This window comes from Bicyclus anynana, chromosome 11 (genome assembly GCF_947172395.1).
Source record: "Bicyclus anynana chromosome 11, ilBicAnyn1.1, whole genome shotgun sequence".
Classification (NCBI taxonomy): Eukaryota; Metazoa; Arthropoda; class Insecta; order Lepidoptera; family Nymphalidae; genus Bicyclus; species Bicyclus anynana.
Genome location: NC_069093.1, coordinates 14,244,228 through 14,305,175, shown reverse-complemented (window position 1 = coordinate 14,305,175; position 60,948 = coordinate 14,244,228). Strand labels below are relative to the sequence as shown.

The 60,948-nt window shown below is 38.0% G+C and overlaps 3 protein-coding genes across 3 annotated transcripts; 2 read left to right on the top strand and 1 right to left on the bottom strand.

Annotated features, from left to right (window-relative positions):
• Positions 1–714: 714 nt before the first annotated feature.
• LOC112046504 (60S ribosomal protein L22) lies at positions 715–3,049 on the top strand. Its single transcript, XM_024083140.2, has 3 exons — positions 715–869; positions 970–1,255; positions 2,857–3,049. The coding sequence occupies exons 2-3, from the start codon at positions 979–981 to the stop codon at positions 3,018–3,020; spliced, it is 441 nt and encodes a 146-aa protein (XP_023938908.1). The 5' UTR covers positions 715–869; positions 970–978; the 3' UTR covers positions 3,021–3,049.
• A 2,068-nt stretch (positions 3,050–5,117) lies between these two features.
• On the bottom strand, positions 5,118–28,128 carry LOC112046502 (aconitate hydratase, mitochondrial). The gene is made up of 16 exons (XM_052884484.1): positions 27,915–28,128; positions 27,513–27,593; positions 27,230–27,373; positions 26,340–26,531; positions 25,427–25,613; positions 22,847–22,933; positions 15,733–15,911; positions 15,363–15,485; positions 14,023–14,220; positions 12,797–12,916; positions 10,793–10,973; positions 9,740–9,889; positions 9,008–9,209; positions 7,987–8,205; positions 6,742–6,871; positions 5,118–5,702 (listed from the first exon to the last, which is right to left on the bottom strand). Exons 1-16 carry the CDS (start codon positions 27,945–27,947, stop codon positions 5,562–5,564), a joined length of 2,367 nt encoding a protein of 788 aa, XP_052740444.1. The 5' UTR covers positions 27,948–28,128; the 3' UTR covers positions 5,118–5,561.
• Positions 28,129–28,988: 860 nt separating this feature from the next.
• On the top strand, positions 28,989–46,961 carry LOC112046497 (exocyst complex component 6). The gene is made up of 16 exons (XM_052884485.1): positions 28,989–29,207; positions 29,292–29,441; positions 31,414–31,519; positions 32,195–32,333; positions 32,887–33,067; positions 33,333–33,408; positions 34,525–34,663; positions 35,287–35,580; positions 36,496–36,631; positions 37,435–37,520; positions 38,288–38,498; positions 40,749–40,841; positions 41,229–41,343; positions 44,341–44,437; positions 45,366–45,566; positions 46,391–46,961. Exons 1-16 carry the CDS (start codon positions 29,187–29,189, stop codon positions 46,629–46,631), a joined length of 2,286 nt encoding a protein of 761 aa, XP_052740445.1. The 5' UTR covers positions 28,989–29,186; the 3' UTR covers positions 46,632–46,961.
• Positions 46,962–60,948: the final 13,987 nt, after the last annotated feature.

The window sequence follows — 60,948 nt, the reverse complement described above, 5'->3', positions numbered from 1 at the left end:
ACCTGAGTCATTAGACGTTACCCCTCTGTCAAAGTACAAGATCAACGATCTAACGCTTTTATAAAAACTGTCTCTGTAGAATCGATGTTTCATTGTTATAATCGTTTTTGTCGTGTAAAGAGTCTTCCTAAAAATATCATTATGCAATGCTAGTGTAATTAAATGGTGCAAATAAAACGGTTTCCTAAAACTCACACATAGAAAATATTTAACACTGATAAATATTTTCTATTTCCATGTGTCCAACACGTGTATTTTTAACATAGGCTAACAAAGACATCGCTTAGACTATCCACACCATAGATTTACGTTTTGGTACAAGTTGATCCACACATTATGTACACAGAGTATTCGATTACTTGATCGATGTTTTGTTGTTCCGTCACAAGAATCGATTCTTTTTAAATATTGTTCATATTACAAACTTGATATACTCGTAATTACGGTAAGAAACTTACAAATGAAACGTAACTTTATCATTTAATAAATTAAAAGTTGTTGTCGTTTTTTATGCCATGTAACAACGCAAACCTTCATTTTTTTACACGACTGAAACGGTCACAACAATAAAATATCGATTAAGAAAACAGTTTTTAAAAAACACGTTAGATCGTGGTCATATACAGAGGGGTATAACGTCTAGCGGGGTTTGGTCCTAAGGTTCTAATTGGTCTGAGACCTGAGTTCTCTGTCTATATTCAAAATCCCTTCTACATTGTAGATTATATATTTATAGTTTTTACCATAGAGGCGTAGACCACATTCTTCTGGATAGCCAACATTACAGATCAAATTATGACGCTGTCATTTGAATTCAATGTTAAAGTCGGCCATTTTGCTAGTTTTTCGGCGACTGTAACACGTGTTCTGTAGGTTATTTACGATAATTAATGTTTGAAGAGTTACATGTTTGTAATTTTATTTAATAGTGAAAGAGTATTTACCAGAAAATAATATTTCCATTTTCAGGTTGCCAAAATGGCAGTAACAAAACCCGCGCCTAAGAAAGGCCAGCTCCATCAAAAGACTGGTAAAAAGGGTATCAAAGGTGGTAAAATCCGCGGCAAGGGCCTGAGAAGGAAAATTAGCCTAAAGTTCGCGATTGATTGCACACATCCCGCCGAAGACAGCATTCTGGATGTGGCCAATTTTGAGAAATATTTAAAAGAACGTGTAAAAGTTGAGGGCAAAACAAATAACCTAGGCAATCACGTTGTCGTCGCAAGAGACAAGACGAAAATCGTCATCAATGCAGGTAATACTAGTTCTAATTACTTATACTTAAATATAAGTAATTAAATTCTCCCGTAAAATTTGATTTTCCCGTACATAACCTGTAGTCCTATGGTCTGTTTATTTGTTCATTTAAATGTGGTATTTACCAATTTTTAATCCCGTACTATATTTAGCACTATTAAAGATTATGGCACTACTGAGTTTCTTGTTCTCTCTCTCTCTCTCTGGATTTTCTTTACTTGATTTTTAAAGTGCTTGTACAAGTATTTTGTATGAATAATTTAAAGTAATGATATTAATCATGTTGATTGAGTTTTCTATCAAATACAATTGTTTCCCAATTAAAATTCAAGTAGGAAATTCACCATAAGAATGAAACATTTATCTATCATCTAACATTCATTCACTATTTTGTCCAGTCCTGTAACAGTAACAGCAACCAAAGACATATCTCTGGAAGCAAAATAGACAATTTCCACCAATAGCGGCCCCAGTCCCAGCTCTTTCGTCCCAACATAATAAAAGATATAGCAATATTTCTGTTAGCGCCATAATTGATAGACTTGTTATGTCTTCACAAGATGTATCGTTTGGTCGTAATATAAGCCCCTTTTGTTAGTATAAAAATATGATAACTTATCAGCCTATTTTAAAGGTCAGGCCTCCCACTTTGTATTTATTTTATTTATTCTACCAAATAAATATTGAAGTTAAGCCTAACCATAATGCAACACAGTTGGTTTTACTGTACACTGGCTAATTATATAATATTACAGCTAAAAAACATACAGCTATAAAAAGAAAAAAAAAACACCAGTAGTAGGGTAGTAAAACAAATAGCATAATTATTGTGTGACTGTACCGCTGCTGCGATGTTACATATGCATGTATTTAGGTTTATTTCCTAGGGTGGGCCTGGCCCCCAACATCAGTATTATTAGTATCATAATAGAATTCCATATTAGTAGCCCAGAATCTTAGGTAGCTTGGCTAGTTTGTTAGAAGGAGTATGAAAATCCACACCCCTTCTCATACTCCTTTTTACACGTTTTATCGGTTTTTACACGTCAACTTAGTGAACACTGAATCGCTTGGCAGTATGTCTTCGCCGGTAGGGTGGTAACTAGCCACGGCCAAAGCCTCCCACCAGCCAGATCTGGACCAATTAAGAAAACCTTAACATTTTTCCAGTCCAGCCGTAAATTAATCAGTCCAGCCGGGATCAAACCCAGGGATCCTCCACCGCACATGCCAATGCGCTGCGAAGGCCATCAATATCGGCAGTCTTGAAATTGAATGGGTTCAATTATAATAGTTTATTTTATGTTTATTGCTCAGTTATTGTATTCGAAAGGGAATCCTATGTATTGATTTTTTAGAACACATACAGGTGGGATGCACTTCATGTACACCATAGACTAGTAGATGAGCTCCAGTACCTGTTCCCATAGTTCAGTAAACCCAGAGATTACCCCCTTACAACCTCACATACTGTTTCACCAGCACAGATTCCATTCTTGTTAATGTGAAGGTCTAGATTGTGTAACCTGTCACATCTTGATAGCCCCGTGATAGGCTCGCAAGTCAAGGAATAAGGTCAATTTATATTTTTTGTTACAGACATTGCATTCTCCAAGAGGTATCTGAAATACTTGACAAAGCGTTACCTCAAGAAGAACAACCTGCGAGACTGGCTGCGAGTGGTCGCCTCAGCGCACGACTCCTACGAGCTGAGATACTTCAACATCAATGCAGACAGCGACAATGAGGACAATGAAGATTAACCTGTTGCTAAATAAATAGTTTTACACTACATGTTGCATTTTATTTCAACTAAATCAGAAAGTCCCACTTCTGGGCCAGTCCCCTTGATAGGAAATCGAATATGGAATTTAGATAATCTATGTAATTTTCTTTATATCATTAGCAACCCATATTCGGCTCACTGTTGAGCACGAGTCTCCTCTCAATATGAGCGGGGCTAGGCCAATAGTCCACTACTCTGGCCAAATGTGGATTTGTAGACTTCACACACCTAGAGAATCAAGAAAATTCTCAGGTATAGGTACAGATTTCCTTTGGATGTTTTCCTTCACCGTTTGAGACGTGATATTTAATTTTTTAGGCCAGCGATAGCTCGGTGGATATGACATGCCTTCGATTCGGAGGGCGTAGATTCGAATCTGGTCCGGGGCATGCAACTTTAACTTGAAAAGTTATGCGCATTTTAATAAATTGTTAATACATAAATTTATTTAGTGAGACTGATAGTGCCTACTTAGCAGACGCCAAACTTCATCATAATCGATTCAGCAGTTAAGCCATTGAAAGGTAAAGGATGGATGTACTTTTGCATTACTAATGTTAGTATGCATGATGATTTTACAGGATTTCTGTTACAGCAGAAAAGAATAATTATTTAGATTCAGTTAATGTGTTGGTTAAAAAATAACTCGTAAAAATTTGTTAAGTTGTTACTTCCTTGACGCTAAAGGGCAATGTTTATAAGGTTGCGCTTGTTTGTAGCCTATGCCACAAACATTTTAGAAAAAATGCGATTTTTCCAAATCTGAACACATAATTTAAAAAAAAATTGTATTTTTCCAAATATGATTAGATAATTTTGAATAAAATATTATTTTTTTAAATCGAAATTTTAAGTACATATACACAAATTCACTCTGTAAATTACGTACGCCTATGTCTCTATAAACTGGACTAATAAAAGTTTCATCATAATCTGTTAAGTTTTGTGTGAAAGTGTAGCAATCCTTATCCAAAAGCTGTATTATATTTCTATTTTTTATACGACATAGAGCTTCCATCAATCCGAGATGGCGGGTAATCATTTTGTGCTCCTTTTTTTTTACTTACATTTATACTCTGATTCTGATCTTAAATGTTCTGATTGCTTTTTAAAAAAAGAATATTTACCATATCTTTTTAATCTGACCAATATTCCTGTTCCCCTCTAATTAGTTGGAAAATACTAATTAGGAGTGGGTAGGTATATAGTTCTAGTTGTAATAAAATATCGAACCTCGACCTATCTGTAGTGAGTGCGGCCCTTTACGGTTGATTATTACACAACTACCGAAGGGTTATGTCATAGATAATAGGCTTCTAAAATCTTAACATTTTGTTTTAAAGTTGTTAATAAGTAGCGTAGAGAGTAATATATTATTCTTTGTTTTGTAGTCATGATAGGTACCCACTAGATGGCAGTAAGATGCTTCATGTTCATGCTTTTGACGGCCTTCGTGGCGCAGTGGATTTTCAAGATGGAGGTCCTGGGTTCGATCCCCGGCTAGGCTGATTGAGGTTTTCTTAATTGGCCCACGTCTGGCTGGTGGAAGGCTTCGGCCGTGGCTAGTTGCCACCCTACCGGCAAAGACGTACCGCCAAGCGATTTAGTGTTCCGGTTCGATGTCGTGTAGTAATCGAAAGGGGTGTGGATTATAGATTGCATCATCACTTACAAAGGTGAGATTGTAGTCAAGGCCTAACTTGTAAAGAATAAAAAAAATATGTACTATATGTAAGCCAAGGGTGAGGGTCTGCTGCAATAGTCAGATATATCATTTTATGATATCTTACAGTCCCTCAGTCCTGTACCTGTCACAGGCAAGTATGGTATAGTTTGTTGACTGTGGTGACCTTGGAAGGTTTTAAGGGTCCAGACCTTAGACCAATACTAACGGTCTAAGGTCCAGACCCAACTATCCAAGAGTAAACTGTGTTTTTAACCGACTTCAAAAAAAGGAGGTTCTCAATTCGTCTGTATGTTTTTTTTTAAAATGTTTTTTCTAATCATAGTACAAGATATAACATCCCCAGTTATGCAGGCACTTCGTTTCGTAACAATAAGAAAAGAAACGCTCTTATACGTACGTAATTTTTATTAAGTTTGTTTTTAACATTATGTACATAAATAGTATAATAATAAAACAATTTCACTTAATTACTGGTTTAAGTCGAAAAAAAGTTTAAAACTTAATTTCTAATTTCATCTATAAAATGATCTACGCTATAAGATTCATCACCGCGCCTCGAACAAGTATTGTCTGGTGTTACACGTTACAATTATTATCAAAAATGCACTATATAAATAAGTTTGAACTAAAAAAACTGACTCACTGGCATAGCTAAGTGTTGCCAGTCGTAAATCACTAAACATAAAATGGCTCATAAACAATACTGGTTCATTTTATAAAAGACGTGATTACATATTAAAAATACATGGTAACAAAAACGAAAAAAAAAAATTGTCTATGGTACAATAATTAAGAACTCATTTCGCCTACTCTATTTAGCCATAGTGATGTTCACTTTCCGGAAGCGATTTCCTTCATTCTGTTGAGGGCGGAGCCTGCTTTGAACCAAGAGATTTGTTGTTCGTTCAGTGAGTGGTTGAGCTTGATACGTTCAGTTTTGCCATCTTTGTGCTTGATCTCACAGTCCACTTGCTGGAAAGTTATTAAACATTTATCAAATAAACTTATTAGCATAGACGTTTTGAAGTGATAACTTTTTATGGGAGGGTAACATGGCGTATCGAGCGACCCTAGCAGAGCGGTTACTTAAGAAATAATAGTGAGGCTGAGGCTGAAATCCAGATTCAGTTTTGTACGGAAAAACTGGTTTGGTCGGACAGAAGAAGAAATAATTAATTGCACACAAAAATACAATTATAAATTAAAACATAAAAGATAATTTAAACTTAGCATGCAAAGGCGGCCTTATTACTATAAGTAATCTCTACCAGTACAACGTTATTGAGATAATGATATCATAGAGCCGTGATAGCCCAGTGGATATGACCTCTGCCTCCGTTTCCAGAGGGTTCGAATCCGGTCCGGGGCATGCACCTCCAACTTTTCAGTTGTGTGCATTTTAAGAAATTAAATATCACGTGTCTCAATCGGTGAAGGAAAAACATCGTGAGAAAACCTGCATACCTGCAGAGAAATATCTTAATTCGTGGTGGACTATTGGCCTAACCACTCATTCTGAGAGGAGACTTGAGCTCAACAGTGAGCCGAATATGGGTTGATGACGACAACGACAACATTAGCAATTGGTGAGATACTTAATTTAAGTATAGCTGCATGCAACTGGGTCGAAATATTAAAAATCTCGTCGTTTTATCGTGGTATGTACCCTCAGACTAATTAGATAAAGACCTGCCTCGCAAGACATTAATTTTCTGTCAAAGTATATGATCAACGATCTTATGCGATTATAAACACTGTCTCTAAAGAATCGATGTTTCATAGTTTACAATCGTGTCCATCAGTTAAAAACCTCCGCAAAAATACCTTTTTGTGTAGTTATATGGTGTAAAAAACCAATAAAAACTTCTAGTTTAGTATAAGATATGTATGAAATCTAAGCTCGTTTTCCTTAGAAAATGGCAGAAAATTTTGTTTGTGAATTTGTCCTTATGTATTTAGTCTGAGTATGTACCCGTTTAAATAATATTCATAAATTTTGTTATATAATTACTTTTCCCGGAGCGAGGTCCTTGAGGCCGAGCAGCGAGATCTTGTCCGTGGGCTGGATCTTGTCGTAGTCGGACGCGTTGGCGAACGTCAGCGGCAACAGGCCCTGCTTCTTGAGGTTGGTCTCGTGGATTCTGAACAATAGGGGTAAATGTTAGTTCAATGCTCTCTTGAATTGGTACTTAAAGAAAGAAGAAAGAAAATACACTTTATAGTACACCACAAAGAACATACAATACAAAGAGATACAAAAAAATACGAAATGCACAATAAACAAATAGATACAAAAAAAAAACATATCAATAAGCATTTTTAAAGATTATTTTGAATATTTTTTTTAAATAACTTTATTTCAATCTTAATTAATTCCTCTTTATTATTAAAATTTTTTTCAACCCCCTTTCAGTATTGATTCCATAATATTGTTGAAGGTCTTTTTCTTCATTAAATTGTTTTATTTTAAAAACTTGTCAAAAAATTACCCCCATGATGTTCATTTTCATTGTTTATTTTTGTTATATTAAAGACCGCTTTGTCTTTAATGTCGCATGGCTGTAGACAGGTGGTAAGATTTGGACGTGGGTATTCATCGATTTATCGATAAAGTGTTGAGCATGGACGACTTAGCGTTTCGATTTGATGCCACATAGCTTGTATAATATAAACTATAAATAAAACGATGCGTGCTGCCATTTACAGGCATAGTCAAACAAAACGGCTGGAGCCCTCGCCGTAGTTCTCGTCGCCCACCACGCACCAGCTCACGCTTGGCCGTGCAGAGAAGTAGTCATGGAGTCACCTGGCGAAGGACTTGACGATGATGGCCCTGCCGCCGAGGTGGCGCGGCTCGAGCGCGGCGTGCTCGCGGCTGGAGCCCTCGCCGTAGTTCTCGTCGCCCACCACGCACCAGCTCACGCTTGGCCGTGCAGAGAAGTAGTCATGGAGTCACCTGGCGAAGGACTTGACGATGATGGCCCTGCCGCCGAGGTGGCGCGGCTCGAGCGCGGCGTGCTCGCGGCTGGAGCCCTCGCCGTAGTTCTCGTCGCCCACCACGCACCAGCTCACGCTTGGCCGTGCAGAGAAGTAGTCATGGAGTCACCTGGCGAAGGACTTGACGATGATGGCCCTGCCGCCGAGGTGGCGCGGCTCGAGCGCGGCGTGCTCGCGGCTGGAGCCCTCGCCGTAGTTCTCGTCACCCACCACGCACCAGCTCACGCTTGGCCGTGCAGAGAAGTAGTCATGGAGTCACCTGGCGAAGGACTTGACGATGATGGCCCTGCCGCCGAGGTGGCGCGGCTCGAGCGCGGCGTGCTCGCGGCTGGAGCCCTCGCCGTAGTTCTCGTCGCCCACCACGCACCAGCTCACGCCCTTGGCCTTGTACGCGCGCGCGGTGGCGGGCACGGGTCCCCACTCGCCCGACACCTGGTTCTTCACTTTGTTCAGCTCGCCGTTCTCGGCGTTCGTGGCGCTGTCGAAGTAAACATTAATTAATTTTCATCACTAAATTGCGATTGTGTAATATAAAATAAACAAGAACACAGTAGGGTGTCTGATAAATTGAAATTTCTCCAAAAAAAAAAAAAAATGAAATTTCCCCTTAATATTTATCGACAATTTACTTTCTATGGAAATCAAATTAGCAGATTTAATTTTTGGGGAACTTTATTTTTAACGATAAAGACTGGATAGACAATCAGCAGATATCATCACTAAGATATTTGTAACACTATTCATCATCATCACATACTTTATGGTAAGTGGTCTCAGCAAAATATGCCAATCTCTTCCACTCGCTTCTGCTACTCATCAATTTACCATTCACTCCATTTACACACATATCCTCTTCCACACACTCCCACCATATATTCCCCAAATCACTGTAATGTGAGGTCACAGGTAGCAGCGACAGTGATCCATCATTCTGTGGTAGAGGAAGCACCTCGAGCAGGTCACAGGACTTGTGACCTTGGGTGTAGGTTTAAGAGATCCCTTTAGAATGCATTAACACTCACTTTCCCTGCCCGACATGTTCTTCATGCCACACACAATTTATGATCAATCATTTTAAAACACAAAACAGTATTGCACAAAATCACTAACACGACTAGCAGCGTGACGGTGTTCACGGCAACTTCATCACAAAACCTGCTTTTTACAATAATATAAAAAATTAATGTTAATGCCACCTCTACTCGAGGAACTCGTAACAGTATTCATCATTTTAACTAAATTATCTCTTTCAAAAGTTTCAATTTTAATCAAAAACTCACGTGATAAACATGTTATTGGAGATGTTGTCAAGATGTCCGCGGTACTTGAGCCACGGGCCGGCGGCGGAGATGTGGTCGGTGGTGCACTTGCCCTTCACCTTGATGAGGATGGTCAGGTCCGTCAGATCCTTGCCGTTCCACTTGTCGAATGGCTCCAGCAGTTGCAGGCGGTCTGACGTTGGCGCCACATCCACTTTCACCTCTGGGTACGTGGAATAGGGTTGGTTATTCTCTGAACTAAAAGTAGTGTGTCATGGATTGATGCATAGTTCCAGTGGGTTTTAGTCAGTATCGAGTTTAATAGTCCGGGATCCGTAGAACATTTTTGCAACTGATTAGTATCAAGTTAATTTTTCGTGAGCTTCATCTCTATGAGACGATCAACTTTTTTATTTATAAGAACTCTTGATTTTTGTAGCTAACTGAGTTTTGAACTGATCCAGGAAATATAAATTTCTGAGCATCAGAACGAGATAATGTACCACGCAATTTGTAGAACTTTTCAGTTATGTATAATACATAACTGAAAAGTTCTACAAATTCGTTTCATAATTTCTTCAGGTTAAGGAAAAACATCGTGAGATATCAGACAATTTTCTTAATTCTCTGCGTGTGTGAAGTCTGCCAATCCTCATTTGGCCAGCGTCGTGGACTAAGACCTAACCCCTCTCATTCTGAGAGGATACTTGTGCTCAGCAGTGAGCCGGGTATGGGTTGTTAATGATGACTCACTGGAGCCGTCAGCAGGCGGGTGCTCGTATGTGTCCTGGCCGGGGTCGAAGCCCTTGGCGGGCAGCTCGTCCGCGAACGGGTCGGACAGCTTGAACTTCTTGCCGTCCTTGCCCGTCAGCTCGTCCGTCACCGGGTTGAAGTCCAGCCGACCTGTTCAGGTAAGGTTCTACTTAATACTACTTAATAAAAAGGGTAATAGCCTCAATATCCCAACGGTAAGAGCCGTTGGACTCATCACCGAGGGGAGGTGGTTCGATAACCGCCCCGTTGGTCTATTGTCGTACCCACTCTTAATACAGTCTTTCCTGACAAGTTAGAGGGGAATAAGAATATTGGTCATTTTACAAAACGTAGAGGTAGGAGTAGGGTATTGTAGGGTAGGGGTAGGGGAAGGGAAGAAGTGCACATAAGTTAAAGTGAAGCTTGAGCTAGTGATTTATTATTTTACACCAACATACTTAGGCTGCTGGTTACGAGTATTCATTGATTGAAAGTAATTCGTCAGGAATATTTATAGTTTATAAATATTCCTGACGAATTACTTTATCTATTAATGAAAATTTAATTGAAATTCTTTTTTTTTAATTTTAAAAATGGGTGCGTAGAGAAAAAAAAAAAAACCAAAAAGTAGGTTGAAAGGAGATAAACAAAAATGATTTCTAAGGAAAGTGAACGGAATTATGTATATATGTATGCTTTTTAAAAAGATTTAAACATACAGACAACGGGAAGCGATTCGTTACTATGTTCACTAAGCGCACTACGACATACTTATTCGGAATCGAAAATATCTCTGTCTTTTTCATTGTGCGTAACTGTATAACGCTGTTGCGACGCTATACAGGCTGTCCCAAAAAGTATTCATTCAATTTCCGCCTATGCACGTTCGTAAATATAGTCGTATCTTCTAAAAGATTTTCGACAATCAACAAAAAGCCTTCGTTTACTATAACTATTTCCCATAATATGTCGTGGCAATCGTGGTGCGCATTTCAGACAATATGTATAAAAGTATGTTTCTATCATTATCTAATATGCTGGAGACGCACTCACCAGCCAAAGACAGAGCGGTGACGAGCTCGGGGCTGGTGACGAAGCAGTGCGTGGCGGGGTTGGCGTCGTTGCGGCCCGTGAAGTTGCGGTTGTATGACGTCACGATGGTGTTCTTCTCGCCCTTCTTCACGTCCTTGCGGTCCCACTGGCCGATACAGGGGCCGCACGCGTTCGCTAGCACCTGTGTCATATGGTTTTATTCAATGATCAACATTAACAACATTTTAAATAATAGTATAGTAGGTACATTTAAACTTGGGAATTAGTTTGATTGTTGATTTAAATACTGTAGGTACTTTAATGTTATATAATATATATAAAAATGAATTGCTGTTCGTTAGTCTCGCTAAAACTCGAAACCGGCTGAACGGATTTATCTTATCTTGGTCTTCAAATGTTCGTGGAGGTATAGGGAAGGTTTAAAAGGTGAGAAAAATTAGAATAATTTCCGGGAAAACCATAAAAACAACCCTTTTCTATTTCCCATACAAACGTTTAAGAGTCAAGGGGTAGGGTATGGTAGGGGTAGAGTAGTGTAGAGTAGGGATAGGGAAGAAGTGCACATAAGTCAAAGCGAAGCTTGACCGGGTCCACTAGTGTTATATAATTTTTTCTTTTCATTCTTTTTTAACAAGTTATAAGTTTTTATTTGGTTTAGCTTTGAATATAGGTTTATGTTGTCTGTTTTCGTGGTGGCACTTAGAACTGGGTCTTAGCTGAAAATCAGCGCTGTATGTTCTTTGTTTATGGGGAGCATATAGCAGGGTATTATTCTTAAATAATTGTGATGAGTGGCATAATGTAGTAATAAATATGTTTTCTTTCTTTCGTTCTTTCATATTCGGCTCACTGTTGAGGCCTTAGACCAACCGCTGGCCTAATGCGTATTGGTGCACACATGTAGAGAATTAAGAAAATTCTCTGGTATGCAAGTTTCCTCACGATGTTTTTCCTTCACCGTTTGAGACACGTAATATTTTAATTTTTTAAATTGCACACAACTGAAAAGTTTTAACGGCATCTGTGGCGCAGTGGTATGCGCGGTGCATTTACAAGAAAAGGTCCTTTTCGGGGAGTTCGATGACCCCAGCTAGGCCGTTTGAGGTTTTCTTAAAAGGTCATAGTCTGGTGGGTGGCTTTGGCCGTGGTTAGTTACCACCCTACTGGCAAAGATGTACCGCCAAGCGATATAGCGTTCCGGTACAGTCGTGTAAAAACCGCAAGGGGTGTGGATTTTCCTCCTACGCCTAACAAGTTAGGTTAATATCACTTATTATCAGGTGAGATTGTAAATAATGAAAAAATCTTTATTAAAATTATTATTCGAAGTAATCAAATGCAGAGGCACGGCTCGATGGATGGATGGAAATCTATTATATAAAAATGAATCTTGAATCTTCCTAAGCGCAAATATCGAGAACGGCAGAACCGATTTTGCTAATTCTTTTTTTAGAATACACCTTGAAGTACGAGGTAGGTTCTTACAGAGAGGTTTTTTTCAGGGTAGGTGGGTACTTCCCAGCACCCTGTATAATGAATGAAGTAGCAGATGTGGTATCGCTTTACAGGCCATGGCGTATTCATGGATTACCTTGCAGGAATCGGGAAAAGGCCGGATTCGACCGCAGTGAAACTGATAACGCTTTGCACACAATATTCAACTGTGTACGATGGAGCAAGGACAGAGAAGAACTTTGTACAGAAATAGGTGATATTTCGGAAGGAAACATTATATTAAATATGTTGGAAACTGCGAAAAATTGGAAGAGTATCGCTGACTTTTTGGAGAGAGTCATGACAGAAAAGGAAAAGGAAGAGAAAAGAAGAAAGACAGACATGTAAAAGACAACAATGTTTCCCGTGATAGGCTGAAAGGCGGAAAACAGGGCAACAGGAGGTGTTTTAGGCGGTAAGAGTCCGGCACTACCTACCACAGCTAGGTGTCTATGAAGATTTCCCCATCCTGAATATGTAAAAAAAAAAAAGCAGTTGTGGTATAGTCACCGTGCCGCCGAACTCCCGCAGGGTCTGCGCGATGCCGTCGCGCTCGATGGTGGCGCGCACCTGCTCCGAGCCGGGGGTCACGTTGAAGGGGATCTTGGACTTCACGCCGTGCCCGAGCGCCTGGAACGTACATAAATAATTAAACAACAAACCAAATGTATCAAAATACAAAAAAGAAGGGGCTCCCCTACATCACGTTCATTCAGGCTGAATGGGAGGTCGAACACGGCACATAACAAACTTTCGGCCCCACGAACCCCTGTTAAAATTACCAAGTGACAGCGAACCCCTTACTAACTAATGACCCCCCCCCCCCTCCCAAGAAAAAAATAATTTGACTGTTGAAGAAAATAAGGTTGTTTTTAATTGAATAAAAGGGTAAAATAACACATAAAATAGGTACCAAAAAATATGTCTTTGTAATAATAATGTGATGTGCTTGTTTCTTGTCGCAAATGGATTTAATGTTAGGTAATTTTGGTCAATTTTAACCTTAATTCTGACTCAGTATCAGTTATCAAGCCACCATTACGTAAATCCTGTTCCGAACCCCCTGTAGTCAAATAGCCCACCCCACTTTGAGAAACCCTAGTATAAGCCATAATGTTCACTGTTTTTAACACGCTTATATCAGCTTCACTTGTAACTTCGATTAGGATGAAATTTCGCACAAAACGCGCTCTGACTTCTGATGAAAATACATGACCAGCTAAGAAACGTCATTACAAATCCAAAATTGCGGCTTTCCCAAGATGGCTGTTTGAAATCCACCCCCATGATATGGATATCAAATGAAAGGATTTGCTGTAGGAATACGAAAAAAATAGTCTCGTGACTTAAATCCATTATTTCTAATATTTAGTGCTTGCTAAAGCGTGTTTTTTTTTTATTTTTTTTAACTATTTAAAGTTATTAAATGTTAGCTTACTCTCCGTTAACAGTTACTTTACGTTTGTTATAGATTTTGCGATATGGCTGGATTAAGGAGGTCAAAAGGCTCTCGCAAGTTGGTTTTTTCCCCGTTTTCTCCACATTTTTGATCGGTGCTTTGGTCCTATTGGTCGTAGCGTGATCTTATGTAGCTTATAGCCTTCCTCGATAAATGGGCTTATCAACACAAAAATCAGTTTCAGTTTATTCAATTAAAATAAAGAAACAAACAATCAAACCTATCTTCTTTCTAATATTAGTATAGATACGAAGTAGTAAAGATAACGTTTATGTACCTCTTTGACGATGCTGGCGCAGCGCCCCATGTCCTCGTACGAGGAGTTGGTGCAGGAGCCGATGAGGCCGACGCGGATGTCGACGGGCCAGTCGTGCTTCTTGGCCGCCTCGCCGAGCTTCGAGATGGGGTTCGCGAGGTCCGGGGTGAAGGGGCCGTTCACGTGGGGCTCCAGGGTTGACAGGTCGATTTCGATAAGCTGGTGGGGAAAAACAGAGGGGCCATATCATCATTCATCATCATCAATCCAAAACCCAGCTCGAGTCTCATCTCAGAATAAGAGGGGTTAGGCCAAGAGTCCACCACGCTGGCCCAATGCGGATTGGCAGACTTCACACACGCAGAGAATTAAGAAAATTTTCTGGTATGCAGGTTTCCTCACGATGTTTTTCCTTCACTGTTTGAGACACGTGATATTTAATTTCTTAAAATGCACACAACTGAAAAGTTGGAGGTGCATGAGCCGGACTGGATTCGAATTTACACCCTCTGGAAGTCCGGAATCGGAGGCAGAGGTCATATCCACTGATTCGTATCAAATTTAACACAAACAATATTAATTTCGTATAGTTATATTAATTAATATAACTTAAGGATTTCATAAAAAAACTCAATTTAAAAATTATGTATTTTTAAAAATTTTCCAAACGCTGTCGTTAATTTTGTGACGTCACGATGTTACTCGATGTCACTTAAACGTCATAAACGTCAAACTAAATTATCTAATAATTTTGTCAAACACTCAGTTTGGTTAACCCCTCTAATTCTGCGACTCGTGCTCGACAGTGAGTCGAATATTGGTTGTTATTCTTTGCACGCCGAATTATGATCCCTGTGACGTTTCAACTGACAGTTGTATTAGTGATGCGAAACAATTTCATAACAGTCATAACATAAAGTCGATAACAGCTTGACGACGTAACTTTTGCATCACGTGTACGTGCCGACATCTAAATGAAGTCGTCAAGCTGTTATCGACTATAGGCTCAGACCAATTATAGAAGGACCTGTATCGCACTCATAGTCACGAACAAAATTGTCTGTCATTTTCTGAAGAAAACGAGCTTAGATTTGGTATAAATCTTATACTAAACTAGAAGTTTTTTCCCGTTTTTTACACAATTCAATCACACAAAAAGATATTTTTACGGGACTCTTTAACCGACGAACACGATTACAACTATTTAAAATCGGTTCTATAGAGACAGTTTTTATAATCTCATTAGATCGTTGATCATATACTTTGACAAAAAAGTAACGTCTAGCGAGGCAGGTCCTATACAATAATTGGTCTGAGACTAGGTGATTATAGGTGATGATTATTGGTATTGGATCACCAACCTGATCGTAAGGCGCTTTCGGGTCAGGAGTCAGCAGGTTCTTGTACGTGTTGGCGGCGTTGGCGATGTCGTGTCGTCCGGTGGACTTGAGGTACGCGGCCATGCGGTCGTTGAACGGGAATACCTGTTGTTGACGAACAAAAACATTCATTATTCAAAAGAAAAAAACTAAGTACAGACATTTTCATGTTTAACTTGGTCAACTTGGAGATTTTTACAAGGTGGTGTATCTACCATTTGCGTTTCATTTATCAATTACGGGAAAGAGCAATATACAGGATATTGCTCTTTCTTCACGAGGTATGTCGTTAAGTGGTATACTCCACGATGGCGCCCCTGCCGCCCTTCACTGTGAGGATGTCAGTACTCACGCTAGTGGTGGCTCCGATCTCAGCGCCCATGTTGCAGATGGTCGCCATGCCGGTGCAGGAGATGGAGTCGACGCCGGGCCCGTGGTACTCCACGATGGCGCCCGTGCCGCCCTTCACTGTCAGGATGCCGGCAACCTTGAGGATCACGTCCTTGGGGCTGGTCCAGCCTTTGAGCTTACCTATGGGTAAAATAAATTTTGACATTTTCGAACTTCTGTACGGTATTATGTCTCAATTTTTCATTTTCTACAGCTTACAGCTACAGCACAAAGACTAAACAAATTATCCGATTCAAAGATCGGAATTGAGAGTGACGTGATAGTATAGTCGAGTGAGTGAGGTGATAGATCACTGGATATGACCTCTGACTTCGATTCGACCTCTGATTTCATGGCCCGAAACTTTTCAGTTATGTACATATTAAGAAATTAAATGTCACGTGTCTCATCGTGAGAAAACTTGCATACATGAGAATTTTCTTAATTATCTACGTGTAAAGTCTACCAATCCGCATTTGGCCAGCGTGGTGGACTAAGGCCTAAACCCTCTCATCCTCATAGACAAGTATCACTTGCTTATTTCAATTAGAGTCAACGAAGATGAATTCGATACGTGAACTATCAAATAACGTCGACACCGCTCTATAATAACAACGACCTTCAAACTACTATACGCAGTTACTCGTAATAGAGTAGCACGCATCTATAATATACGGATCACTTTGCTTGCTTATCGTAAACCTGCGAATGTAGCTGAGGTGACAATAATTTATTATTCACCTGCGGACGCCCACGACTCCATTCGTATTCTGTTTTTCGCAAATCCCACAAAAATTAAAAAAAAATCCGAGACAAAAAGTAGTGTATGTTCTGCTAAAAAATTCCATTTTATAATTGCACCAAAATTTTTCTAAATAGATCCAGCTTTTAGCTGGGAAAATAGAACACAGACAGTAGTGATTTACTAAAATAACTTTTTAAAATATATTATTCTCCTCCTAGTAATAAAATCTAGGTATACTTACTAATATTATTAAAAGAAAAATTCGATTGTATGTTTGGTTGTTTGTTTGCATTGGTTCTTAAAGTACTGGACCGATTTAAAATAATCTTTCAGTAATAGAAAGCTATACTATCAGCGAGCAAAATAGAATATATTTTATCTCCGAATACCCACGGGAACGGGACCCCGCATGTGAAACCGCGGGGCGTCTGCTAATACACAGTAAAGAACAGTGAATTTTTCGTAGTATGCAATCGGTATTGATAATGCCAATTTGCACTGTCGTATTATACATTTTTTTGATAAGATATTAATTATAGTAAAAGTGCGCAAGTAGCGTACTTTATCAAATGATATTATTAACAATACAAAATAATAACTGATAAGTGATAAGGTACCATTGTTGACGTAGAAATGCTTCTTACATAAACAAACACAATTATGTCAACAAGATAGCGATTCAATGAAGTAACAGCCACTTCAGTTATAGCTTGGCTAGTTTGTTGATGACACTCCCATTATATGCGGGCGACGAGGGGAAAGACTGTGCGGGTGTGAAATCGTGCGTGCGGGGAAGTGAGGTGCGTCAATCGTGGGTTTTCCATTAATCGCTACACGCCTCCCGGCCCGCTCCCGCATCGGGAGTGTTACGAACGAAGTTGCCAAGCTATACTTCTAGAAGCCGCAATGGCTCTACGGTAGAAGGGTCGGACTCAACAACGAGAGGTCGTGGGTTCGATCCCACAGGACTACTCTCGTACCCACTCCCAAAACAGTATTCCTCGACTTATTTTAGGTTTCAATGCAAATATTCTTCTATGAAAAAATACATTACTCATAATATGATCGACATAATATGATTTAATATTATTATATTATCTCGATCATTTGATTCAGTATTTCAATGAAATGCCGGAGATAAGCGGAGCGGAAAAAGCAACTGATAGGACAAGTCTTTCTCTAGATGTTTGAATGTGAATTTGAATGATATATTCCTTATCTCTTGGCCCGGCTCAAAGTGAAATGTGCATACGTATATCAGGTACTTTGAGTTTTTATTCGTAGTTTTATAATTGAGTAGCTAATGATAATAATATAAATATATAAAGTATATATTAGCACGAACATTTTTCATAAAGGATGGTCCATTTCAGGTTCACTCCTGTACCATTAAAATTTAAATAATACAAGGATTTTATTAAAATCTGAATAAATAAATAAATCAGACTAAATAAAAAATAAATAAAATTAAAACCCAAGTTTTTGTACCCTTAAAAGCAGGTATGACATGACAATTGACAGCAAACATCAAATCGACTACTGTATTAAAAACGTCATCAATCCGCCATTATTACCCTTAGTAGTGTTGCATTTCTAGGGAGAGATTGAATATTATTTCAAAAGAGTTAAAGTAAATTCGTAGATTTGTATAATCAAAAATATTTTCTTTACTTCCGCCAGGGTAGAATGACTGATTCTTGGACAATTGTGGATTGGAGTTGTTGGATACATACATCATATTATCTTTGAGTTCACACTAGTGTCTAATAAATAATGCAATTAGTCATAACCAATAATAAATAAAATATGTAATTATATAAATATTATAAATATTTGATATATTATGTCTACTTCAAATGCAATTATAGTCAGATCGGGTAGGTATTTTAAACAATGTAAATAAACAAAAACAGCTGACTCAGGGATGCTCAACATTTTACTACAGCATTATTTACGAATATTGTCATGAAATAAAACTTCCTTTGATAAACAAATATTTTTTTTATTCTATATTCCTATATCCTGTTATTTATCTAACAGATAATGTTTCACTTATATTCAGGGTTCCGTAGTCAATAAAGAACCCTTATAGTCAAATCAAAACGGTTTTCTCGGAGGACGATAAGGGTGATTGCTTCGTACGTTTCTTTTTTGGTGACGGAAACGATAGCAATGCGGAATAACTGCTCCGGCTAGTACCAGGCTCCGCTTCACTCATTTTCGTACTAAACTAAATAAAATTAATTAAATAAACAAATAAAAAACCCGACTGCCTATATGATACAAAAACTGAAAAGAAAAAAAACAAGCTCAGTCCAGAAGTGTAGAAAAAAATTAGAAAACAGTCGGGACCTATTATATTGAATATAATGATTTACGTCTACATTTTTTAATAGGTCCCACTTTAGTTTAATAAATTCTTAAATAGTTCGGATTTATTTGTTACGTTTGTTACAAAGTACGATAGTGTATACCTACGTCCAACCGAGGATAAGTAAATATTAAAAAAAATCTACGGAACCCTCGGTGGACGAATCCGACTCGCACATGTCGATTTTATAATCAATATATTTAATTTAGTCTATTTAAGGTATTTTATAACTAAACTTTATAAACCTTATAGTCGTCCGCCTCGCGTATTATGTATATACAATTAATAAATAACGTTTTTCTAATTGTAGTTTTTTGTTGGCCATTATATACCATTTTGAAATTCTCACAAAAAGCCCTTGAATTTGATTCCCTTTGCAATATTAAAAAAAAAATCACCTCGATTCTATAGCATCTCACAGTCGTCTTGTTGGTTTTTTTTTAATTTCACCTATCTAAGAACACTTGGGTTATTAAAACAAATATCTGAGTTACGTAAATCCGTTCAGCGGTTTCGAAGATATGAGGTAATAAATAATACATACAAGATACGCGCGAAAAACAAACAACAAATAAATAATAATTAACAACAACAACGAAACGAGAACAAAACGAAATAATAAAAATTACAAAGGAAGAAAATACGCACAACAGTCTGGATTTAGTTAACGAATCATTAACGAATACTGTGAGGTAGGAGTATTAGTCACAGACAACAAATAAAGTAGTGTTTTGTGCTGTGAAGTGTGTGTGTGTGAAATGTCAAATCTTCTTTCACTTAATAACACAAAATCAAAAAAATTAATCATAGTATAGGGTATTTCTGCAATAAATGAAAGGTAAAATCCACATTAAAATAAAAGAAAACATCTTCTTTTGATATGAAAATACGACATTTATAAAAATTATTAAAGTTATTATTTAATTTTATAAATGCACATTTAATACCCATAAATCTTAATATCTATGTTTTTGAAAATGGTTTGTGACTCATGTCTGCTTGGGGTATTTAAGGTTCTTTTTATGTCGTTTATCGTTTTTGGGCAAATTTTGCCCAACATTGTGCAAACTCTATATAATAATTAACATAGACGAATTAGACATGGAAATGAAATCGCACTCAAATGCAGAAACAAAATTGCCTGTCGTTTTTTGAAGGAGACGAGGTAAACTCACTCATCGAAAATATTTAACAAGAATAAATAATAAAATATTTAACAAGAATAATATAATCTGTACACAGAACGTTAAATTAATGGATCGATGTTTTGTTCGTTCGTTCGTTAGAAGAATAGAATCGATTTTTCTTTTAGATATTGTTTTTATTACAAATTTATTATAAATTATAATTATGTTTTTGACGACCTCCGTGGCGCACTGGTACGCGCGGTGGATTTACAAGACGGAGGACCTAGGTTCGATCCCCGGCTGGGCTGATTGAGAATTTCTTAATTGTGCCAGGTCTGGCTGGTTACCACCCTACCTACAAAATGTACCGCTAAGCGATTTAGCGTCCCGGTATGATGTCGTGTAGAAATCATACCGTCCATCTTAGATTGCATCGTCACTTACCATCAGGTGAGACTGAAATCAAGGGCTAACATGTAAAGAATAACAAAAATAAAATAGAAATATTTTCAAATTGAACGTCACGTCATCTTTTACTGAATTAGAAGTTGTTGGCCGTTTTTCATGCCATTGAACTACTTACTACACAAACCGGAATATTTAGGGAGTTTTTTAGACGACGAAAACGATTACAACAATGAAACATCGATACAATCGAACAATCTAACGCGTTTGTTAGTTTTTTTACACGCGTTAGCCGCTCAACTATCCCAGCCGATTTTACAAACACTTCTAAATGCCCCGCTCTATATAGATAGATCGTTGATTCTTTGACAGAGAGGTAACGTCTTGCGAGGTAGGTCCTTCTATTATTGGTCCGAGATAATCCGGGATAATCCGGGCTCAAAAGGGCTAGAACCCAGAGCCGTAAGGCTTATTATTAAAAATACAATGTATGTGAATCGAAACGAAAAGTGTCGCCCTAAAAGAACCTTTTTGAGAAGTGATATTGTTGTGTAAAAAGCCTAAAGTTGTGGACTATAGATATTGTTAAGGTCAGAGATTATATATTCTTTATACATATACTAGTGGATGTTCTGTGGATTCGTTAATGTACAGGTATACAGATATAAAATGTAACCTGCGTTACTCGCTTATAGTGTAGCTTTCCATTAGAAAACGAATTGTTGAAAGTGGTTTTGTGGTTCAAATTTTGAAAACCATTTTACCTTTTTCTTTTAATTTTTTTAGTATTTCTTAAATATATGATTGTCTTCATCCTCATATTCTGCAATACCCATTGCTAAGCTTAGCATTGCTTTCTCCTGAGGGGAATTTGGAGCGTAAACCAACCATGCTACTGCAATGCGGGTTGACGGGTTTTGGGTGACAATGTTATTACTCTGTAACGACCACCATCCCAAGGTGCTGGAATTGCGACCCCGCACAAGAAAGCGCAGTGTTGGGCGACCACCCACCAGGTGGACTAAAGACATCTAACGAATCGCAGGGATTCGCAGGATGCAGTTGGCTCAGGATCGTGATGTTTGGAAGTCCCTACAAAAGGCCTATGTCCTACAGTGGATGTATGTTATGATGATGATTATGATGATCACTGTCAGATGTGATAATGAGCCGAATTGATGGTTTAACGTGCTATCCGAGGTACGGGGGTGTAACACCTATGTACTTCCCAGCTCCGTACTGAATGCATGTTTTCGTAACAGCTAGCTATCAATGTATGTTGATTTTGGCGTATGGCCACGCAAAAAATACCCATCTATTTATAGCTCCTTATAACTTATTTATGCAATACGCGCAATTGGTGGACGTTAATGCAATTCGATTTCTCAGTTCAAGGTGATAGGGCTCATATTTCATTGTTATCTATGTTATTTTTCTTTGTAGAGATTGTTTTGCCATATGATGCTTATGTTTTTAAATTTATGTACCTACCTATTCGAGAAAAGTGATAGTGATCATTTACAAGAAGTTTATTATAAGATTGACATTACAATTTGTATTTCATTCAGATGTTCCGATGTTTAGATTCGTTAGTCAAATAATAAACTCCTACGGCATATATACGTAAATTCTAGTTTATAAAAAAATATTGTATTAACTTATAAAATAGTTGCGAGTATGAAAATTTCATAAAATAAATATAATACCTACTTTAAAAAACTAAAAATCACGCTTTTAGCACGCACTAAAAATTACAATTGTTTTTTTCGTATTCCTGACAGCAAAACCTTTCATTTGATACCCATGTTATGGGGGTGCATTTCAAGTCACGTGACTATTTATTTCGTATTGCTGACAGCAAATCCATTCATATGATATCCATGGAGGTCATCATGGGGGTGGATTTCAAACAGCCAGTCCGCCATCTTGGGGAGACCGCCATATTGGATTTGTAATGACGTTTCTTAGCTAGTCATGTATTGTCATCATAACTCAGAGCGTGTGCAAAATTTCACCCTAATCGAAGACTAGGAAGTGGGTCAAATTAAGATTCCAAGATTTTCTTACATACATCGTTAGTTACAAGTGAAGCTAATATGTTAAAAAAAATGTTTGTCCTTAATCTGGATCACAGGGATATTGTATTTAGCTAGTAGTCACACAAAATTATTGCAGAATACACACTTTTCTATAAAATATGTTTAATACCATCACCCGCGTAGGACTCTTTCCAGCGCGAATAAAACAATATAACGTAACTTTCTAGTGGTAAAAGAGGTCAAAATAGGTACAGTAGATCCTGAGATTACCCCCTACAATATCAATACTAATACTTAGGGTAGGGTAGGGTAGGGGTAGTTGAAAGTTTACATCGACTTTCACGCGGACGAATTCGCGGTCGTCCGCTGGTGAGAACCATATTACTTACCAGTAAGCTTGACGCCGATGACTTTGGGGCACTTCAACTCCCATGGAATGTCAGCCATCACGTCAACAGCATCAGCACCACCAACACCTTGAATTTTTTTTTATAATTAATTTCAATTACATTCATTTATCCAATGGAATACTTAAACTTTCATTGTAATAGCACAGGGTCTCTTCAAGTCCATAACTTTAATTCTTTCAATGCAAATGTCACCCTGCAATATCCTACTAATATTATAAACGCGAAAGTTTGTATGGATGTTTGTTTGGATGTTTAACTTTAACGCCGCAACACTAAACCGATTTTTCTGAAATTTGGAATGGAAATAGATTTTACTCTGGACTAACACATATGCTACTTTTCATCCCAGAAAAATCCATGGTTCCCGAGAGATTTGTTAAAAACTAAATTTCACGCGGGCGTCCGCTAGTATATTAATAATCATAAATCCTATATGTAATTTCCTTAGACTTTAAGTTAATTTAAGGATATAAAAGTTCTTTCAACACTAAACAAAGTTTAAGTAATACTATTTGCACAATAGAGAATTCTTAGTCACACTACAAGTGAGATACGTACGGGGTCACATAGGCCCTATATCATATTGAATGTGTTAATGGTATGGTTATAGTCGCCGTGTGTGTAGAATAAATCAGTATCGTGAAATTTGCGTTAAACAGGCAAATCCCGTGGGAACCATGGAATTTCCTGAAATAAAAAATTGCCGAGTACCAGTGGTGTGCACTTCATAAATACAAAAATGCACTACCTACCCTGAGAACACAAAACAAACCTTTAAGTTGGTTGGTAACACATAGTTGGGCAAGAATTCTCCAATTTTTACTTATAGTGCATACGCTAGTTAAAAACCTTGTGCACGCCACTGCCAAGCACCGATTTATTTCTATATCAAAATCGATTCAGTAAGGAGAACTGTCGAAAATGTATGGAAGCCTGCCTAAATACCAATAACAACATGCTATATATTATTGAATAGGTTTAACAACAGATTACTTTCACACTTATAATATTAGTAGATATGGATGGATGCTGATACTCCTATCTCACATACATGTGAATTGAAATATTATATAACAATAATGCGATATTGGATAGAAGCAGGCGTTACTTTGCGGAAGTTCATCATGATTATATAATGATTTATTTATTTTGCTATCATCCGCGAAAATTCGGCGAACCCATGCGACAACGTCACCCAGGTCCGACAAAATACTCTCTACGTACGTTTCACCCCGCAACCGGAGCATCCTCAGGAGATGTTGACTCTACAACGTGCACGTACTTTGCAATTGCACGTTGTAGAGTCAACATCTCCTGAGGATGCTCCGGTTTCGGGGTGAAACGTACGTAGAGAGCATTTTGTCGGACCTGGGTGACGTTGTCGCATGGGTTCGCCGAATTTTCGCGGATGATAGCAAAATAAATAAATCATCATATAACAGTAATGCGATATATTTGGTTTGAAGACAGATAAGATACCATACTCGTAAGAAAACATTAATGCTCCATTTTTTTATATTTACATTATGTTCCAATTTATGACACTCAGAGGTGTTAATCTAATGACCAAAGCTGTGTGACCTTGAAACCAAAATTGTCTACAGTAAATAAAACCTACTTCAGCATCTACACCAAATACAATTTAATTTACTAGGGCATCTAACACAGCCCAAGCTATATATATTTTTGAATAAATATATTGTTCTAATATATTTATTAAAAAAAAATTTAACAACATCCATTTATACAAAGGCGACAAACAGTTTTGCTGACTAATTATATCAATCAGTGACTGCACTTTTCGTCAGAAAAGGATTCAACAGGCCAACATATTCATAGCATTAGTAGGTAAGTAATATTTTCACTTCTCCAGGCTTTAAATTACTCAACTAATGCTGTCATTTGCTTGGATTAAGAAAATTTCACTTAAAAATTGGCCAATTTTGCTTTGACAGTTTTAGAATTATTGGTGAAGAAAATTATACCTAAAGGCCTTTAAATATAGTCCAATATTCAATAAAATCCCAAATTCAGAGCAAATTCAATCTTAAGGATTGAGTTTAAGGTGGAATTTGCAAATGCGACTACTTGAATTGAGTGCCAATAAGTTGTGTTTGGCACTCATTGAGTGGGGACGTTTTTGGGTTGCTGATTGTGCATCCACTTTTTAATAGGAGATTGATGTCTATACCTAAATTAAATGACTAAATCTAAGAACTTTGCTATTATTCAATTTAAATATAGAAGCATAACACATTCATGCTGGTCAGCAGGAAAGTTTTGTGTTATAAATACATCACTAAATATTTATAATAAAACAAATATTTTTAGAATTACAGCACTACTTTTCCTCATTTAACACGCACACAGTCAAACATTCACAATTGTTTCACTTATTATGATATTTTATTTGTTAACTACCAACGTTGTATGTCTTGGTGGATAAGTGAGACACCTATTAATACAGATTTCAGCCTATATTGGTTCAGTAGGTTCATATCTAGTTAATTAATAAAACATTTTTTCATTTTCAATATAAAATAGAATGAAATATCTTACCAATGCACAGCCCACCGAGACCACCTCCGTTGGGTGTGTGGGAGTCAGTACCAATCATCAGCAGACCAGGGAACGCGTAGTTCTCCAGGATGATCTGATGGATGATACCAGAGCCTGGCTTCCAGAAACCAACTCCATATTTAGCACCAGCGGTCTCCAAGAACTTGTAGACTTCTTTGTTGATGTCCTGTTATAAAATTAAGGTTTCTTAGTCTCTGGAAGGCTTTTTTATAAAGTTTTTTGACAGCTGAGGGTATGAATAAATTTTTAAAGAGATTAACTCAATTCCAGATGTGTTTAATATATAAGTCAGCTTTATGTTAACAGTAAACTTTTCAATTAATAAATAGTAACAAGATATCATATAAATTTTAGTAATAAAAATCCTTAGTACTTTATGATTTGTTTTACAAGCTGACATTTGTAGACAAAATTATCAAAATTGGTCTACTCTGTAAAAAGATACATGTGTCCATACATTAAAAAAAAATATACACATCAAATTTTTAATATTATCTCCATTTTTCATCAGTTGAAAAAGAAGTTAAATCATTAAGTCATTGTATAGTTCAAATGACCTTTTTTTCATATATTATATATATATTTTTTTTATATAAGCTATGTTGTCTATAAAGCGACGTGACAGCCCAGTGGATATACCTTTGCCTTAGATTCAGAGGGTTCAAATCCAGGGCATACCTCCAACTTTTAAATTATGTGCATTTTAAGAAATTAAATATCACGTGTCTCAAATGGTGAAGGAAAAGTTCTCTATATGTGTGTGAAGTCTGCCGATCCGCATTGGGCCAGCATGGTGGACTATATTAGCTTAAACCTCTCTCATTCTGACAGGAGACTAGAGCTGCACAGTAATCCTAGAATGGGTTGTTTATGATGATGAATGTCTACTTACCTTAGCTCTTGCTAAATCTTTGTCGCCACCAATCTGAGCCTCAATCAAGTGGTCACAGTGGATAGTGGAGGGTACTGCAACAGTGGGCAATCCTGATGAGATGAACTGCAACATGGCCATCTGTGCTGTGGCATCCTGCATGGCCACTCTGTCAGGGCGGAGGCGGAGGTAGCTGGTGCCTCTTTCAATTTCCTTTATGCACAAATCATTATTATTAAATGTATGGTAAAATGAAAAAAAAAAAAATATCAACATTATAATGCCTCTATAATAACTTATTTCTATTTCTCAGAATTTCTTGGCAAAAAAATATCTTTTCCTTCCCAGCTCTAAAAGCTAACCTAAAAACTTAGCAATTAGTCTTTACTATGTTTTACTTTATTTTATTTTTATTTTATTATTTTAGTTTTACTTTAAATAAAATTACTACCAACTAAATTACATGTCTATAGAATATGAATTATTGTTTATTAAAAATTAATGAAAAGTATGTACAGTATTTTTGTCGCATGTGATAAAAAATGGAACAAAACACAACATTTTACATTTGTTTACCATTAATATTTTAGCACAAGTCCATTGGCATTGCTTTTATGTTAATGACCCACATTGTAATCTTCAAAGGGTTACATACATATTACAAAAGAATTATATTTGTATATAATGGGTTAAACTTTTATGATGAGATGTTATAACCCCACTGGTATATGTTTATTTACAATATACACTACACATTCAGAGTGGACAAAGTTTGCGCTTGGTATTCCTAAATGTATATTCATCAAAGGATCAATAGACTTTATTCAAATTTTCAATGTAAAAGTAAGATTTCATTGTGTGTTACTTTTAAAAATTTCCAGGACAAAGGCTAGTATTACAAAAGCACTCACCTGTTCTTTGGGGTTGTCCAAGTGAGAATACAAAACTTTCTCCGACAAGGTCATGTCTCGACCTAACCTTTTCTTTACAACTTCCAAAGTTTTGCTCAATTTTTCATACGGCAGCGGAGATTTGTCGAACTTGGACATAGCGACCTAAAACACATTGCGGCTTAGCTAAAACTCGAAACCACCGGGCAATAATCGTAATTTTCAACTTGACATTGATTACATAACAATGGAAAAGTCACTGAAAATGCTCGAAAATTTCACTTTTTTGGCGGTTTTTCGGTACCTGGGCCGCCGCGGCGGTGAGGGGTGACACGCTGAAGCATCGTTTCTGGATTTCCACGAGTGCGATCCGTGTCCTGCCACCCTGAAAGTTAATAATTTTGTAAATGGACGTTGACCCCTTAGAACTGTTTTAGCTTCATTTAGCTGTAGAAAAATGTTTACCGAACGAAACTCTATTACTAGTAAGTAATAACTAACCCATATTGATCTTTATTTAATGTTTATTTTATATATCAGCAACCCATTCATTAGATCCATTATCGATAGTTTGTCGTAATGTTATCGTAGTGAATAATAAATATTGTAGTAATAAATCATACATGATTATACTTAAGCGCTTTTTTCTTTTAAGTTAAATTAGCTGCACGTGGATTGGATGAAACAGAATTTAAATTTAACTTACTTGGCCATGCAAAACTCTAACACAGTGAGCCATGGTTGCGGGACTTCTGTATAATATTATTTATTTAGTAATTAAACTTTATAATTAAATAAATATAGGCAACATGGATATCACTAAACTGTCGTCACTTAATTTGCAACGCAATTATTATAGTTAGAAAATTAAATTACACGCACTCGCCTCCACCGCTTCAGCGGAATCAGAATTTTTTGGCAGATTGATTTGGCAGTTGGCTTTGACATTTTGAGGTTTTGGCATTGGCAGTTGTCTCGTGATAATATGTTGTCAGCTTTAATTATTTTACCCATATTTTAACAAAGTAAATAAAATTGCAGAGTGTATTTAAACAATTTTTTTAATGTAGAGGTATTAATATACTATATTATATTATATTAGACATTTAGACTTGTTTAACATAAATCCATTCATAAATGATAAAGTATCAACTTTATTATTCCTGTTGTGACATATTATCCCTGCTTATAATAATTATGTTGGTATCCTATCAATCTACATTCTAGTGATATTGTGCCAAATGGCCAAAAGCCAACCAAATACAATTTTGTAAGTGATAAGACTCTTTGTAATATTTCAGTTATTATTCATAATAAATACAATACCTACTAATCTCAACATAAGCGTTGAATAATTATTATAATCCATAACGGAGAGGCCACACGGTGTGGTGCGGTGTCACGCCGTTGACGTTTTTCCGCAGTACGGCGCCGTTGCGTTGCTTCTCCATATGATATTGATAAGCCTATCACTGTTTTGACTATTTTATTTACTAGCGCAATCATTTTAAGGAATCATTACTCCTCAGTGTGGCAACATTGATGAATTATTTCACAAGAAGACTAAAAATTACCATTCACAAGAAACTGTAAAAATACAGACTAATATAAATCTAAAATTATCTACTAAATAATAAAAATAATGTTTGCTTATTGCAAATGCTTAAGTACCATTTTCACACATACACGTTTCACCACCACAGTTCTCCACGGTTACTGAAATAATTGTGTTTTTTTAAACGAAAACCAGTCTATCACCTCACCTATCTGTGACGTTACGTGACAGGTGACAGCTCTGACAGGCGACAGCCAAACAACAAATTCAAGAGTTTACTTTCAGTGTTTTGTAAAATAATTGTAAATATTTCTTTTATTATTCTTTTATTATGACCTATAACTAATATACATAACGACGGTTAAAAGTTCTATAAAGTAAATAAAGAATTACTCGTACTAAGTTCCAAAAGATCTAGCAAAAATGACAAATGCAACTATACAGGTAATTTGACGCCCTTTAAATATATTATTAGTTTTTTAATAAACAGTATTTTGTAAATTTATGGTGGTTGATTTATAATTTCAGGAAATAGAGGGTATAGATGACTACTGGGGCCCAGCGTTCAGGTCGGTGTATGAGGGAGAGGGCGGGCACGAGGCGTTTGTGCAGCAGTTAGACGAGAGAATACAGCAGCATGACAAGGAGATTGAAAAGCTTTGCAATTTCTATTATCAGGTTAGTTCATGGAATCTCTGGCTTCTATAACAACTCTATGGTTAAGCAGCCAGACTCATATTCTTGAGTCTTGATACAAAATAGTACAAAATATCTTGATCTCAGCTTGAATCTGTAGGACTATTGCGACTCTGTCTTTCCTGTTTACTGAACTTTAGATAAATATAATGGCTAAAGTGTTTTTCAGATAGCATGGGTATGGTGACAGTTGCCTTATGACATCCATAATTTATTTTATTATCGTGAAAAGTAGCCAACTTTCAAGAGCGAAACAAACTGTCACCTGCATCATGCTAACTGAAAAACACTAGTTCATGAAATCTCTTGCTTCTAAAATAACTCTATGGTTAAGCAGACAGACTCATACTCTTGAGTCATGATTATGATATAGTCCAGAATATCTTTATCTTAGCCAGAGTCTGTAGATTGTCTCTTTCTTTCTTGTTTACTTAATTTTAGATAAAAATAATGTTTAATATTCTTACTGGTGACTTGGTCCTGTAGTTAAAATTTAAATTTAAATCTTACTACACATAAATTTGTAGTTAAAATAAAAATTAAAATCTAAATATATAAATGAGAGGTCACTCGTCACAAAATATTGAAAACCAATTGACATAGAAATATGAAATTTAACTAAAAACTAAGGTCTAAGGAAGGACAAAGCTGTGGGTGTCCGCTAGTATAATGATATACAGTGAGCTGTTAAAATATGCTGAAGATAGAATATTTTATTATATAACTATGATATTATATTTATAGTAAAATAGTACAATAGAATTTGAGTTTGATTTTTGTTTCTTACTATTTTTTCTTATTATTTTGTTGCTATAGAAGGAAAAAAAGCAAGTGAGAATTAAATTATTTTGATTTGATTTTTATCTGTTTATCTGTCTTTTTTTAGTATTTGTGTAGATTTGCTTAATTGTACATATTGTAGATGACATTGTACACTACCCAAGATGATGTATATATGCTACTATACTTATAAAATATATACCACAATATAATTTATAAATTTCAAATGGCTATATTATTTCAAAAAATTCATGTAATTATCTAGTACATAAATAAATATTCCATGTGTAAATAGATGCAGTAATTACATATTAACAATAGGCTAGTTAACACTTTTTTAGATGGTCTTAAATTGTTCATTATCATTCTACTAGATTGAAAAAAAAAAAAAAATTTTTTGGGATGCAATTTCATGAAAATTTTCATTTTTAAATATTGTTTTGGCAATATGAGCCAAAACGCTCGGCCATAATGGTCTATATTTTATCAACTAGTTTATCGAGTAATATGTTTGCTACTTTTTATTCCAGACAAATCCATGGTTCCTGCAGAATTTGTGGAAAACTAAATTTCATTCAAACTGGATTCTACTTTACTCTGTCCTTGGCTATTCTTGTCCATTCATGATTACTATAATCAAAATACCCAAATCATTTTATAATCATCAATAATAATTTATTTGTCAATACATTCAAAATAAAAAGCTATCAAAAGCTTTATATATATCAATAACATTTTTACAGTAGGGACTAACTTACTTATTACAATGTAAATCAGAATATTTACATGATTTTTTTTTTTAATTCTTTACAAGTTAGCCCTTGACTACAATCTCACCTGATGGTAAGTGATGATGGAAACAGGCTAACTTGTTAGGAGGAGGATGAAAATCCACACTCCTTTCGGATTCTACACAACATCATACCAGAACACTAAATCGCTTAGCGGTACGTCTTTGCTGGTAGGGTGGTAACTAGCCATGACTGAAGCCTTCCACCAGCCTTGTCCCAGACACAGACTAATTAAGAAAATCTCAATCTGCCCAGCCGGGGATCCAACCCAGGACCTCAGTTTTGTAAATCCACTGCCCATACCATTGCGCCACGAAGGCCATCAAGAATGTATAGTTATGACATGTATAATTGTGTAGTTATTATATGTTTGCAATTTTTAGGGTTTCATTGACTCCATCAGAGAGTTACTGCAGGTGAGATCTCATGCTGAAGAGTTGCATGCAGAGATTTCTAATGTAGATGCCAATGTCAAGGAGTCCACTGAAAGTAAGTAATAGGTTGGGGGAAATTAAAACTGAACTACATTTGGAACTGAAAAACTTTGCACCTCTTCTGGACTACATTGTCACTTAACATCAGAGGAGATTACAGTTTATATTATTATACCTGTATTATACCTGTGAAAGTGTAAGGAATACATCTATTAATACAAAAGATAAAAGTCACTCATTACAAAATTTTTAAAACAGACACAATAATGAAAGGAGACTGACCATTTTACACCCAAAAAATATGATGGAAAATTCTTCATTTAATAATAAATCAAAATCACCAAAAATTAGATAGTTGCTAATATTTATTGGAAATCTGTGCGTTTTTGAAATTGTGCAATTTTGTAATGTAGATAATTTGCATATCCATAACTTATGCAACTTTCAATAAAACTGAAATTAAACCAGTCTAAACTGATATTATTATTCATTATATGATACTAATTTGGGCATTGTAACGGTTCATTCTTTAAATTTGTATGAATAATGCATGAAAAATGGTCAATTACCTTTTGGTAGGGAGGTGTTCTTTAGTTAGTAGACATCAGCTAAGTACGTATAAACTCAAATAGAAGCTAAATTAAGTTAGTAAAAAAGTGAAAATATAAATTCTGGCTACATATTTTTTTAATAAGAAAAAACTTAAAAATAATTTGTATAATGTTTGAAGGTTTATGTACAAGAGCTGAGGAGTTAATAAGAGCGCGACGCGTGGAACTCAACATAGCGGCAACCATAGAGAAGATGGAATTGTGTTTGCCGCTACTTACTACATATTCCAAACTTAAGACCCAAGTTGAGGCTAAAAGGTGAGTTGACTTTTTATGTTAGAGTGTCATCATCTCCTGTACCTTATCCCACTTAAGTGAAAAGTAAAAATATGTCAATCTCCTCCATTCACCTCTATTACTCGCCAACTAATCATCCACTCCCTATATACATGTCCTCTTTCACACACTCCAACCATCTCATCTTCGGTCTATGATTCTTCAGTCTGTGATTTAAAAAATAGCTCAAAAATAGTAAATAAAGAAGAAGGTCTCATGGTCATTTGCTAAGGCCGCTATTGTTAAATTAATTCAGCGTTGTTTTCATTGATGTGGGAACATGGAGATAAAATATTATGTTCATCAGGATTGGATATGGGATTCTAATAGTGAAAGAATTTTTCAAATCGGTCCAGTAGTTTTAAAGCTTATTCAATTCAATTCGTTTCATTCATTTCATTCTTTCAATTGATAGACATTTTTTTTAATATCTATTGTTTTAGTGGAGGTACTATAAACGGTACTGCCTTTTAGGGAATACCTTATCTTTGAAATCTTTGAAGATTTTTGTTTTATTTTTAATAAATTTTTACAGATATTACCCTGCTCTTAAAACTCTGGAGCAATTGGAACATGTGTTACTGCCAAGGGTTGGCCCTTATAAATGGTGTGCACAAATCTCCTCCGACATACCGAGGCTACGGCAAGCTATACAGGATGCTTCAATGGCAGACCTCAGAGATTTCTTGGAAAATATACGCAAGCTTAGCCCGCAGGTTTGTTAATTTATGTAAACAAAAACAAGGAAAAGAAGAAGAAGAAATACTTTATCGCACACAATATAAAATAAATAAAAAAGAAACAATAATCGAAACTATAAGCAATCTTTAACAGGCAACCCCCAAGCGGGTCAAAAAAGTGTACAAATGTATTTATAGCAGATTACTTTAATTCATTACTTTGTTGTCTGTCTGTCTTTGTAGAGCCTTCATTTTATAATTATTATTAATTATTTGAAAATAATATTTTAATACCATGCAGGTTGGTGCAATGGCATTTAAAGAAACCCAAGAAATGCTCGGAAGAAGTTTGGCCAACATTGTAAAAAGTAAAAAAGGTAAGTATTAACACAAATGTGACGTCACAAAATATATAAAGACACTTTACTGGTTCAGAAAAATTGTCTTTATATTTGTGACGTCATATTACACGTATAGCGCAGTTTTATGTATGGCGGTGTTTAAAATGCTTATAGTATATCTGATACTTTAAGTCTTTATTTTAGTATCCATACTAATCTATTCTAATATTATAAATGCGCCTTCTGTGTGTCTGTTTGTTACCTTTTCACGGTTACACTGATAAACCGATTTGGATGAAAATAATGGTTTAATTTCCATAAAAATGTTAGTTCTAGATAAGTTTGTAAAATGCTGGTAAACAAAAAATCAAACCTTGGCTGACTTTGTTGTTGGACCAAGGCGCGTTTGAAACCCTTGTGGATTTTAAGTTTTCGATTTTAATTACCACCATTAAATCATGACATAACTTGACATTTCAAAATTGCTTGTAAATGAAGCCGAATTGCTTGAATGAAGCTGCATGCTCTTTTTATTTAAAGAGTATGCAGCATTATGCTGAGTTGGATCCGTTTACTGGGTTGTGCCACACATCGCAGGATATTGTTCAAGAACAAATTGTGTTGTGTGGCATAATTCACTAATAAAGCTTTTTTCTTTCTTTCTTTCTTTCTTTCTTAATTGAAATAAATGAATTTTGATTTTTTTTAATGTTTTTGCAAATTCGGCTGGTCGGTGGCTAGTTACCACCACCGACAAAGAATTTAGCGTTCCAGTATGATGTCGTGTAGAAACCATTAGGGGTGTGGATTTTCATACTCTTAACAAATTAGCCCGCTTCCATCTTAGATTGCATCATCAATTTCCATCAAGTGAGATTGTAGTCAAGGGCTAACTAGTAAAAAAAAAAAATGGGGAGTTAATTTAAAATATTACTGTAGTACTATATTAACAACTAGCTGACGCCGCGCGGCTTCACCCGCGTGGTTCCCGTTCCTGTAGGAATACGGGGATAAAATATAGCCTATAGCCTTCCTCGATCAATGGGCTATCTAACACTGAAAGAATTTTTCAAATCGGACCAGTAGTTCCTGAAAGTAGCGCGTTCAATCAAACAAACAAATAAACTCTTCAGCTTTATAATATTAGTATAGATGACGTTATTTCAGTCGCCAGCAGAGAGAACAGCGGTCCGCAATGCCCCCACGAGCTGGTGGACTTCAGCCCCTTGCACCGCTGCCTCCACATACACAGCGTGCTCGGAGCTAAGAATGACTTCGTACAGTATTACAGGTAACATTCATTTATTTATTGAATAACTATAGCTTGGCTAATTCGTTCGTAACACTTCCAAAAGACCGCGCGGGCCGAAGGGTAGCGATGCCCTGCGCGCACGACTTCACATCTGAACTAAAGCATACTGACTAACCATTGGTTTCCGAGCTCAACTCAGGATCACAATCTTTGGACAGTTTACAATCTCGCGAGATAGATTATAATCTACAATTTTATAACTTTTCAGTTGTGTGCATTTTAAGAAATTAAATATCACTTGTCTCAAACGGTGAAGTAAAAACGTCGTGAGGAAACCTGCATATCTGACATTTTTTTTAATTCTCTGCGTGTGTGAAGTCTGGCTATCTGCTAATCCCTCTTATTATGAGAGGACACTCGAGCTCCACCCTACCGGCAAAGACGTACCGCCAAGCGATTTAGCGTTCCAGTACGATGCCGTGTAGAAACCGAAAGGGGTGTAGACTATTATCCTCCTCCTAACAAGTTAGCCCACTTCCATCTTAGACTGCATCATCACTGACCATCACGTGAGATTGTAGTCAAGGGCTAACTTGTAAAGAATATAAAAAAGAGCTCAGCAGTGAGCCGAATTATAATGATGATAACTTTTCTTATTACAGAGCCCAGCGAAAACAACAAGCCCGCTTGGTCCTCATACCATCGTCAGGCAACCTTCACGACTCCATCCAGAGCATGAAGAGCTACCTCAACGCTGTCCTCGGCTTCTTCATCCTTGAGGAGCATCTCCTGACGGCGGGAGCTGGTCTGGTGTCCAGAGACTGGTTGCTGGACACATGGAGCATGGCGGTGACGAAGGTCGCCTCCACCTTGAGGACTAATACGTCTCTGATCACCGACCCAACTCTCATGCTGAGCATTAAACAACAGATTGTGCTGTTTATAAATGCACTCAAGTGAGTTTACTTTTATTACAAGCTTTTTTTAAATAATGTGTCGCTTAGGTTTAAATTTGCAACCAAAACCAGTCATCATCAGATTATTTTTTCAGCCCATTACTAAAAATTTCGTTCTCAAAGGGTACCGTACATATGACAATGACTATATAATCCTACACTTTGGTTTTACGCTAACAATTGGTGTACAATTGTTCAGGAATCAAAATGCGAGCTTTTCCTGAATTTCAGAACCCTTGATTTTTAAGCTTGGATAAAATTCATTATTAACGGACCTCTACCAAGTAGACCTTTCTGCTATTTTTCAAGTTTGTAGCGTAATAAATGAAGGACTTTCGTTCAAACTTGCGAGTGGCTTTAGGGCCTCCTTAATCCGTCCCTATCGTAAAATAAATTTACAGCAAACGTTTACAGCACATTTCAAGTTGGTAGCACAAAAATAATGAACAAAATTTGCGTGTGCCTTTAGTACCTGGGATGACGAACTGTTACAAGTTTCTCGATTACAGGTGGTATTATGAGTAACATTCATTATTATTTAGGTTATTGTAGAGGGGAGGTATCAGTGTTGGTATATATAAGAGGGTATTTGATGACTTGAGCTCAGTTTTTTGTTAGGCAGCGTAGACGCCGTTACGCTGCCAGTCGCATTAGTGATTTTGTGCAATAACGTTTTGTGTTGTAATTATTGTTTATCATAAATTGTTTAGTGTGGGCATGGAGAACAAAAAAAATGTTTAGTCTTGTACAACCATAATGAACTATTTAAGACCATTTAAAAAAAAGTGTCAACGAGCTTATTCAAGTGATAAACCATCGTTTCTAACTTATATCATACTCGTTAGTGTACGCGTTAAACCCCATGTAATTTTCGATGTCTATGTGATTGATGGGAGGTTTTTCTGGATTGTGTAGATGTTACGGGCTGCCGACGGACCCGCTGCCGCTGCTGCTGCAGGAGATGGCGGAGCATTACACGGAGGTGCTGATGCAGCGCTGGGTCGTGGTGTTCAGGGATATATTGGACAACGCGTCCTTCTTGCCTATTGAGGTATTTATGTACAGCGCCGGATTAAGTTAATTTGATGCTCTAAGCAAACTTCCCTTGTAGGCGCCCTTCCCCTAGCCTTAAGTAAACTACAAAAAAAATATGATAAAATATGGTAATACCTGTGTATCATAGGTAGAATATGTATCAATCAACGTCTGTATAAAATTCCCGGATTTTAAAATTGCTTTAACTTTCGTGGGCTCGTTATTTTCTTTTTCTTGATTTTAGGATGCCCTAAGCAATTGCTTAAATAGCTTATAGACTAATCTAGAACTGTTTACGTACTGTAGATGTTACCCCATATCTTTACGTCAAAGTGAAGTCTTCAGTGCTTGAAGACGAAAGTCTTCCAAGAGTGCGTGTAGCCATAAGAAGACTCAAAGTCACTCAGCGGTAGCGGATAGAATCAGCTATGCTTGGAGTTACTCTGCGTGATCGAATCAGAAATGAGGAGATCCGCATAAGAACCATCACTCTGTCATATCACTGACATAGCACAACGAATCGCTAAACTAAAGTAGCAATGGGCAGGGCACATAGTCCGAAGAGATATAGACATACTCCGATAGACATTGGGGTCCCAACATTCTAGAGATGAGAGAAAAGCAAATATCGGCCAATAGCGGTTGAATCGAAAATATTGTTCTCTCTTTCATTGCGATAGAGATAATGCCTTGTCTTTCTCTCATCTAGAAATATTTCATGCTTCTTTAATCAATTATTACTATAAAAAGAAAAGATGGATATTACAAAGTAATGTTTAAATATGTGAAGATAAATATGTGAAAATGATGCTTTTTCAGGTAGAAAACCAGGAGCAATATGACGGGGTGATGGATCAATTTCCATATGACGGCGATGAATTGGAGACACAACCTTTTCCGAGAAAGTGAGTAGAATTAATTTAATTGCCTTTTCGGAGAATGACGTGAATAAGGGTTTTGCGACTTATTTTCTCATACAAATAAATCCTGTCTAGATTAGATAGGTCAAATCATCATCATCATCATCATCATCATCATCATCATCATCATCATCATCATCATCATCATCATCATCATCATCATCATCATCATCATCATCATCATCATCATCATCATCATCATCATCATCATCATCATTATCAACCCATATTTGGCTCACTGCTGAGTTCGAGTCTGCTCTCAGAATGAAAGGGATTAAGCCAATAGTCCACCACGATGGCCCAATGCGGATTGGCAGACTTCACACTTGCAGAGAATTAATTTTCCTCACGTTGTTTTTCCTTCACCGTTTGAGACCCGATATAATATAAAGATATTTAATTTCTTAAAATGCACACAACTGAAAAGTTGGAGGTGCATTTTAAGAGGTCATATCCACTGGGCTCTCACAGCTCTTCTTAGGTTTAGAATGCCCATCTATTTTTCCTGATTATTACAACTTAGGTATCTTTAGAACATCATTTAAGATATTTTATCTCAGGCTTTATTTTCGTTAATCACCATTAAGTTCCAAAGTTCCTGCTAGACCTCACGATATCCTAATTAAACAAAGCTCGTGTGATGGTAATTATAAAGTTGCTTCGTTGGTCCAGTGCTTAGCCTATATGGTTTCAATCACGAGGTCCTGGGTTCGAATCCTGTGTCAGACATTTATATCTATTATAATTTACAGATTCCCGTTCTCAACGATAGTGCCAGCGGTGTACGTCCAAGTGAAGGAGTTCATATACGCGTGGCTGAAGTACTCGGCCGGGCTCGGCTTGGGCGGCGGGCGGCGCGCGGCGGCGGCCAGGCACTCCGCCTCCCTGCTGCTCAGCCGCTCCTTCACTGGCTGCCTGTCGGCCTTGTTCCGACGGCCCTTGCCGCTCATGCAGCTGGTGCAGGTGAGTACATCGGTGTACTCCAAGTGAAGGAGTTCATATACGCGTGGCTGAAGTACTCGGCCGGGCTCGGCTTGGGCGGCGGGCGGCGCGCGGCGGCGGCCAGGCACTCCGCCTCCCTGCTGCTCAGCCGCTCCTTCACTGGCTGCCTGTCGGCCTTGTTCCGACGGCCCTTGCCGCTCATGCAGCTGGTGCAGGTGAGTACATCGGTGTACTCCAAGTGAAGGAGTTCATATACGCGTGGCTGAAGTACTCGGCCGGGCTCGGCTTGGGCGGCGGGCGGCGCGCGGCGGCGGCCAGGCACTCCGCCTCCCTGCTGCTCAGCCGCTCCTTCACTGGCTGCCTGTCGGCCTTGTTCCGACGGCCCTTGCCGCTCATGCAGCTGGTGCAGGTGAGTACATCGGTGTACTCCAAGTGAAGGAGTTCATATACGCGTGGCTGAAGTACTCGGCCGGGCTCGGCTTGGGCGGCGGGCGGCGCGCGGCGGCGGCCAGGCACTCCGCCTCCCTGCTGCTCAGCCGCTCCTTCACTGGCTGCCTGTCGGCCTTGTTCCGACGGCCCTTGCCGCTCATGCAGCTGGTGCAGGTGAGTACATCGGTGTACTCCAAGTGAAGGAGTTCATATACGCGTGGCTGAAGTACTCGGCCGGGCTCGGCTTGGGCGGCGGGCGGCGCGCGGCGGCGGCCAGGCACTCCGCCTCCCTGCTGCTCAGCCGCTCCTTCACTGGCTGCCTGTCGGCCTTGTTCCGACGGCCCTTGCCGCTCATGCAGCTGGTGCAGGTGAGTACATCGGTGTACTCCAAGTGAAGGAGTTCATATACGCGTGGCTGAAGTACTCGGCCGGGCTCGGCTTGGGCGGCGGGCGGCGCGCGGCGGCGGCCAGGCACTCCGCCTCCCTGCTGCTCAGCCGCTCCTTCACTGGCTGCCTGTCGGCCTTGTTCCGACGGCCCTTGCCGCTCATGCAGCTGGTGCAGGTGAGTACATCGGTGTACTCCAAGTGAAGGAGTTCATATACGCGTGGCTGAAGTACTCGGCCGGGCTCGGCTTGGGCGGCGGGCGGCGCGCGGCGGCGGCCAGGCACTCCGCCTCCCTGCTGCTCAGCCGCTCCTTCACTGGCTGCCTGTCGGCCTTGTTCCGACGGCCCTTGCCGCTCATGCAGCTGGTGCAGGTGAGTACATCGGTGTACTCCAAGTGAAGGAGTTCATATACGCGTGGCTGAAGTACTCGGCCGGGCTCGGCTTGGGCGGCGGGCGGCGCGCGGCGGCGGCCAGGCACTCCGCCTCCCTGCTGCTCAGCCGCTCCTTCACTGGCTGCCTGTCGGCCTTGTTCCGACGGCCCTTGCCGCTCATGCAGCTGGTGCAGGTGAGTACATCGGTGTACTCCAAGTGAAGGAGTTCATATACGCGTGGCTGAAGTACTCGGCCGGGCTCGGCTTGGGCGGCGGGCGGCGCGCGGCGGCGGCCAGGCACTCCGCCTCCCTGCTGCTCAGCCGCTCCTTCACTGGCTGCCTGTCGGCCTTGTTCCGACGGCCCTTGCCGCTCATGCAGCTGGTGCAGGTGAGTACATCGGTGTACTCCAAGTGAAGGAGTTCATATACGCGTGGCTGAAGTACTCGGCCGGGCTCGGCTTGGGCGGCGGGCGGCGCGCGGCGGCGGCCAGGCACTCCGCCTCCCTGCTGCTCAGCCGCTCCTTCACTGGCTGCCTGTCGGCCTTGTTCCGACGGCCCTTGCCGCTCATGCAGCTGGTGCAGGTGACTACGGATGATTTCAGTGGCATGGGCGGATGCAATCTTTATGACGTCTCAGAAATAAAATGCCTCTACGCGCAGGTCAACAAAAAAAGAAAAAAGAGGTGATGCTCTGCCGCCGCGGCCCTACGTAACCGGTGATACCCAATAATCTTGTATTGCCTAACTTAACGCACAATGTTTAGACATTTATTCGGATTATACCTTGTCATCTTTATGGCTAGGAAAACTATTTTTAGCATATTATATTATGTATGTCTCATATTTATGGAACTTTATATATAGACAAGACAGCTAACACAAAAGTTATTAAAAATACCATATTTATATTTACTTAGCCTATCGCGCTCTATTTTTGCCGAGACGTCCAAAATAATACGCAGAATGAATATTATTTTTTTTACAAAAAGAAAAAATTACGGTTTACTCATTACTCCGACCTTTCAAATGTAGTAGCTTATTAAAAAAATAATTTTGTCTAATATTAATAACTAATAATTGTTTCAGATTATAGTGGACACGCAGTACTTGGAGGACGCGACGCTATATCTGTACGAATTTATAAGCAACATCACCGGCTCGGAACTCGTTACTACGCAGGTTAATATAATTTACATGAAAACGAAAAAGTTATTTAAAATAAAACGGTAATTGAATATTTATTTAACTTTTATTATGGTATGTAGAGGTAGAGGTAGACCATACTGTAGATGGGACGATGATATTAAAAAAATTGCAGGCCCACAATGGCTTCAAATCGCTATAGACCGGGAAAAATGGAAATCTTTGGAGGAGGCCTTTACCTGAGGGGGGTTCCAGCAAAATAATGTTTTTTTTTTAAATAAATACCATAGAATAGTTACATATTAATTTTTAAAAGTAGGTAATTCTCACAAAATTGTATATGTATATTGTATGTATGTACTGGAAATAAAAGGCTTTTTTATTTATTTATTTTTTATTTTTATTTTATTTTATGGTATGTAGGCGGCGGGCAGCATGTTCCAAGCGGCAAGAGACGACGCGGAACAACAAATCTGTGAAAACCTGGAAAAGAAAGTCGACGAGTTTCTCGACCTTGAAAACTACGATTGGTTGTTGGGTAAGATTATTAGACACTCTTTATAGTTCCACTTTAGTTTTTTTAATGCAAATCTTCACGTATTCCAACACGTTGGTCAATGCTGGTCAATACACATCACTATCTAGCCCCAAAGTAAGCATACAGAGTAACTTGTGTTATGGATACTAAGATAGTTGATATTATAATATTCATATACATTTATATACTACATATAAATACTTATATAATGTATAAATACACACAGACACTGGAAAACACCCATGCTCATCACACAAATATTTTCCAGTTGCGGGAATCGAACCCACGGCCGTGGATGCAGAAAGCAGGGTCACTACCCACTGCGCCATACGGCCGTCAACATGTTGGCTATCGTGTAGTGCAGGTGTTTTGAACAACCAAATGGGTAGTTGACTCATATCAAATTTAATATAAACAATATTAATTTAAAAATTATGTATTTAATATTTTTTTCCATTTGTTACTTGATGTCACTAAAAGAATAAACGTCAATCTATACTAATATTATAAAGAGGTAAAGTTTGTAAGTTTGTAAGTTTGTCACATTTTTTAAATGGGGTAATCTTCGGAACTACTGGTCCGATTTTAAAAATTCTTTCACCAGTAGAATGCTACATTATCGGGGAGTGCTATAGGTTATATTTTATATTGGTATCATATATATTAGCCGAGTTATCACAGTTTTTGTCATACAGGTCGGACTGAAAATCCTCTTATACAGACTTATTCGCATGCGCTGCCTTAACTATTGTGTAAAATTGAAATTAATATATGGAGACTTTATGTATCTTTAAAAGTTCTACAAAAAAGTCCGCGACACCATATATCTATCTTCTATATATTAGCTGATATATAGAAGAAAAAAGGCCTTTTGTGTTTTAAAAATTATTAATTTTATATACTTAGGTTTACGTCATTATTTATACAACTAAACTTTAATCCTTATTAAAATAAATTATTTAATAATCACAAGGGTATTATGGAGATAAGATTTGCCCTTTACAGTATGTTAATTACTTAAATAGTTTCGGAGATAATACAAAATTTCTAAAAGACGCAGAAATTCCACTATATGACGCCCGGCGCTTTCATTTACGTAGTTCCCGTTCCCGTGTGAATATGGGGATCAAACATAGCCTTGGACACTCGCAAATAACGTAGCTTTCTATTGGTAAAACAATTTTCCAAATCGGTCCAGTAGATCCAGAGATTACCTCCTACAACCACACGAACTTTACCTCTTTATATTATTAGCATAGAAGTCTCTATTTCTCTTGGTCATACCACCACTCTCGAAGGACTGGACCGATTTTGCTAAGGGTAGGAGTAAGATAGAGAAGTTACAGGGTAGGTTAGGGTACGGGTAGGGAAGCGTAGGGGTAGTGTAGGGGTAGGGTAGGTTTAGGGCCGGGTTTAGGGTAGTGGTAGGGTCGGGGTAGAGGTAGGGTAGTGGTAGGGTAGAGGTACGGGTAGGATAGGGAAGTGGCAGGGTAGGGGTAGGATAGGCGTGAGATAGGGGTACGGGTGGGATAGGGGTAGGAAAGGGATAGGGTACGGGGAGGGTACGGGTAGGATTGGGGTAGGGTATAGGTAAGGTAGGGGTAGGTTAGGGGTAGGGTTGGGGCAGTGGTAGGGTTGGGGTAGTGATAGGGTAGGGGTATGGTAGGGGTAGGGTAGGTTAGGTTAGGGGGTAGTAGTAAAATTGACATCGAATTTTACGCAGACGAAGTCGCGGGCGTCCGCTAGTCTACTATATTACTTTAATTTCAAACACTCCGTCAAACACACTTAAACCTTAAAGGTTTAGTGTTAACGTGACGTCATGAAACAGTTAAAATATAGACCATCATGACTGACATCGTTTTGGCTCGTATTGTCAAAAAATATTTAATAGTAAAATTTTTATGTAATACGTTTTAAAACATATAATATTTTTCTTTTCAATCTAGTAGTCAGTAGAAGTAGTAGTATAGACCATCATGACTGACATCGTTTTGTCTCGTATTGTCAAAAAATATTTAATAGTAAAATTTTTATGTAATACGTTTTAAAACATATAATATATATTTTTTTCAATCTAGTAGTCAGTAGAAGTAGTAGTAGTTAGTTTATATAGAACAATTTTAGACCCTTTAAAAAAAGTGTCAACTAGCCTATTATATGTTGGCCAAACAATGTTGTTGTGAAGAGCGTATTGGCCAACGTGAAAGAGGGGCATAATAAATATGTCTGATGTAAAATGTTTAATTTTAACAGTAAACTTCATTACGCACGTCTGATTTCGGGAGTAAATTGTTAAATGCGTTACGAAAAGTGTAATCGGGCGAGATAGATGAGATGCGTTTTTTTGTTTTTGTTTTTCAAAATTCTTTATTAAGCAGAAATATTATACACAAGCATGTTTTTATACAAATAACATACAGTCAACATAACACTAAAATTACTAAATAAGGCTAACTTACACCTATTTAAGTTAACGGCTATGTACTTAAAACTATTTAAACTTTAACATGAAACAAACGTAATAAAAATTAAGACGTAATATCTAACATTATTGCGGTATATTTTTTTTTTTTTACTAGGAAAAAAATTATAAAAAGAAGGTATACAGTAATAATTATTGCATACAATGTAGATACACAAGCCGGGCGAAAGCATCGAACCTCACAGCGCTAGCGAATAGGCACGATAATACACGAGTCATCAGCGACGGAGCAATGTCACGGATGAGATGCGTGCTGCCATCTACATGCATAGTGAAACAGTGTTTGTTATTTAAACTACCAGTAGATGGCGCTCATAAAGAACTTTGAAACAATCCCTTATTCGAGTAGTTATGTCTGAGGCTCATAGATGGCGTTTTGGTTTTCATTTTTCAAAGAAGTTTTAAATGTGTAGTCTAAAGCACACTCGGGTTTGTGTCTCTTTTTTTATTTCCCAGGGAGGAGATTGGTGAGAGAGGCCCCTTCCCTTTGATTAAATGATTGAATTTTGCAGTGGAACCCAGCGGGCAAGCCTCTTCATTCGTCACTGACATGCTGAGCTATCTGTCCGGAGTGTTGACGTCGTTGGAACAGTTGCCTACGCGCGCTCGGTGAGATATTTGCGTTATTCATTACAGCAATGTTAATTTATTAATAAGCAATTGTTTGACGTTAGCCTCGAAAATACTGATTAGTTGAAATTAGCGCGATCACACACAAGACATTGCGGAATTGATATATTTTGGATATAATTGTACTTATTATGATCTAGATTTTTTGATATTCTTTAAACGTCCCGTTTTGGTATTTTTGTAAAAAATACAGACATTCATTCATCATAATTCAACATCATCATCAGCCGATGTACATAGACCTCTTGCATGGACTACCAAACACAACGGTCTCGCCAACATTGCGCTTTCCGGTGCGGGGTCGCTATTCCAGCACATTGAAACCACAAACGGCTCTTAGAATTATGTGGTCTGCTCATTGCCACTTTAGCTTCGCGACGCGCTGAGCTATGTCAGTGTCATGTCAGTCTCCTCATTTCTGATTCGATCACGCAGAGAAGCCAGCAGCAATCGTAGAGTACCAGGGTATTAGAAGTTTTTATAGTAACTAAGCAAATAGGGAATTTACTCTTCATCTTCATCATCATCATATCAGCCGATAGACGTCCACTGCAAGATATAAGCCTTTTGTAGGGACTTCCAAACAACTAAACTACTCAGCCACCTGCATTCAGCGAATCCCTTCGAATCGCTTGATGTCGTCAGTCAGTGGTGGGGGGTCGGCCAACACTGCGCTTTGTAGTGCGGGGTCGCCATTCCACTTTGGGACCCCAACGTCCATCGGCTCTTCGAACTATGTGCCCCGCCCATTGCCACTTCAGCTTCGGGACACGTTGAGCTATGTCGGTGATTTTGGTTCTTCTGTGGATCTTCTCATTTCTGATTCGATCACGCAGAGATTTACTCTTAATGTCGGCTAATTTAAAGTTGGACTCATATTTTTTTTTTGTTTTCTTGTCGTTCACAGCGTGGCTGCCGTCCGCGCGGCCACCAACCGCATAGCGAGCCGGCTGCGCAACCTGCTGCTGGACCCGGCGGTGAGGCAGATATCGTCGGGCGCGCTGCACCAGCTCGACCTGGACGTGATCCAGTGCGAGCAGTTCGCGGCCGGCGAGCCCGTGCCAGGCCTCAAGGAGGGCGAGCTGCTGGAACACTTTGCCAGCTTGAGGTATCAATTTTTTTTTCATTCTTTACAAGTTAGCCCTTGACTACAATCTCACCTGATGGTAAGTGATGATGCAGTCTAAGATGGAAGCGGGCTAACTTGTTAGGAGGATGAAAATCCAAAAGGGGTGTGCCCTTTTGGTTTATACAAGGCATCGTACCGGAACGCTGAATCGCTTGGCGGTACGTCTTTGCCTCGGCCGAAGCCACCACCACCACCCAGACCTGCAGGGCTAGCACGGGCAAGGGAGAAATTTATCCACGGGGAGAGGATAAAACGTTTATCCCCCACACTCGTTTTATCCACTCACCGCGCCTGGGCACGTCGGTGGATATAATATCCCCGGTGGATAAACGGAGGGAAAGACTTGTCAACCCATTTGTATATATCTTATAAATTGGCATTAGGTATATTAATAGTCCGAAATAAACGTAAATTTGATAATATTTGGTTTTTTTGTGCATATTATTTATCTGTTTTCTGTTGGCATTGTTTTGTTTGGTGATTGTTTTTTGCGGTGGTTTGTAGTAGGTATCTATAGTATCTATCATACTAGCGGACCCGGTCAAGCTTCGTTTTGACATAAGTGCACTTGTTCTCTATCCCTACTCTACCCTTCTTTACCTCTACCCCTACCCTACCCCTGCCCTGCCCCTACCCTACCCCTACCCTACCCCTGCCCTACCCCTACCCTACCCCTGCCCTACCCTACCCCAACCCTTTCTTTCTATGTCAGTGACTAGTTCTTCTCCGTATCTCCTCATTTCTGAGTTGATCACGCAGAGAAACTCCAAGCATTCGTCACTATACACTATTTTTCATTGTAGGCAACTCTTGGACCTCATCACCGGCTGGGACTGGTCCTCCTACCTCCACGACGTGGGCATCGAAGGCGGCAAGTACGCCCTGGTAACGCCCCGAGACGCGGCGACCTTACTCGAGAAGCTCAAAGAGGCTGAGCAGAAGTCTTCCGTCTTCTCCGTTCTGAAGAAGAACGAAAGAGACAGACGGAAGTTGTTGGACACTGTATTGAAACAGCTCAAGCAGTTGCAGAATCAAGATGGCTGAATTTATTATTAAAAGTATAATTATATTAGATGTATGAACTTAGGCTTAGCCATGTGACACGTCGATTCTCTTTCTACAAACGCTGACGCTTCGAAAACTATCAAAATGTATTGGAATGACAGTTGCGATCGACAACTTGATCACGTGACCTGTCGATAGTGAATGTCATTTCCGTATTCTTTTTTAATTTTCGAAGCGTTAGCGTTCATAGAAAGAGAATCGACGTGCCATATAGCTACAGGCTATGTTCTTTTTAGTATGTTATTATAAATATTATTATATTGTAAGTGAATATTATTTATGAAATCAATATATTGCAATTATTTCACTTTTGTGTAGTTTTATTGCTAATACCAAGTTTTTTAGATGACAGTTTTTTAAGTATTGACTAAAAATTTAATCCATAGGATGGTATGTCGTAAAAAGAGAAAACTTATTGTCGACGACCGATAGCGAATCTATACTTTTGTACGAAAATTATAAAGAGGTAAAGTTTGTGGTGTTATATGGATCTACTGAACCGATTTTGAAAATTATTTTACCACTAGTAAGCCACATTATTTGCGAGTATATAATAGTTTATCCCCGTACTGTCACGAGAACGGGAATTACGCGGGTAAAACCGAGGAGTGTCGGCTAGTCAATAATGTAGCTCTGTCGTTACGATCAAAAAGCTACATTTATTAGTGACTAGAAGTTCACTCGTCAAAGTCAGTGGCCAAGGGTGAAAGGTCGTTTGCAATAAATCAATAAAACTCAATTCTGTCTATCGACATTAGATCTAATCTCAATTACAATTAGCCATTGAGCCGTATGAAACGGCTAAAAACAAACATCAAATGCACCACCCAGATATCCAAAACAAATCAAGTTTTAATATGATAATAATAGAACTAGAACCTGCGGTAGTTAGATTTACTGCATTTTATGTAGGCTTAAAGTTTGTTAGCCTATTCTCCTATCAGTGGCGTGCACAAAATTTTTAACTAGGGTATGCATTATAAGTAAAAATTGCAAATATCCGTGTTCAATTATGCAATCTGGGTGCCATGTGGGAGTTTTCAATGTTTATGTCACCGTTAGATTGTATAATACGTTAGTTTATAATCTCTCTCGTTATATTATAATCTGCCGTTATATTGTGGACTGAAAACACTGATTACAATTAAACGTGTTATTTTTCGGTATATTATAATCTATCGGAAGTGAAACCGTTAAATTGCAATCTTAAAACGTCAACTGTCCGAACTTGCCCCTGATTGGTCGGTATTACAGCAGACCGTTCTGTGTCCATAGAGTTAGGAATGAAACATATATGTCAAATAAGAATTGTGACATCACATATTTATTTATTATTTATTATATCTAAGGGCCTCAGACTGAGAGGGCTTAGACCTTGGTCCACCACGCTGGCCCAATGCGGATTAGCAGACTTCACACACGCAGAGAAATAAGAAAATTCTCAGGTATGACGGTTTCCTCACAATGTTTTCCGTCAACGTTTAAGACACGTGATATTTAATTACAATTTTAAAATGCACGTAAATGAAAAATTGGCGGTGCACTCCCTGGAGCAGATTCGAAGCTACACCCTCCGGAATTGGAGGCTGAGGTCATATCCACTGGGCTGTCACGGCTAAGTCTCAGCCTTCTTTAAATTGAGGAATCAGGTATGTCGGGCTGTAGCAGGCCCAACTATTAATGAGACAATATATGATTGCAACACTAAAATCTAGATCACACGCGTCGGTTCGTATCGCTTATCTACGCTCGTGAGCTTTTGCTGTCAACCGCAAGGTCACAGAGTTTGACCTTATGTACTATATCGCAAATGTGTGTATGGATGATTAATCGTTATTTGGTCTATTAGAAAGTTGAACTTGACTATTAATTTTAGTGTATTCGAACTTTGTAATCTATAATATACGAGCCGTGATAGCCGAGTGTAAACGAACTCTAGCTCCGATTCCGCGGGTCTGGGTTCGAATTCGGTTCGGGGCATGCACCTCCAACTTTTCAGTTGTGTGCATTTTAAGAAATTTAATATCACGTGTCTTAAACCGTGAAGGAAAAACATCGTGAGGAAACCTGCATAACTGAGAATTTTCTTAATTCTCTGCGTGTGTGAAGTGTGCCAATCCGCATTGGGCTAGCGTGGTGGACTATTGGCCTAACCCCTCTCATTCTGAGAGAAGAGTCGAGCTCAGCAGTGAGCCGAATATGGATTGATAATGATGATACCACTATTATAAAGAAGAAAAGTTTGTTTTGCATTGATTAGACTACAAAACTACTGAACCGATTTGAAAAACTCTTTCACTGTTGGAAAGCTACACTATCTCCGGGTGTTATAGGATATATTGTATCACCGTATTCCTACGGGAACGGGAACTACGCGAGTGAAACCGTGTGGCGTCTGCTAGTAATGTCATAAAGAGGTAAAGTTTGTGAGGTTGTAGGGATCTATGTGACCTCTGGATCTATTGAACTGATTTTTAAAATTCTTTTACCAAAAAAAGCTATGTTATATGTGAGTGTCATATGCTATGTCTTATTCCCGTATTCCCACGGAAACGGGAACTACACGGATGAAGCCGCGGAGTGTCTGCTTGTATAAATGAAGTTAATAGGATCTACGTCGTTCTAGGTTTCCAATTTTCGGGCCAACTCTATTTTGTGTTATACAGAAGTTTAAAAAAAAATATTTCGGTAAATTTTAAAGTTTTTCGCTCTGTTACTTAAAACTCTACTGCTAGAGTGCGAATGAATGAATTAAATTAAAGTTTATATCGATTTTCTCGTGGACGAAGTCGCGGGCGTCCGCTAAGTTAGTTATAAAACGGAAATGGAAGATACTTCACCTGGTAAAACTCTTTGACTATTTAGACTATGGACCTGTTTCGCACCCAAATTCACCAACAAAAAAGTCTGTCGTTTTTTGATGGGGATGAGGTAAACTCACACATCGAAAACATTTAACACCATTAAATATATTCTGTGTCCATACACTACACACAACTGTTTACACGACGAAAACGATTACAACAATGAAACATCGATTCTATAGCAACAGTTTTTATAAATGCGTTAGATCATTGATTTTATTTAGATCTTTGCCAGAGGGGTAACGGCCAGCGAGGCAGGTCCTGGTCGAAGAGTAAAACTACTTTGAATTAGTTTTCAAAAAGCGTAGGGTGACAATGCCCGCAGTCCGAAAGTCGAACATGGCTTATATTATTTTGTGATGATAATTTTTACCAAGGTGGCTCTTTATCTTTGAGGTTATAGTCATAACCAAAATATAACCAATAAGTAGGTAGGTACTTATTCGGACGAAGGTTAATTTACTGACTTACATTGAATAGCTTTTTATTATTTTGTCATGCACTTAAGCCAATAAACTTTTATTATTTTGATTATTATTTTAAATTAACTCAAGTAGGAACAAAATCAAAACGGAACAGGATTTCAAGTTTAACCCGCGTATTGTGGGGCATAAATAAAACATAAAATCAGCGAATGCCACGCAATGTGCTCTACATTTGTGTCAAAGTCACTGACTCATTCGATCTGGTTTTTTTAACACGAGCCGATTTTAAAAGCTAAGCCTAATCACAGTTTATTAATCACACAGTTAAGAAGTCAACTACCAAACTAGTACAACAAGCTTACAACAAGTCACAGATGAACGACGGAAAAAATGATCATAAAAGGGTTCCGGTTTTTTCCTTTTTGAAACCTTTTTGGAACCACGAAGAATAAGCGATCTGTAGGTTTCTGGTTTGGAGTCCTGTTTCGGGATATGAATTATTTTGAACATTGAATTATTTTGTTTCAAGCAGCCTCTAGTTGTGAAATTGGAGATGTTACACCTGTTTCTCGGCGAGCATTTAAAGTTGTCCGTTATAATGAATGTTCGTTATAATGAATGCCCATCATTATCATTAACATATATAATGTACCTATGATATTGATGACCGTTAAAGACTCATCAAACAATATCATCTTAAGCACACTACACTGCATATTTTTAAAGAATATTTGCTATATCTTTTAAATATTACCAATATTCCCGTTCCCCTCCAACTAGTCGCGATATTATATATAAGAAGTGGGTACGACAAAAGACCAACGGGGCAGGGATCGAACCACTACCCTTCGGTGATGAGTCCGACCGCTTTTACCGTTGAGCTATTGAGATATTGAAGCAGCGTCTAAGGTAAGCTCCAAACCCCTTTACAAAGAGAGAGAGGTCTCGCTCTGATGTGGACCATCAAAATAGGCTTGATGTTATTCAAGTTATTGATCTATAAGTTTAGCCAAAGATCTTATACCATACATATGTCACTAACGAAACTAATTGTCTTTATTTCATTTAATCGCACTGTAAACAACGAAAGTTATTTAAACTAATAACAATACCTAAATATTATGTACGAACAACGTCGAGAGTTGTGTGTTTAGGAAGTGTAAAGAGTATCTACATATTATATTACAATGCAAGTAAACACAAACTTGTGCATTTGGAGTAGCTAAATTTGCCTACGACGGCCGCGTGGCGCAGTGGGTAGTGACCCTGCTTTCTGCATCCACGGCCGTGGGTTCGGTTCCCACAACTGGAACTGGAAAATATTTGTGTGATGAGCATGGGTGTTTTCCAGTGACTGTGTGTATTTATACATTAGGTATATAAGTATTTATATGTAGTATATAATTGTATATTAATATTATAATATCAACTATCTTAGGACCCATAACACAAGCTACTCTGTACGCTTACTTTGGGGCTAGATAGTGATGTGTATTGTTTAAGTATATTTATTTATTTATTTAATGGTAGAAAATCTTTGAGTTTAGCTGTCAATTAGGCTGAAATTCAAAATTTCTCCCGAATTCTCCACATTTCAGCTCAATGTTATTACCTTAAATAGAAAAGCTTTTAAAAAATGCCATGCCTGTCCCACATCTGTGTCCCCCATTCAGCTCAGCTTGGCAATAAATAATTTCACTTTCGATTCTCACAAGATGTCGCAACGAGTACCAGAATTAGTACAAAAGCCCTTAACTGCGGCTTTAGTACGAGTGCTAGTTGCCCAATCGACGTTGGTTTTAACCCCCGATGCAAAAAGAGGGATATTAAAAGTTTGACGAGTCTATCTGTCTGTCTGTCAGTCTGGTCGTGGTACCTTATCTCCCTAACAGATAAAGCGATTTCAATTTTGGTTTTCAAAAAAAGGTGACTTATGTGCGAGTGTTCTTAGACATGTTTGATGAAAATTGGCTGAGCCGTTTAAAAGTTGTGGGGGGGGGGGGTGAAAGTGGGGAAGAATAACCGAATGACTGCAAATATACTCGACTCGATAAGTAAAATACTAGGAAATTACTATTCTATACTATATGAATTCAATTCAAGAACCACAAGCAGCAAATTTTAAAATGGAGCGAGATCCAATTATGGCGCCTCTCCTGTTTGTTCCTAATAATATGTAGATACCTATACCAAATTCTGAGTGTAAAGTAAGAATGGAACGCGTAGATCTCGACCTCTGGGGTGACCAATGGAAAATCAGGCGCAGTACCGTCTACGGTTGAGTAGGATTATCATTTCGTCGCCCTTTAGGATTTGGCGCCTGGAGCGACTGCTCCGTTCGCCGTATGGACGGGCCGGCCTTGACTACAAGCATAAATTCGATTTTATAATTTTCGACTTTTCAAAAAAGATTCGATAGAGCTATTACTCGTACCGTAAACAAGGTCGTACTAAGGGTAATACTGTTACAATTATCGACCTCTGATAAAGAAATGTGAAATATTTTTTAATTCACTCATAACTGGTTATGGATTAACTCTGTAATGTAAAGTTTAATTTTAACATGCTTGATTGCGGTGAAGCCTGTTTTATTAATTATTCATTAAAAACAATACTGACACCCAGCTTCTGAAATTCTGATTAACTATAACTTAGTTAATCTGATACAAGTAGATATAAATCGCTTATTTACGATACAAATTGTATTATTTCGACACAAATTGTATTAAAACAGAAAGCTCCTTTTCCAATAAAGCGCCTGTAGCAATGTGGCACTTCAATTCTCTTTCTACAAACGCTAACATTTCGAAAAAAAAAATGGAATGGGACCCAGGTTTGTATAATGGTTACGAATCTGGGTCTGTAACCATGTATCACGTCGATTCTTCAATCGTAAACGCTTCGAAAATTAAGAAATGTATGGGAATGACAGATCCGATCGATAACTTCATCACGTGACCTGTCATTTCCATACATTTTTTAATTTTCGAAGCGATTGCGATTGAAGAATCGACGTGATACATGGTTACAGACCCAGGTTCGTCTAATAAATCCTTACGATAGGCAGTTTTTGTATTATATGTAGTGCAAACCACTTTTAATGCCACTGTTGAGAATAATCCAATAATTGCCAGTTAGTTTTATTACTACGAGTATTTCTCAATGTTATCGACTAGTTTTTTTTTTATTTTGTTTTATCCTTTGTTAAACTTGATTACTATTAAGTTATCTGTTAATTTGATTAGCCTTTCTGAAATTGTCGATAAGAGATATTTTGCAATAATGTAATTCTATCTCTGCAAGGCTTAAGTAATAGGGTGCTTTTTGGTAGGCGGCCATTATTTACCTTTTTTATTTAGCTATGTATGTTTCTTACGAAAATTGCCTCATTGGTCCTGTGGTAAGCTGGTTCGGTTACGGACAATGAGGTCCTGAGTTCGAATCCCGGGTTAGGTTAACAAAAAAAATACGTTATAGGAAAAAATCTCAATAGCAGCCTGGAGTTGGGAAGTTGGTGAAGTTGGTACACCCCGTGCCTCGAAGAGCACGTAAAGGCATCGGTCCTGCTCCTGCAGGACTAGTCTGTAACGATTTTTTATATGAATCGCAAGTATGAGTTTCGAATTCACATCTATCTCTCTGTGTCTAACACGATACTATAGAATGAGAAAGATAGACACGGGCATAAGTTAGTTATTTCTGCATATCGTCTCCAAAGAGTAAAAAAATCTTTTGTAGGTTTGGGTGTACTCTTCTATAACAAGATCCCCAAGACTGTGATGGACCTGCCAATGCATAGCTTTAAGCAATGTGTTAAAAAACATTTACTTAGTCGAGGTTACTACAACATTGATGAGTTCCTTAAAGATAAAAGCGCTTGGAGGCCATTGGATCAGCTTCCACCTTCACACAGGAAATAAAACTATAAGAAATTGTAATTGTTATCAATTGTAAATTATAATACTGTATGACTTTTTTAAAAGAGCAACTGTTGAGTTTCTTGCCGGTATCTTCTCAGCAGAACCTGCCTTCCGAACCGGTGGTAGAATCTTTACAAATAGTCAACTGACGTGTCAAAAGTGCTTGTAAACTGAGCCTACTTGAAATTAATGATTTTTGATTTGATTTGATTTGATTTGATAGAGGTGAACTCAAAATTCGCACTTGCGTTTATACAAAACGTTGTTACAGAATAGCACTACTAAACCATCCCATCGGACTATGATAGTAAGGGATGATAGAGAGTGCACCTGTGTTTATGCACACACTTGTGCACTATAATATCACCTGCGTACATGGTTAATCTCAAAACGAGATTGGCCGCGGTGGATTTTTTTTTAAACAGTAGTTACATATGTGTGGAATTTGGAAGACCTTCTCACTACATGTAAGTATTTAATTGCATTGTATTTGTACGTATTGTACAAGTATATCATCAATAACACTGACAATACAATAATTCCCACGGAATAACGGATGTAGGCGGACGAACCTTGAGTCGCCGTAGGGCATTCTGTCTTACAAAGTCACCTGGGATTGGGAAAAAATCGGTCAAGATTTGTTATCTGTAGCATGTAGTAGGTACATTCAGCAGCTATGTACAAAAATACCATTTTAATTTAGTTTTTTTTGACGTGACAACGTCTAATAATTCGATGGAGCCGGCTGCACACTCAAAAAGGATGACGTCATGCGTCGCTCCCTCGCTCTAGGGTTGCCAACGTTTTTTTTACAAGAAATACAGTATATTCTGGTCTATGAAGATTATTAAACAGTATTTTAGAAAAACGATTGATAGGTTGCATTTTTCAAAAGAATTCCATCAGTATTTTCTTATGACGTTGTCACGTTCAACTATCGTCAGTAAACCGACTTTACAGACAACTGATTTTTTAAATGCAATATAGGCTTTCGCTTGTCTACAATAAAGCCTGATGGAAATCATTAATGTGGTCTAAGTTGGACCGCGTTTACCTAGAAGATGCCTATTCACTCTTGCTTTGAAGGTGTTTAAATTATAAGTGTCAGGAAACACAAACGCCGAAAGGGCATTCCAAATCGTTGCTGTACGAACTTGTCTAAAACAAAACAAATGCTGGTGAGCGCACTTCGTTATCTGTGCAAAAATGACAAGCGTATCAAAATGTCATCTTAAGGAAAACCGGTAAAGATGCAAATTCGTTTTCAGAAAGTGTGTTTCCTCGCAAATGTGTTATAAAACGTCGTATGACATACGTGCGCTTTGATAATTACAGCCTCTGCTTCCTTATATAGCTCTCACCTTTGGCTCGAGCTGCAATATCGCCTCGGCTGTAATTTTCAACTTACCGCACTTATATCATAATGTACTATTCATCATCATCATCATCATCATCATCATATCAGCCGATGGACGTCTACTGCAGGACATAGGCCTTTTGTAGGGACTTCCAAACATCACGAGCCACCTGCGTCCAGCGAATCCCTGTGACTCGCTTGATGTCGTCTGTCCACTTGGTGGGGGGTCGGCCAACACTGCGCTTACTTGTGCGGGGTCGCCATTCCAGCACTTTGGGACACCAACGTCCATCGGCTCTTCGAACTATATGCCTCGACCATTGCCACTTCAGCCTTGCAACTCGTTGAGCTGTTGAGCTATGTCGGTGACTTTGGTTCTTCTGCGGATCTTCTCATTTCTGATTCGATCACGCAGAGATACTCCTAACATAGCTCGTTCCATCGCCCGCTATGTACTATTACATTGTCTCAAAGCATCCACGCTCACGAAAAGCTCAGCAGACCCCACCTTATAATCTGTTATAGTAAACGGATCAACGATGCAGATAAAATCAATACAATAGTGCATATTAACGCCTTAAGCCGGCGAATTTTGGCTTAGACTATCTATTTAATCCCATACTAGGTCACTTGCCTAGGCCCACGTCTGTTTTGACTAATGTTGGCTCTGTTATCAGATACGCTATGGGCTATTCGACCTCGGTTCTGCGTGACTCGCCTACTGTCAATATGCTCGATATATGCCAATATGTTAGACTTTAATATTCATTGCATATAATTTGAACATAAATAAAGCCGCCTTCGATTTAGTCAGGGTACTCGTGCATTTGTTTTACACACTATAAACGTAGTACTTATTTTAATTAAAACAGGATTTTAATCATGACGTGACGTAATTTCATGATGTTGCTCTTACTCCACTTTATCAGACTTTGATGGATTGATCAGTTACCAAGAACTGTTACCACGAACGCTTCTATAATTTAATATTTTTCTATCAATTCCACATCAACGGCAAAGTTTTTTGAACGCATCTTCGAAACAGCTGATGTTTCACAATTTAATTGGCCTCGTGTATTACCGCCTTGTGTACATATGTATACTGTGGTCTTGTTTACTTACAGAGTAAGCAAGTTATCGATGAAATTGCAGACATAATAATAAAGTCTCTGAAATATTTGTTCTTTAGGTTGTCGCCCCAGCCGCAGGGCAGCGCTATCTCAAAATGCGTACTTCCACCGTCCGTTTTGGTCTCTATTGTGTAGAATGCAGGCGGCTTAGTTAACATTATGGCTTCTCAGTCAATGAGAAAAGACTGCGCAGTTTTGCTTGCACATCTCCGATCCGGATGCATAAATAGCTAGCTCATTAATTCCCAAAGTGGTCCAGGTGATCTTCAGGGGTCTTTGTTAGTATGACAAACAATGGGGGTTCATTAAATGTATCTGGTTTCAAACGGAATGGGAAGTTTTTTAAGTGAAGTCAAGTTAAGACCATAGACAAATATGTATTATTAAATTAAGTTTATTACTTTTTTAAACTTATACATATTGAGATATACATAGTATGAGTGCACTGCACTGTAACCTCCAGACCCGTTACCCCCAGTAATGATTTCGATAAGGTCAATGCGCGTTAGAAGTGGAAAGGTGTTCAAAAACTGGTAAGCACGCGTTATACAAGGCTCAATGCTATTTACCTGTTATGTATTGCTGATACCGTCATAGATTAGGACTGATCGGTCAATATATTAGAGGTTACTTCAAATATTATTTAATATTTATTACATAAACATTATTGAGCCCAGTAGATACGATCTATCATTTTATGAAATTAAATATTACGTTTCTCAAATGGTGAAGGAAAAACATCGTCAGGAAACCTGAGAATTTTCTTAATTCTCTGCGTGTGCGAAGTCTGCTAATCAGCATTAGGCTATTTAGCCTAACCCCTCTCATTCTGAGAGAAGACTCGAGCTCAGCAGTGAGTCGATTTGTTTTAATTCTCCACAAGTTAGCTCTTGACTTTTCATCACTTGATGGTAAGTGATGATGCAATCTAAGATGGAAGCGGGCTAACTTGTTAGTAGTAGGATGAAATCCACACTCCTTTCGGTTTCTAAAGCTCGTTATATACCGGGGATAATTGATTTATTTGCTATTTTCCGATAGAAATCGGCGAAATCAAAACAATGAACTTCGTCAGGAAATCCATTACGTTTCACTCCGAAATCGGGACATCCTCAGATGCTGGCAACCCTACAATAATTATTTGCGAAGAGTTCTTCGTTCGTTTTCACGGAGAATAGCAAAATAAGTAATTTCCCAATACAAAATCAATAACTTTAACTTTCATTTAGTGGTTTTTACACCACTGAATGGGCCATTAATAAATTTTAGAATTGGTGGGCATTGAACCTTCCGGATTCGACCTTTGGACCTATTACTTAATTTTTTGATACAAATGCAATAATTAATCCATTTATGATTTTTAAAAGGTAGGTAGGTAGGTAGGTAGGTAGTATTGAGTGGGCGCGCTGCAACAAATAAATTGTGTTCAAGGTTCAAAATCGGTTTTTATTTTGGTGTAATGCACACATTTTGGTTTATTAATCGGTCGTTTCAGACATTTCAGGGTTGAACGTGATTTGTTAAAATGATAAATTGCATTCGTGTAGCTTCGTTTAGGAATGAAGAACATCTTCAATCTTCGAGCATGTTTCGTAGGCGCTTAATTACATGGTTCTGTAATTAATAGACTATACGTAGATGTTATCAAAGATGCTGATTTAAATAGGTGTTAATATATTGTCTGTGAACGTATGTGGTGTTTATTTTGAACTAATAAGTTTTAGATTTTTCCGCATAATATTTATCTATCCTTACTAACACTATAAAAGCAAAGAGTTTGTACGTTTGTTTATATATACGAAATAAAATTTTAGAAACAGCAAATTAAGCAGAACGTCTTCTTAATATCACAGACCATATATAAAGTTCATAAGCTTTCTCTATCTCTATGGTCTCTCCTTGCTCATAAGCTCTTAAGCACTTCTTATATCAGGACTAACAGACGCCCGCGACTTCAGTCGCGATTTTATTAAAGCTTTAAAGGGATTTTTTCCCTTCATACCCGTTTTTTGCGTAAATAACTAATTAACCGTTTAAGCACGCAACGGAAGCTATCTTATGGAATATTTTTTACCATTGTTAGTTAAATTTTTCATTAATAAATTTTTCATATAATGCTTTGCTCGATATAATTTTTTTTTTGTGTTCCAATTTTATCTGCAATCAGTTTTACAACTTTAATCAGATGTGATGTGAGGCTGTTGGCAGTTGGAGCGTGATTCCAGCAAACCATCTACTCCTAATCGATATAAATGGATCCAAAACAAAAATAATTGTTCATTTTGAACTAGTAGTTTTGAGACTATCTCGTTCAACCATTTCAGTAAGTAAATATAGATAAAAAATGCTTTTCATCTATGATAAAAGCTTTCAGGTATATAATTAAAAAGCCGTGGTGCATATACGTGTATATGTGTATATTTACCTAAGTATTGTATCTTAGCGGATGTCAGATAAATAAAATAAAAATCTTGGATTTGCGGCACGTATCCTCATCATCATCATATCAGCCAATGGACGTCCACTGCAGGACATAGGCCTTTTGTAAGGACTTCCAAACATCACGATACTGAGCCACCTGCATCCAGCGAATCCCTGCGACTCGCTTGATTCGCTTGATGTCGTCAGTCCACCTGGTGGGGGGTCGGCCAACACTGCGCTTACTAGTGCGGGGTCGCCATTCCAGCACTTTGGGACCCCAACGTCCATCGGCTCTTCGAACTATGTGCCCCGCCCATTGCCACTTCAGCTTCGCAACTCGTTGAGCTATGTCGGTGACTTTGGTTCTTCTGCGGATCTCCTCATTTCTGATTCGATCACGCAAAGATACTCCTAACATAGCTCGTTCCATCGCCCGCTGTGTGTGTGCGGCACGTATGGCGTTACTAATATTTATTAATAATAACTTATACAAATAATAATACAAATATATATGCATTCTAAATCATGCCAACAATATTGTAACACATTATTATTTGTCGTTTGATCGAACTTTTGTTTTTTTTTTGTTTTTATCTGTTTAAATGTCACTTCCTCGTTTAGTTAATTGTAAGTAGGTAGATCTAGGTTTTTGTAATATAGAACTGTGTGTTGGTGGGTAACTAATATTAAGCGACTATAAATTTAGGTACTAGCAGACGCCCGCGACTTCGTCCGCGTGGAAATCAATGTAAACTTTCAACCCCTATTTCACCCCCTTCTATTTTTATTTTAGGGTCAAAAAGTAAATTAGGAAAGGGTATACGGCAAAAGCTCAGCGGGCGGTCGAACCCAGGACTTCTAGGAATGAAGTCCGGCCTTAACCGTGGAGATATTGAAACGTGACTTAGGTATTTATATACAGGATGCTGGGGAGTATTTCCCAAAACTCTGGGGTATTTCTTTACCGAAATTTAAATTAACTTTAAATTAATCAAAAATGGTCAAAGAACACGATTGTGTTCTAAAATTATCATTTTCGTAGTAAATAATATTTGTTTGTGCCCCATATACGCATTTATGACGTAGCCAAACTTTAAAGTTTGAAAAGTGTGTGTTACATATACGGACTTATTTGAATTACTTTGTATAAAAACGTAAAAAGTTTTTATTGTTTAGTTAATAAAATATTAGTTATGAAATACGGCATAAGTGGACGCGACATCAACCTGAAGTTATGAAAAATACTCCCCATCACCCTGTATACATATTTTGTACTATGTACTAGCAAAGCCCACGCAGTTCGCCTTGTATAATTTCTATATAGATCAAACATGTCGGTCCAACTTGACAGAACTATAATATTATATTAGATCCGTGTATTGATTACCTCGTTTTTTGGATTACAGTTGAAGTTTGGAATTTAATTAAGTATTTGGAACTTCCTTCTTGAATCTATTTCAAGATCTCGCTGTGCTATTCTGTATTATTTTTTAAGCTTGCACTCTGCCTGCGACTTTTATAATCTAATAATACCTAACTCCGAAGACCCGACAAAAAACTTCCAGCATATAAAATACAAAAATTAAATGCAAAAATGGGAAAAGTATCTGCTTTTCGATCTACCAAATATAGGTACAGCAAAATTTCATTAAAATCGGTTAAGCCCTTTCGTAGAAGTGCGATCACATACCGACACCACTATGACATGAGATTTTTATATAGAAATTATATTAGATATGCCGATTATAATGTAACTGGCAATAATTAACAAGGAAGCTACGGCTGTAGCTTATTAATATTCATTTGGCGTAGCACTAATATTACGAACGAGATAATAATGTAATTATATTAGCTTTGGCATATCTTTAGGAGTGATTATCTGTATTCCACTTGTTCATGCTTTCATAAGAGAAAAATTCGATCTCTTTTCATTCAACCTTAAGGATTAAGTTTAAGGTTAAATTTTGCAAATGCGACTACTTAAATTGAGTGCCAAGAAGTTGTGTTTGGCACTCATTGATTGGGGACGTTTTTGGTCGCTGATTGTGCATCCACTTTATAATAGGAGATCGATGACTACAGTACTACTATTTTATATTTCTAAGTGTTGTTTTTTCGATTTCGAGAGGTGTCCGTTAAAAGTTCTTAAGTAAATATACGTATACTATGTCGTATAAAA

What these genes read in the sequence shown, in the direction of transcription:
- LOC112046504 (XM_024083140.2), top strand. Translation starts at nt 979, where the DNA reads ATGGCAGTAACAAAACCCGCGCCTAAGAAAGGCCAGCTCCATCAAAAG. An exon ending in GAAAATCGTCATCAATGCAG is followed by an intron (nt 1,256 to 2,856) that starts GTAATACTAGTT and finishes TTTTTGTTACAG; the next exon opens with ACATTGCATTCTCCAAGAGG.
- LOC112046497 (XM_052884485.1), top strand. Translation starts at nt 29,187, where the DNA reads ATGACAAATGCAACTATACAG. An exon ending in GACTTCGTACAGTATTACAG is followed by an intron (nt 34,664 to 35,286) that starts GTAACATTCATT and finishes TTCTTATTACAG; the next exon opens with AGCCCAGCGAAAACAACAAG. An exon ending in AAACTACGATTGGTTGTTGG is followed by an intron (nt 41,344 to 44,340) that starts GTAAGATTATTA and finishes TGAATTTTGCAG; the next exon opens with TGGAACCCAGCGGGCAAGCC.
- LOC112046502 (XM_052884484.1), bottom strand. Translation starts at nt 27,947, where the DNA reads ATGGCTCACTGTGTTAGAGTTTTGCATGGCCAA. An exon ending in TGGACAACCCCAAAGAACAG is followed by an intron (nt 26,532 to 27,229) that starts GTGAGTGCTTTT and finishes TTGTGCATAAAG; the next exon opens with GAAATTGAAAGAGGCACCAG. An exon ending in CATCGGCGTCAAGCTTACTG is followed by an intron (nt 15,912 to 22,846) that starts GTAAGTAATATG and finishes TTTTACCCATAG; the next exon opens with GTAAGCTCAAAGGCTGGACC.